Source organism: Numenius arquata, chromosome 4 (genome assembly GCF_964106895.1).
Source record: "Numenius arquata chromosome 4, bNumArq3.hap1.1, whole genome shotgun sequence".
NCBI classification, from domain to species: Eukaryota; Metazoa; Chordata; class Aves; order Charadriiformes; family Scolopacidae; genus Numenius; species Numenius arquata.
In genome coordinates this window covers 19,394,294-19,466,382 of record NC_133579.1, presented here as the reverse complement: position 1 = coordinate 19,466,382, position 72,089 = coordinate 19,394,294, and the positions used below count along the sequence as shown (strand labels likewise).

Genomic DNA, 72,089 nt, shown 5'->3' with positions numbered 1-72,089 from the left:
AAGCATTCTTCGTTTTCAAAATGATTGGTCCGACCCAGCCCCCTTCCCCCTCTCCATTGTTATTTTGTCTGCTGGATTTACGGAAGAAGGAAATGGTAAATTACCAGAAAAAAATAGCATTTATCTTGCCAGGACGTGTTGCTTTGAACTTGGATGATATTAACATATCAATCAGATTCAGTGATATGTTAAACAAGGTTGTCCCTGGTTTATGGCTCACCGAAGCTGAGAGTTGAACCGTGGCTTTGTCTGCATGGCGGGCAGGGAGCTTAACTCCACCAGTCTAAATCCTTCACGTGGACACGTAGCAGTGACACTGAGCATAGGGTGCCATTTATTTTATCTGAGCTACGTTGACCCAAAATAAAGTCCAGTTTATAATTTAGTTCGGACTGAAAATTTGCCCAGATGAAGCTATTTCAATACAGTGATGAGGGCTGAAAATCCTTAAAGGAGGAAAGCGTAGAACAGGGAATATAATGACAGATTCAAAACACTCTGTTTAGAGTAGTCTTGTAAGAGGAAATATTTTTGGATGACATTTCCAGTTCCCAATCAAAGCTTGGCCAATTAGATGGAAAATGAATTTAGAAAGGAAACATTAATTAGATTTTTGATACAGATGCTAATTCCAAAACTTCATAAGCCTTCAAAGACTTGCCTGCTCCACTCCGCTGTTTCCTGATTATGGAGTATTCATTATTTCACAGTAACTCTTCAGGCTGGGGACAGCTTAATTTAACTACATTGCTTCCTTTGGGGACAACCAGGAACTTGTTACTGAAGTGTCAAATGGCAGTACTGAACTCGAGAGTGATTTGAACTGGACTGAACTGGATTTACCATACTAAGAAGCCCACCATGCACCAACCTACTGGCTACAAGGAATTAAGAAAAGAAGAGAGAGAGAGTAAATCAAGTATTTCCTACATGTAGTAGCTTGGAAAGAAGTCTTACCCTTTTCCTTCTTGCCTCTTTTACGAAATAACACAGAAACCAAAATGAAGAAATATATAAAAATAGTATTTAATCTCACTTATTTCTGCTTTTAAAATGACACTTTTCCTCCCACATGTAAGCCAACAGTGAAAAATATCTCACTAAATAAATAATATAATAACCAAATAAAGAATTTAATAAAAAACAGCAATACACCACAAGTAAATTAATCCTCAGGGCTTTAAACAAATACAAACAATTTAACTCAAAAGTGTAATTTTTTTTTTTCTCAAGGAATTGTAAGTTGAGAGCTATAGTGAAATTTTGATGTAATCATCACCATAGCATCTACTATAAATAAGTTGCACACATTATTGTTTGGAAAATGAAATCAGTCCTTGGAAAAGTAATTTTACTTACTATTTTTAAACATAGTGAAACTCTACAGTTAATCATCAGATAGACTTCACAAATACAGTTTTAATACTCATACTTACTATCCATATTCTATGCAATTAAATGTTACATTAATGGGGTATTACAAACTAATAGAAAGGGAGATACCATTAAAAAATAAATACTCTGTAAGTTCAAAGCCCAGGACCACAGCGCAGTAATAATTCTCTGGAAGTGAAGAGAGAGGAAAACCCCAAACATTCTGATTTAAGAAAACAAGTAGCTACAGAAAATGAAGTCCAGTTTCCTGTGGCTTTTTTTTGTCTTGTGGTTGAATTATCCTGTGTCTAATAAGATGCAAAGTCTGATTGAAACTTTTCCTGTGGTTTAGGCATCTATCAGCTCCGTTTTTCTCCCATGCACATTTTCTAATGTCCAGTAATAATGTTTTGCTCATAATGAAGCCTTTCCCTCGGCAGAAAAATAAGTCAGGCCCCTCAGTTCTACTTGGCTACTAATTTTCACTAAACACACACGAAATTAATGTCAAGTTTCCTTCATCAAATAGACTGAAATCAGTCAGCAAATTCAAAAGTTAGAGAGGACTGAAAGTTAGGCACACAGGCAGCATGATGCTAATGTGCATTTCTGTATGAAAGCAGGTTAAAAGTGCAAGTATCTTGGGTGCACTTGCTTTTGTCTGAGACCAAGTTTTCCCTCATATGCTGATTTGCATACAAGAAGCATATAGACAAGGTGTGTGTTCTTTTTATAAGAAAAACATGTAGTAATAGTGGGGGAAAGGAATCAAGCACAAGCAGGTTGAGAGAGGAGAGTAAAAGATCTGTGAAACTGCTACTCGGTGCAGGTAATTCTGGTAATGAGGTTAAGCAGACATTTTTTATAAGATATGCTGATGTGCTTTACTGGCAGCAAGAAAACAATGCTCTGAGAGGAGTAGAGGCCTAGCAGGTTGATGGTTTCTGCACAATATGAAAAGCTTTTGTTTTCCCTATACAAACACTGAGGCCTATCTCTGAGCCAACCATCATTGTACCAAGTTTCTATCTTCCTATCCACTGAATATCCTGGGATAACCTACATCAGCAAAAATAAGGGCTAGAATAAACAAATCTTAATTCCATGTTCTTCAGGGGCTCTCTCACACTTTATGGGAACTCTCTTTAAGTGGAGAACAAGGTTTCTAGGGCAATGCCGAAAAGGGTAAAGGAGGACAGATCTTCTGCTTCCACCTTCCCTTATGTCTATAGTCTAGTAGACAGTCATCACTTTGGCATATTTGTCTTGGAAAAAAATTTCTCCTTGCTCAGCTTTTGCCTGTAATGTAGTTACATCCACTATTGAGAAGAGCATGCAAAAAGACAAGCGGCTATATTTGCTTCTAAAAGTACTTTAATAAAACATTTCTACAGTAGGGGTAAACGGTGTTCATCTAAACCTTGCCAGCAGCTCTGCTATTTCAGGGCAGCAGTGGCACTTCCCCTCCTGCTCTCCTCTGCCAGATCACCCCAAGGGTGAATATGAATTTACTGTTGAGTGTGGATGAGTCCTCAAAGACCTTCCATGACAAGACAAAGCAACATCAGGGTCTTATTTGCCTACTCAAACAATAATTTAGTGGATCCATTAAAAACTAAAGTCATCTGATGAATTTAAAGATGTATTTCATCTGGTGAGACAAACTTTTACAATGGGAAAGGATTAGCAAATCTGTAAGAATATCTCTTTGCCACAAGAGTTTCCACAATTAACTGAGTCTAACAGATTTTGGCTACGTTCCCCAGAAAAAAGCACTAGAGGTCATGCATATTGCAACTATGGTTTACCTCAGCCAGTAAAACCAATTACCCTTCACATTCCTCTCTTAATTTTTTCCTAGGGAGACTACTTCTTCTTCAACTGTTGGCTCATGGCATCTGGCTGAGAGCTAGGGATATATTTGAAAATCCTTAAGATGAAACCTTAAGTCAGAATTATCTTACATAAGGATGCAGAAGTAGTGCAGTAGAAACAAAAGGCTCCAGTCATCAGCTCATCTCCATTGACAAAACTTTTCCATCCAGCTTTCTTTGAGAAGGAACTGAATGAGTTAAGGAAAGTCTGCCATGACAAGTTTGAAACCCAGAGTCCTAAAGACAGACTCTTTCCTGAGTATAAGAAGCATTTGCATTTAGGAATGCAAATCCTCTCCCCAAGGAATCTCAGGTGGCACTTGGGTCTTCATTCAGGAACCTCGCATGTCTGTTACGGCATTTGATCCTTTCTGAGATAACCACATCTTCTGGTATCTCCAACAGGGAACACCAAATGGGATCTTTTAAACATCACCTACTTAAACCTACTTGGCCCCATTGGCCTAGAAAGGTCATGAATAAAAATTAAACCTTTCACATAGTTCCTGCTGAGGTTTTGAAACCAGTTGTTGGAAATGAGCACCTGAAGGGCTCTGCTCTTCATGTGCTGTCTGCAAAGAACCAGCAAGTACCAGTGCCAACCTCCATACGCTTTGATGGTTCTCATCTGACTGGAAGCCCCTACTTCTCCTCTGCTTGATCCACCTGGATATCCAAGCCATGAGAGGAATCAGTCAGATTACAGTTTTCCATGTAATTTACCCAAGATTTTAATTACCAGCCAAATCAAACAGCAGAGGATTCAGGCAACACACAATCCACTTGGGAATTCACCACCTGCCTGGCTCAAAAAGCATAAGCGAAACCACATTGTTTTATACACTTCAAAAAGAGGAGGAAGATGAAAAACAGTAAGCACTTGATTGCTTTTGCTTCTAGCATATATTCATTTCTCTTGTAGGTGGATTTCAACAGAATTACTACAGGAAACTGCAACCTTTCAGTGGCTCAGACTGTAGCTTTGGGTCCACCCTCTGCATTTTCCCAGAGATGAGACTGACAGAAACTTGATTTGTTCTGAGAATACAGCCCATCCTAAACAATTAAGGACCCTGTGGGAAAAAAATCAAGTAAGTGTCATGGACACAGAAGGAAGAGACACATTAATGTAATACACTCAACTTATTTCTGGTATTTTGTTTCTTTGTGGTCTTGACTTGCAACCTAATAATGTAGTTTTTACATGTAATTCCGTTAAAGAAAAAAAATGAGAGAGCGAGCGCTGGAAAACTTCATGAGTAGTCATCAGGTCTCAAAAACTCAGAGCCACAGCACAGCCTACGATTGTCCTAATCTGCTTAAGCATTTGGTGACACAGTAGAAGACTATTGTCCATGCCCAGCCATGGGAGGGAGATGAGACAGATCTTTACTGAGTGTATTTCAAAGCTATTTGTTAGACAGCAAATGAAAGATGAAAGTTGGGAAAGCACAGTTCAATCACAGAAGAAAAATGTATTTTCTTTTTGGAAAACTCTGCTGTTCTTGTTCTCCCTGGCTTCTCTCTCCATTCCCACATCTGTTCCCACTTACTCTGCCCCCATTTTCTCACTGGGAAGCATCAGACAATCTTTACTGCAGGCACAAGTATCCGTTCCAAGTGTCTTCGAGGGAACACATTCTTAGTCATGCTTGTACTCTACTGGGTGTCCTTGCTTTACATGCAAGTCCGGGTCCACATGTGTCCCAGGCCTCAACACAGCAAAATACTTAAGCGGAGACCTCACTGTATAGAAGTGCTTAAACTCCTAAATCTCTACCATGCATTTAATTTTGAGAACTCATTCCACCAAAGCTGGCAGAAGTGCAATATTTGTCACTGCCTTCTCCTAAACTGAGCCCTGAGACCGACATATGACACTTACCTTTGACATCAACAGTCAAAAAATCCATGTTAACTATAGAGAAAATAGAACCTTTTTTAAAAAATAGAAAGCATAATGACAAGAAAGACTGTTATTTTCCCCACCTTTTTTCAGGATGGCCTAATTAGGAATTTTTTTCCTCATTTTGTTATACGCTCAAAACTCAGAGCAAGACATTACTCAAGCTGGCTTGTGAGGCTCCTGCTGGGTCTTTGTGTGTCCCTTGAACCAGGGAGCACCAGTGAACTCCCGGGGCACTCGTGTTGGGCAGAAAAATCTCTTCCTCACTCCTTCACTGACCTCTCTCCCCAGGAAGACTCCTTGCTCTCAGCCCTCTAGGTGGCTCAGGTGTCCTTTACAGCCAAAGCATACCACCAGCACTCTGATGGAGGGGGAAAAAAATGCCCGAAAACTTGACAACGCCTGTATTTGCCTATTCCTTGTGGGTAAATGATTGTGACCCATGGGAGGAACAGAGAACTGGCATGGATGGGGGAACAACATCATACGACCAACAGGTTGCTACGTAAAATAATGACTTAATAGGCAATGCCTGTAAGCATTTGTTGTATTAATTGCAATTAGCCTGTTTCAACTACTAGGAAGATTTTAATTCTGTTAGAAATGGCAAGTGTTCAGTGTGCAATGAAGCAGCTAAATGTAGAAAATCATCGCTCAGAAAATAATAGTTCTGCAAGAGAAGAACGTTGCTGTTAGCTCTTCTTTTTCAGGAGAAAAAGAGCTGACATAATAGGACAGGACGTTTCCCACTCAGAAAACATGCATGCTCAGGCAAGCTGGAGGACTGTGTAAAGCAGGCAGCATGGAGAGATGAGTAAGTCCCATCCATTCAGAGATAAAGCAAATTTTTTTTTTTTTTACATAGGATAGTCTAATGTGGAAACTGCCAATCCTTCTCCTCTCACTACTTCTTTGATGTTCATTTGCTTTAAAATTTTTCCCCTGTGATGAACAACAGAGATTGCCAGTAAGTATTTGCAAGCTCAGCAGCAAAGGTGAAGGAACTGAGGATTTTTTGCTCAAAATGAATGCTTGAAAATGACTTGTGTACAGTCATTCTCTTCTGTTTGCTTCACCGTTAAGGGATAAAGGGACACAAACAAAGTGCGATGGCAGTAGCTATAATAATAATTCATTAATGTCTGCAAAACTTCTATTGGAGGCTTGTAAGTGTGCAAAGTATCACTCTGAAAGGGATAGTGAAGAAGACATATTTATTTTCTCACAGTCCACATCTTTCTACTTATACTTTTTACTTGCAAACAATGATTTTTTGATAGTAAATTTTAATGCTGTCAAAATTACCATGAGAACAGCCAAAAGTGCACCTAAACCAGTCCCCTGTCCATGAGGGTGGAATACTTTGGGAGGAGCGCAAGAACAGTCAGGATACTACAAGACGGTAATATTTCCTCCAGACACACTCCCCATCTCAAACCGTTGCATATGATGAACACGGGCAGCATAACCTGCTCCCTTCAGAAGTCAGTCATCCTGGGGGCCCTCCCTGAATGCGATGTTACTTGCCCAAAGCACGAAGACGAGTGGCGGCACTAGATGGCACTGGAAGCCCTGCGGTTTAGGCATTTTTGCGGTTATTTTGTGCTTTAGGCGCCATCTGGTGGTGTTACCGACTTTTTCTTGAAAAGGCTGGTTATGTGACTGTCACTAGAAACTGCACATTTCACGTTTTTCAGTAAGTATAGATAACTAGATAACAAAATACAACGACATCGAGTTTTTCTAAACTAAATAGTATTTTCCCTCCTTTCTCATTATACTTTTGGAAAGTAGTTCAATATGCAGTGTATTTACCTATTCTGACTTTTCGCCAAAAACATTTAATTGGAGAAAGTTTGTCTTAGAGAAAAGCATGTGTGTGCTGCCAAATGAAATTCTACTGCTGGATGTAAGAGCATTTCTCTGTCCTTTCCTCCATAGCTCTTTGGCTTCTCCTTCTTCGTGCCTCCTCCTGAAAACCCAATCAAACAGGTAGGACAAACCTGAGAGTCTGCCATGGGAGGCAAGAGCACAAAGAAGATCAAATGAACAAAATCACAAATCCATATAGTCTTCAAACCTCCTCCCAAAGGATTGGTCCTTCACAATATTCCCCAAGGTCAGGAAAGTTACTAATCACCCTTCAAGATGCTACACAAGAACCCTGACCACCTAGCAAGGGTTTTCTTCCGTGCAATTTTGTTGCAAACCTGCTCATTCCTGACTCCATTCTTAGCTTGTTTGTCCTGAAAGATTTTAGTAACAAATAACATCTTATTTTATATCCAGAGAATCTTCCTCCTAGATAGAGAGTGTATTATTTGTGTATGTAAAACTCTGGATTCTGCTCTGCCATTTCCTGGACAGCATCCATTGCTGGATTGAAGGCAGTGTGCAACAGGTATACATTGAACTCCCCATAAGCAGGCATCTGTTTCACATTTTGAGACTTTTGCACTACTGTAAAGGCTGGGGGCACTTCATTTCAGTCTTGCTCATGTTGAGGCTGACAGAGAATGTTCCCTTTCACTTCTTTAGGAGCACAGGGTAGAATTTGTCTTTTGCTTCTGACCCTGCACACTGATGCTGAAACAAGAAATTGCCAAAGCACTGTGACAAGGAGGAGCAACTCTGGCCCTGGGAGCTGGTGGGCAACTGGTGCTGGGGTAACAACTGACTAAACCACCCCACATCCTGGCTACAGACAGGGCAGGAGATTCCACTGGTCCACCTTGAAAGGCAGAAGGGCTGACTTGTTCTGCCTGGGATTACTGACAGTGGCATGCCAAAGCCAAAACTCAAGACTACCCTTGTGTAATTTACCAACAATCCCATCGCCTGGGGGCATGGATGGAGGGGGTGGCAGGTATACACCTGGACATCAGGTGGGCAGTTCTGCAAACTGCCAGACCAAGTAGGCTAGCCAGGGGAATTCAGAAAGGGGTGCGAAACAGTTGACCTACCTAAAAATGAATCCTCTTGCACACATAATGAAGACAGAATTTGCATTAGAAATCCATACAGCTGTTTGGAAAGGGGAACGTTGCCCTCAGGGACAAATCCACTCCCTAACACCCAGCCTTAGCGTCTCCCTCATGCCTGGCCAAGATCCTCCCCCTCATGAGGAAGAATCCTCCCCCTGAGGCGCCTAAGCAACAGTGGAGCAATCCTGAGGAGGCTGCTTTATTAAATTAAATGTCCTCGTGGGAGGATGCAATTCAGGGTTTTTTTCCTTTTTTTTTCCTTTTTTTTTTTTTTCCAAATGAAGCTCCCTTCTTGGAGAATAGGACGGACTGCTGCTTTTATGTGGCAGAATTCAAACTGAACTTTGTCTCTTTGTTCTCTTTATGAAGTCTAGCATGCATAAAAAGTAACAGATTTCCAAAATCAGGTTGTCTCTTCCTTCAGATCTGATTACTCACTTGAACTTTTTAGGATACTCGTTAGGATAGCGTAATGTGGATCCATGTTTTAAGCAGGACTCCCCAGTGAAAACTATGAGGAGTGTCCTGCCTAAATTAATACCACAACATGTCTCTTAGAAAATAAATAAAAGATAAATCAAGCCAAGTCAGTTTCATTTAGGCCAAATGTGGGAGTTTTGCCTTGAAGTAAAAACACAGGAATTTGGTCTTGTTCTGTTCTAAAGAAAAGAATTTAAGAAATATATCCTAAATAATTAAGACAGGCAAATGTTTTTATATAAGTAACCAGGACTACATCCCTGAAACACAGACGAGGATTCTTCGCAGCTTTAATATCAGGTTTTCTATACAAAATACTCAGCAGAAATTCTCAAATCCAATATTCTTCTTCACTTTTTACAGTCAGCACTTTTTTAAATTTAGTCAGTGTAAGCCCCTTAACAACACAGTCCTTTTGCCTGTACTATTTTTTATATGCTGATGATAGGGCAACAGATATAAAACATCTTTGTAGAAGCCCCTTAGAGGTTCATATTTTTGTAGGGTAAGTGCTTTATTTGGTGGATCTGCCAATTGCTTAAATATTGTTTCTTGGGGGCCTACAAGAAAGCTGAAGAGTGACTTTTTACAAGGGTATGTAGTGATAGGGTGAGGGGCAACGGCTTCAAACTGGGCAGATTTAGATTAGATATTAGGAAGAAATTTTTCACTCTGGGGGTGGTGAGGCACTGAAACAGGTTGCTCAGGGAAGCTGTTGAGGCCTCATCCCTAGAAGTGTTCAAGACCAGGCTGGATGGGGCTTTGAACAACCTGCTCTAGTGGGAGGTGTCCCTGCCCATGGCAGGGGGGTTGGAACTAGATGATCTTTAAGGTCCCTTCCAACCCAAACGATTCAATGATTCTAGGATTGTTCTGTTTACTGTCCAGCTGAAAATGGTATAGTACATTTATGGTCTGAAAAATTACTCTAAAAATAGTAACATGGGGCTTGGTGTTTATGACCACTTAGTAACTTAATAACAAACATTCTTCATTTAAGTTTCTTTAAAAGGTGTCTTTCTAACTTCATGTAGTACAAATTCAGTACAGGACGTAAAGGCCAGGCTATATTATCCTAGTATTTCACTGGTGACACCATAAATTAACAAAAGCAGAAGGTCACATCATGATGCCTCTATGCAGCTTCAGTAATGTGACTTTGCGCTATAGTCTGCATGGATATGGACACCACCATGGTTATTTCTAGACTGCATTTCAAGTCTGGGTCCCAGTACATGCTTAAGCTCATATTTGTTTCGTGTCTAAATAATTTGAATACTAGCACCCAAAATGCAGGAGCTTCAAACAAGCAGGTATTTGGAGCCACACTATTCCTTAGCCCAGATTCAAGCATGTGCTAACCCATAGGCTATGTTCTCATGTCAAATTATCTGCTTTTATCCCCAGTGCAGCAAGATTACATGGTTAATACAATGCTGACAAGTCAGGCTAGGAGCCTTCTAGCAAGGCTGGTGTCTGCAGCAAGACACTATAGGATATGTAGGCAGCTGAACTGTACTTTAGGGCCAGAACTGCAGACACATAGATGAGAAAGTACATTTAGTTTCAGGTAGCTTTCTGGTTTGTGCTCCACCAAGTAAGGGAGATGCAGCCTATCTGGCCCAGAATTTCCTGATTCTTCTTAGACCAAATACGATCTCTGCCTCTGTCTTAGGTTACACATAGCATAAATGTACTTCAGTCAGAAAACTGACATGTAAATATTCCTGACTGTGGCACAAGGAGCAGATCTTTTAAATAAGTTCCATTTTTACCCAATGGCTAATTCCACCTCTGCAAGACAGTCCTCATTCTAAGGTCATACTTTTCATAAGACAGAAAAGATAGTCAGGATGTCAGAACGGTTTTCAAGCCGTTGTTCATTATTTCTTTGCAGCTCTTAGAGATGCTGGGCAAAATGGCAACACTTGCTGTGAGAGAGAGTGCATCGACAACAGACAGTGTGAACTCCTCTTCCTACCAATCAGTACTCGCTATCCGTGTTGTACCATCTTGCAGTTAAATTGTTCAGACATTTCACATATACCAAGGGTTTGGAGCTGTTTTCATCTAATTATATTCAAGGCTTTCTATTCAGAGCAACTTCATATAGAGCAACTTCATATAGAGCAACTTCATGATCCACCCAGTTGGGAGAGGTGTACAAGTAAAATTGGCACTGCACAATACAATGGAAAATGAAGGGAAAGGTTGGAGGTCAGACCTCACCTATTCATGCTGTACAGAGCTCTTATTCATGTAGGTAAGAACACTGATGCGGACTGGGCTTTAAATGACTGGCTAAGAAGAAAATGGTTATCAGAAATGTAAACAGAATTACAAACTTCTTGGCTCTCCAGCTTTGCTGAGACCCACAACCTTTCTCATGCCTTCCTCCAAACATAAAAAGCACCTTAACTTTCTTTCGCATGCTGAAATTCTCATCTGTATGAGACTCCAGTGACTTGCCTCACTGGCCTTTTAGGGCGTAAATATCTCCTCTTAAAAGAAGAAAAATGCAAGATTGTTGAAGACTTCACAACTCTACTCCTGACTACCAGGCTGTTGCAATGTAATGACTCCAGGAGATAGGTCTGCAGTCCTAGTGTTAAGGAATGCAATTTGAGCCTTTGCCGGCACAGACATGTCACTGATGCTACTAAAACAAAACTTGAGCTAAAATTTGTTTCAAGTCTTTACTTGCTTGCAATGGAAAGTTTGCTGGCAGCTGTTGTCATCATTAGCCTTGTGGCGATGTTTTTTTCTAAAGTGTCTTGTGTCTTATTGAAGCTTAATGCTTGTTAAGTTGGGAGGGGACTTTGGGTGATCTGCCAACAGCAGACAATAAAGTGTTCTTTTCTCCTGTTGTAACAGAGTCGTAAGTTTTGGTTTATGGATAATGGCAGCTACACACAGTAAATTAAAACACACACAAAAAGGAGGAAAACATGAGGGCTTTTCTCTAAGTAGTTCATTTAGCCCATTACAGGCTCCCCTAGGGTTTTAAATGCAATTGTAAAAACACCCTAATTTTTCACTATTAACTATTTTATTTTCCTAGTAGGCTGAGTGGGCATTTTTATAGCAACATCCCTCTCCAGAGACACCAACTTTATAAGTTTTGAGCTGGATTCCTACCACCCCACTTTGCTGTGGCTCCCCAGACCAGCAGGGAAAACTGTGATCTGGAGAACACACACCCCCCTTCCCCGCCTGGCTCTCTGGGAAGGAGCTGAAATTCATCACCTGCTTGTATGCTGTCCTCTGTTTTTTCCTAATCGCTATGGATTCCTGGGATGGATGGTGGTCTAGCTATTAAATATGGGTCAGATACATCATCTTTATCCTGTAAACTGTCTCAAAGTGTGACAGGAAGGACAGGAAAGAACCACAGAAACAAACCATGCAGCCCAAAGCAGGCTCAAGTATATGGGCCCCATACAGTGAAGCCTGCACATGCGGCTTAAAGAGCTCTGTCAGGTCCATGCGAGTCACCACAGGACATCTGGTAATTCATTTCCATAAAGCACCAGTACCACTGAAGTCCAGCAGCTTCAGTACAGAGGCCTCTAATATATCCTGCAAGCAGATTGGGAGGTACTGTATCACCCTACAGAGTCACACAGCAGCCTCATACTGTTAAGTTTAAGTTTAGGTTCACTATCATACAACAGGTCCAGTGAAGGTTAATCAGATTAAGATAATTAAAAAGCAACCAGGCACCTTCAGCAGAAAGAAAAAGACTAGAAGTCCAAGCAAGGAGTAGCATGTTTTGCCCTTTGATTGTGGTTTTCCTTGTTTGCTCAAGCTGCCAGAGCCCTTGAAGTTACATGAAGCAAGCACAGCCAGGGACTGGCATTGTTTTAGCAGCACGAGGAAATTAAACTGCAAAAGAAATATGTAAGATTTGTGTGATTTACCACAGAGCTCTGTGGGTAGGTCCTGGGATGGAGATGTAGGTTAAATGGGGGATTCAGTTCCTTACAGCAACTCTAGCTCCTCAGGGCAACCTTGGGCCTGCCACTTCATCTCTGTCTTTTCTCCTCCTCCCTATAACAGCCATGATGATGATACCTTGATGCCTTACCCTTTTCTGCCTCATCTCCTGGAATGGGAACTCCTCAGGCAGTGAGTTGCTGGTAGCTGCATGTGTGTGCACAGCCCAGCACCGCAGGGCTGCCGGCACAGCTCATCATGGCTCTAACAGCAGCAAGAAAGAGCACGGCACTTCTGTGTCACCGTGCGAGCAAACGCACCGCAAGGTTTGCTGCCTCTGCCATGGTGCATGTAGAAAGACAGCAGGCAATAACCACTTTCTGCACGCTTAACAGTTTAAAGGAGATAATTGCCATACATAACTTAAACCTTATGGGTAATTCAGGAAAGTGGAATTAATTAACTATCTTGGCACTTGGCCTCAATTCTACTGCTAGCATGTATTATAAAACATATAAACATCATGGAAGTGTTGTTCTATTTGTCATGCTGTGTAACACATCAGGGAAAGTACTACAGAATAGGAAGCCAACATCTTCCCTCATGTAAGCTCTGCCTTAAGCAATTAGCTCCTCTGGTAGTGATCTGAGACAACAGCATTCCTGCTATTAGCTATCTTCCAGTTACAGGGGGACAATAAGCATAGAAATAACATTCCACTTGCTGTACATCTGCCTTTCCTAAGCAGCCAGCGCAAGTAACTCACTCGATTTAACCCTGGAATCTCAGACCCAGCCAGAAGCCAGCTCAGCCTCCCCAAGGTCACTCACCTGGTAGTCTTTTGCCAGGTTCTCGGCACTTGCATCTTTGCTTAGCTTTCTTTCGTGGTGCTTGTATGTCTTTTGATCTTGCTGCATGATAAAACCAGACAACCTAATAAAAAAAATAAGAAAAGAAACAGAAAAGACAATTCAGCGTTTGTAACAACAATCTCATTGGAATTTCTCTGGAAGGCTTGTAGTCTGCCCTCACAGAAGCACAAACTCCTCAGGCTACCAAAAGAGTCCTTCCTCCTGTTCTGACCCAAACATTTACATAAAAATGGGGAGTTTTATCTTCTTTTCTCCTAGCATCAGGATTTTTTGAAAAGTATTTCACAGATAAATTTGTACTTAGGTATTAAGATGTCTAGCCTCCTTGATGGAAGTGCAGAGGATCCAGCTGAACTGAGCTGAGTGATCCCTCAAAATAAAGGTAAGGTAATGGCCACTCAAAATTAGGCAACTGCCATGTTCTCAGGGGCAAAACTTCATAAAAAGACCAGCTTAAATGGCTGTCCCAAGATAGATATTATGTCCTTTTGCTTTTGAAGTGTCTCTAAAGCTCAGGTTGCTTTCCTCTGCTGCTAGAGGTCTGTAAGCAGCAGTAGCATATGGATTTCAAACATCACTCACTGCTGAAAGACAATGAACAAAGGGCCATACAAAAGGGAGGAAAGAACCCAGAGCCAAATTCTCTCAGGTCACATACCAGGTGAGATGACACTAGTTCAGGCTGTTCACTTGTCCAAACGAGGCCCTACTGCCATCTGCCCACATATTTCTATCTTTCCGGTGGTGTTGTCACAGCAAGTCCTTCATTCTTTTGACAAAAAGCCACCTGAACTATTGTATGTGTATTGATTTGGTTGATTTGCTGCCTGTGTAGCACAGAGCATCATTAATCTGATACAGAGAGCACTGCTTGAATGGCTTTGACTAAGTACAATATCAAGTGTCACCCTGGACTTTAGAGTACAAAAAGTACAGATAGCACAAACAAAAGGGCCATATTCACCCTGCTTTAACGCTTCCAACCTCCCTAACAATTGCCATAAGGTGATCATTCTGGAGTTGAATCAGACAAAAATCTGAACCAGAGCAGAAATGGGAAAAAGTTGCTTGGATAATGAGGTTTTACTGATTTTTTTAAGCATGCTGCTTGGTTGATACTGCTGAAAACACTGATGATTGGAAACATTCACGTTACTGTTTTTCAGATGTTGGAATTGTCTGGTTTCTCTGAGGATTGCAATATGCTTAGCAAAGGTGCTAATCATTTCCTCCACACAAGCAAGATAAACTTCTCTTCAGAAAACGAATATGCAGGTTGCCTCTGACCAGTACTGGTGAACTGCTTCAGAAGCAGTTGGGTAATAGTATAAATGCCCCTGAAAGTGGTTATATTTAGACTAAGTAGCAGCAGGCATTTACTTTCATGAGAAGAAAACTTTCAAACTCAAATACAAATTGTCTGTGTTCTTGTCCAAATTCCTTCCCGCTTCCTGCACCCTGATTCATACTTAAGTTGCTGCGTCAGCTGTCATCACTGCTGTTCCCATGCCCTCCTTCCTATTCACACCCTGAATGTCACCACTGGTGTCAGCTGCTGCTTTCTCCAACCCTGGTCTCAACACCACTTGTCAACAACTACAGCACACGGTGCTACAGTGCAAGCTGCAGCTCATCAGCCAAGTGCTTTGCAGTGTGCTCAGTGATCCCTTGTGGGATTTTCAGCGCTGCCTGTGCTCCCTCTGTTCCTACAACACATACATATGCATCCAGAAGAAGAGGTGGACTATTTCGTTAGGCCAGCTGAAAAAGAAAGAATGCCAAGTCTCCAAGCAGCAGTGCAATAGGGCTGTCATAAGCCTGAAGAAAAACAAAACATAGCACCCTGTCCAGCTTCCCTGCCCTTGATCACTCCTGATATCCCTCACCCCGAGGGGCTCAGTCTAACCTTCACGTCATGCCTATGGCAGACAGAAACTCCCACGGTTTTACTGAAGCTAAATATTACTTGAATTTTCAGTTATTCTGGTGTCCCTTAAAAGCAACTTTGCAAGGCAATCCAATGCAGTAACTTTTGTCCCACCAATAAACTTCTTTTTATGTTAAAAAGGGTATTTTGATTTGAATGACAGAGACTGGGCTGGATCCTACCTAGTTTTTAAGCCAACAATGTGGTGGGGAGCTAGAACAGACTTGAGCTTTTACTTTCTTTCACAGCCCAGGAACGGGCCAAACATGGTCTAGGAACTTCCAAAAAGGAGAGAGAGGAAAACCAAAGTGACTGTTTTCAGTTCTTAAACCAATTCCAGTACCAGTTGAAATCAACCCCATTGTGCCATGAAATTCACTGACACCAGAATGTCTTTTCTTTTTTTTTTTTTTTTTTTTTTTGGCGCAATTCCTCTGGCCTAGCATTGCAAAAAATGCAACAAAGAAAAAAAAAACATTCTGAAGAAAATCCACCTGGTGGCCCAGGTAGAGTACCTATGACAAAAAAGCAACTTCCCTCTGTCACTGAATTATTGTTTCTCACTGACGTTAAGAAAACAACCTGGAGATCAGCCATTGATAAATGGTTTATATTTCCTCAAAGGCAAATTTCCCATTTTACGCTGCAATTCAGACAATCGAGCCTATGTCAGATTGTCAGTAACGCGTGACAATAGTTTCCTGTAACAAATAGGCCATGTTCCAGTATGCACATTCCACTTGCATTAATCCATGTACTGCTGTGTGTTTAAAATATAAGAAGCAGACATGATTGGAAAAACAACAAAGATATCATCTGAGCAGTAAGTATATAAGTGTGCAGAATTCTTAGAAACCAGCATTGCTGACACTGGGCTGTCCCAGGGCTTCTCAGCATGTAGGGAAGATTGGATCTTGGCACCCTAAAAAAGAGAATAAAATAACTCACATGTGCTGACAAAACTCAAGAGCTGAGGGTTTAACCCCTGCTGCCTGCAGTGTAGAAAGTGGAAGTAGCAGATTGCTTCTGAAGGAGATAAAACCTCTCCCTCCCCTCTGCTCTCACCCCAAAATAGCCAAGATCCATCTATTTTGTTGGCTTTTTGATGAGGAACAGCCAGGTATCCGGCTGCACAGGGGAAGCAGCAATTGTCTGCATGGACAACAAGCACTTCCCATCCCTTCCAGCACAGACATTTAGGCAGTAGGACCCTTGTCAGCCCAGTTTATAAAACAGGGAACCTATTTCATCCCTTGATTCTATGTGCCTCCACAGAATAAACAGACAGTTCTTTGAAGAATCCTAAAACACAAAACCTACAGAGCAACAAATCGATGAAAGGAGAAAGCACAACAGAACAAATTCTTCCCTCACCTACACTGAGATCATCTCCATTTCAGGATAGAAAATAATTTTACACACTTCGTTAGTCAAATATTTTGTACCTTAACATATAATTAGGAAGTCTGCTTAAATGGTAGCAGAGCCTTGATCAATACCTCCGATGTGGTTTAACACCTTATGCTTTTGTTTCGGAGCCTCTTAAAGCATAACTCAAATATGAGTCCCTGATATTTGTTCTTAGAACTAATCGTATTCCTCTATTTGCTTGAATATGAGCCAGGAATGAAGTACAAACATGAGTGTCAGAAAAATATGTGACCGGAGGTACATGTACACTGCTCATTCACTATTCCATATGTACTTTAAATTGCCTGGGGCGGGGAAAGGTGTTCTCTCAGATTTTCATTTAGCTCACACATTTTCATTTACTGAATTCAAAAGGGATTTGTCAGACAGTACTCTTTGCTGTCTTTCAGGTTCTTATTTGCCACCATTTTAGAAAGCACACACTCTGGTCCTGACTGTGTATGAGTCAGCCCAGTTACAGGAAGGCAGGTGGAGAGTCTGTGTTCGGGCCAGCTAAGGAAAGTGATGGCTACCTGGTTAGCTTTGGCTAAAAAAACGTTGTTAGGGGTCTTTTTTCCTTATAAATGTGGTTTTGTTAATTCTAGAAGGTGCATCATAGTTATTTTTCTCAGTGTTGGGCCAAAGAACGGCTACACCAGTGTGTTCTGATTTTGCATTTATAGGTGCTTATATAAGAAGAAAACCACATTGCTGATTTGCAAACAGAAACACTCAAGGCTGCCACATTGTACAAGTGGATACATTTTTATAACTCTAGATCAAATTCCAATTATTTTACTTTCAAACAAACATCTGTTGAAATATGATTTATTTCCTAAAGAAGAAAATACTGTGAGAACTTCCACAAGAGATGGTAGGACAGTCCCTTTTAGATACCTGAACTACATAGCACCCAATTAATTTACACACTTTATCTGTACAAGCACCAGTTTTAGAGAAGATGCTCCAGGTCAGGCTCACTGACATTTCTGCCCCCTTTTGCTAACCACAGAAGAATACAAATTAATCTCACACATGGGATATGAGCAAGTTTCAACAGATTAATTTAGGTCTCAGCTATACAAGCTAACCACTGCCAAATGGACTAAGGAATGACATCAGAGCTCACTAGTTAGTCCACTTTGAAAGCAGGACACAATTACAAGTGTTAGTTGAGGAGGGACTAGGGCAAACTAGCTAAAGTGCTGCAAATTCATGCCTTAGCTTACTTCTTTCTAATCTTCCTACATCAGATACACCAATGAAAAGTGAGATTTTAAATTGACTGCATGGAGCAAACCCAAGAAGTTGTCTGATCACTGAAGTTCACATTCAAACTAGACTTCCTAGCTTAGTTTAGTCGATTAGGAATGGAAATCAATATAAGTGGCTGCAGATTAATTTGGTCCATCTTAAATGAATCATTTAAAAAGCCCTTCTACACTGAAATTGTAGAATCATAGAATGGTTAGAGCTGGAAGGGACCTTAAAGACCATCGAGTTCCAACCCCCCTGCCATGGGCAGGGACACCTCCACTAGAGCAGGTTGCTCAAAGCCCCATCCAGCCTGGCCTTGAACACTTCCAGGGATGGGGCATCCACAGCTTCCCTGAGCAACCTGTTCCAGTGTCTCACCACCCTCACAGTAAAGAACTTCTTGCTAATATCTAACCTAAATCTACTCTCTTTCAATTTAAAACCATTACACCTCCTCCAATCGCTCCACTCCCCGATAAAGAGTCCCTCCCCATCTTTCCTGTAGGCCCCCTTCAGGTACTGGAAGACTGCTATAAAGTCTCTCCAGAGCCTTCTGTTCTCCAGGCTAAAAAGCCCCAACTGTGTCAGCCTGTCCTCATAGGAGAGGTGCCCCAGCCCTCTTATCATCTTCCTACAAATCCTGTAGTATCTGTTTTCTCAGAACAGCGTGACTCAGAATCCTGATGAGCTCTGAGCTGGATTCTGATCTTGTCTTGGGTGGAGGCTCGGATAAAGGTCACCTGAGCCATCAGTCATGACACAACTGCCTTCTGTCAGGAGCTTATGGAAGTACCAGAAAAAATACACTTTCCTTAAGGCAAATTCCCACTTCCTTCGGAATTTTCAGAAGCTCGTAAGTACCTATGAAAACAATAATACTTACATTGTGTCTGCATTGTACTTCTTTTTTTGATCACTAGAGCATTGAAAATACTCTGGTATTATGCACAGCACAGTAACCACAGTGCAAAAAGAAACTTGACCAGCATCATGTAATGAAGAATCACTTCAAAGTTTAAAGCTTTCCCGTGCAGGTGAAGAGTTTATGTTTTAGCTATACAACTTTCCTGAGGGAGGAAAATAAATCTAACACAAAAGACATTGTTAAATCACAATTACCTTTTCTGTGTTTGTTTTTTTAGTTGATTCCATCTCTCCATTGATAAACAAGTTGGGAATGAGGAAAATGTATTGTGTCGTTTCAAGAATTAGTCCAGTAATAAGCTTATATTTTAACTGTAAGTCCAGTTTCCTTCTGAAATTAAGGCCTGAACATCATTCATATCATATTAAATAAGGTTTTGGTTACTGTGCATGTGCTAGTTTCCCAAAAGTTTGATCCTTTTCATATATTGAAAGGGTCTAAGCGTGTGCCCTGTCAGACGTGTTACCACTTTGTTTTAAAATGAAACAGGTTTTGTTTAAAATATAATCCTGTAGGCCCATGACTTGCCTTCCCTGCCAAGCTTTGCCAGTACTTGAGCTACCCTAATACATGGTTTGTGGGATATGCTATTACACTAATTTAACAATTTTGGTTTAAGAGTTCCTTTTGCTAGAGTATATAATTTTTTAACAAGATTATTTCACTAATGCCCTCCACCAAGAAAACCCACAAGCACTTTCACTGGCAGAATTGGGAGACAACGGCAAACTTGGCTTCTGGGTAAATCAAGAAGGGGAGCGACAGCCCCTTTGCCATTCACAAGTGTCAGGGCTCCAGCTGAGTGTCCCAGAGGAGGGTGGCCATAAGCTCTGCAGAGCTCTGTGCTGAGGGAAGGCACTACCACATCTTCTCCCATCTCCCACTGCTCTTCCTCTCCCTCTGCCAGAGGCTACCTCCTCCTGGGATTTCCCAGAAGGTAGCTGATCTATATTTTAAATGGGATAAAGAAGAAATACTAGATAAGGCACGAAAACAAGCCCCTCTGTTCATCCCATTTCAATAATGCTGCCATACTAGTGTGAATTTTTTTCTTTTAAAGTCCGGAGAGAGCTGGCAACAGGTTAGGCAATGAAGATATGGCTCTGTTGGAATTGCTGAATATAAACAACTGACCACAGATGACAGAAGCTGAAGAAATGAGAGAAGGAGAGGAGGAGACCAGATGAAACAAGTAGGCCCAATTCATCTCCCCGTTAGTTTCATTAATTTTAACAGAAATTAATTTAGTTCAGTGTGATTAAGCCAAGACATAACTGCTCAGACATTTTGGTGGGGACAGTGGATACCTGCTAGAGGTCACAAAATGGAATTTAATATAAGAAACAAAGACAAATAAGACCCAAAAAAGGCTCTTAAAAGTCAGAGGTCCTTTTCTCTTCATACAAAGAGCAAATGAATATGAGAAAAGAACCAATTTCTTTTTAATTGAGGATATCCATAAGACACACAGAACATTGTTAAAGATTCACATGTAAGAGCTATATAAACATCAGTTTCCCCAGGTTTTCTATAGGTTACTTGATTGTTCTGAGAGTGACTGCTTTTGAAACAACAGCAGTTAACTTCAGATTCAGCATCCCTTTTCATAGCACCTTGGAATTTCAATATGTTGTACCTTGCAAAGTGGATTAAAAAAACTATTTTGGAGATAGACTGATGAAGCAAGACTGGTCTTATTCTATATGTTGCAGATATACACTGGTAGCCCTTAACAAATTACTGTCATTTAGCCTTAGAAGCGCTGTCACTAAGGAAGGATAAGAACTAAATAAGATGAAGCGCATTTCATTAAAAATGTTCTTACGATTCCTCTCTTCTGACATGCAACACGGTACCTCAAGCTGTTTCAAGACACAAGGACACATCTGAAACATAGTGTTACTTGGCAGGCAAGAAGCGTGATGGAAAAACCCTACAATGTTGCTGGGGAGTCTGCCAGTTAATGGGTCTATCTGAGCACAAGTCATTGCTAAACAGTGTGCTTTTCTGTTTATTGCAATGGGATGCAGCTAGACCTCTCCCACAGAATCAATTTCACCAGAGGCAGATGGTCACTGGATTACAACCAGCTAGCAATCTGCTGGATGATGTGCTGAGCTGCTACAGGCATACCTATAGTTCAAGTCACAGGCTGAAGGTCAAAGCTGGAGGCTTGATGGGTCTTGTGTCTTCTTCTGATTTGCTGCTTTTATCATGCAAGGCCTGGAAGGGATTCTCTGGTTACCATAAAGCATGGTCCTGTATTCTGTATACTGACTAGCACTGCAGGGGAAACTCCAGTTTATCTTTCCCCCTTGCTTCAAAAAGCAAGTACCTCCCTTAACAGCACAAGCCAGATACATACACTGGAATGGTAATTTTTTCAAAATATTTTGTGATTATTTTATTACACAAGAAAGGTAGCATAAGAGGATTAAAAATCTGACTTCAGTAAAGTCATTAGCAAAGCTCCTTCTAACTTCACAACTTCAGAATTTTACCTGAAAGATATTAATTCCAAAAGTCTGCTTTTCTTTTGAAGAGCTGGAACCTACATTTACTTCCATCTAGTGTTTTCCCTATACTCTCCTGCTCTTGCTATTTCTAAATACAAGAAACATGAAAGACCAACAAAGCTTTAAGTATTCAAACAGAAAATGCAGCAACAAAAAACTGCTGAATGAAGTAACAGAATGTAAGAGTGGTTGGATTTCTCTTGATGTTCTGAATTCTGAAGATGCTCAATAACAAAGTGGCATTTTAAGTTTCTAACAGAAGATATTTTCTCACTAATATCACATTTCAAACCAAAAATATGTTTTCTCGCTAATACTCAAGACACTGGAAAGCAACAAATACATACTCTTTTTTTGAAAAAATAGACCTAGTGAATAATCTTGGGAAATTTTAGTGAGTCCTTCTTCAGTAACAGCTTGATTTAAACTATTATTTAGCAATGTGCTAAACTACATTTAGCAATGTAGTTGCTACTACACACACACACAGAGAAATCTAACACGCTAAGGACATTTCAGTAAGCCTCCTGCAATAGAAAACTGTAGCTCCTTATCAAAACTATCTGGTGTATTAGTAAAAGAGCAGATAAATGAACAGTAGATAATTTACTTGGATTTTCCAAGGTCTTTGACAAAGGACTGCAGAAGAGGCTGTAAGTACAAGCTATATCACCATGAGATGGGAATGTAGTTCTCATGTTTAAACAACCTGAAGACAGAGAAGACAAAACAGAGAAATAAAATCTCTAATGTCAGCATGGGAAGACATAACTGTGAGGTCCCTGATATCACATGCTTCCATGTCTCCACATAGGAAGCCTGTTGCTTAATACAGTATTATCTGAAAAAGAAGACAAATAACAGAAAAATATTTATTATTCAGATCCCCCGAACAGTTACAGCAATGTCACTTCTGGTTCCTGCTTTATAACTCTCTGTATAGCAAATACTCACTCTTCAGTAAAGACAAGTCCACAAAAAAAGGCAAAGTATTCCTAAATGTCTGTAAGAGGATAAGCTGAAATGTTTCATAATAATAATTAAAACCTGGTCAAATACAGACAATAGACAAGAAGAAAATCCAATGACAAGGGACGTTGATACTTTAGTCTGTGGTAGTCTTTTCTGAAATAAGTAATAACCAATCATTCTCTATATGAGAGAGTGCTGGAAAGGACTATTTGTAGGGAGGACTTCTTTGAATTAGACAAAAATTGAGGTTCCAGCCATTTGTGCAACCTCATTTCAGAGTAACTCTTCCAGTATAACAGTCTGAGGTGCTTCTGCCACTTTTTATTTCCTTTCTTTCTCTCCTTCTCTCCAAGAGTGGAAGGGAATGTTGGAATTTCCTAGGAATCAATTCTTCTCTTACATTTCCTCACAACATTCCGGTAGCATTACAGCCTACAGGGAGACCTCTCTACACCCAAAAGTTCACAAAACTGAGCTCCCTTTTTGAATTACTGAACTGGATCAACTGTTAAAGACAGTCTTGAGAATTGTGGAGAAAGAGGTAGACTGACACCAAGAAGAATAACGTCTCAAGGTTTTTCCCTCTCAGAGAAAAATAGCCAAGCTTTTACATCAGGCTTACTCTTGTAGTGAGAATAGTGATAGTTCTCTTGTAATTTTTTTTTATATCCTGCCAGCGCCCAGCCCTGCTGTCTCAGCTGAGGTAAATGAAAAATTGTTGTCATCAGCAAATTAGTTGCAACAAATTCTAAACCTGTTCTTGATCAGAAAAGCATCAAAAAATGCTTCAAGTTGCATTCTTTGGATCACTTTGAGGCATTTTTCTCTAGCTAGCCTCTAGGTCAGAAACAAACTGCTGCTAGCTCTCTTCCCTATCCAAGGCAGGACTTGTTCTATTTTTCAATATGCTCTTTCTGAACCAACGGTCTCTGTCCTTCCACTGCTACACAGGTTGCAGTGTATCTCTCGGTCGAGATATTACCTAACTCTGATAGGGGTGTGGGGGCATGTGTGTTATCTGAATTTGTTTGTGAAAATACTGAGCAGCTTTTGATAGCTACGGGGAGGTATGTTGTAAACTCTCTGTAATGAATACTTGTAGACATCAATGTTTGTGCATACCTTCACTAGATGAACAAGTTGAAGCCTGCACCATTTAGATTGTCTTACTTTTCAGAATTGCACCTCCCTGAGCCTCTTCTCCTGAAGAAGATTTTATATGATCATTGTATAAATTGGAAGAGTTCACAGACAAGCATTATGTGACTTTTCTTGACTGAAGCTGGAGACAACAAACAACTTAAAATTCATTCTCAATTGGAAAAACATTTAATAATAGGTTTGATTTCAAAGAGCATTCATCCGTAAGACCCCTTTATTGCAAATTATATTTAAAATAAGAGAAGATTCAGTACTTCGGGTAATTATACTGCCTTCTTTAGAAGGAAAAACAATGTCTCTCACAGAGAACTCTGAGCAAGTCTGATACTACAATATTTAGTTTTGTGGTATATGTATTTTTAGAACTGTCATGAGTTACAAGGCTGAGAACAACAGTCAAATGATGTTTATCCAAGGATGTGTTGGTACATACAATGACTTTTTTGTCCTATACCTTTGCTTTTTAACTGATGAAAAATTTAATTTCTGTAATTTGTGGAAGTGAATATAAAAGCCTAATTTAAGGTCTCAACCCAGACAGCAACCCTATATGACAGGCCCCTACTGAATCTGTAAGGTGTGTACACAGCGGTTTTGGTTTGGAGGAGAAAGAGGCTGGACAGGAGAAAAGGTGTTCAAACTCTTCTTTAAGCTACCAAGTCAAAGGAAGAGATAATAAAGATCCGGTTTATCCCTATACTCTTCAGACTCCAGTAAACAGTAAAATGGCAAGCCCAATGTCTTTTAAAGGCGCACCATGAGATTCACTACAAGGCTCCAGGTTTAACCTAGAGAAAAGGTATCAAGAAAGTCAGCATTTATTCTATCTACGTAAAAATGGTCAAAATGTTCTTTCCTCAGCCCTGGTATTACCATGATGAGCTCAGGATGCAGGACATAGAATTTCAGACAGTACCTTTTATGAGACCAGCTGACATAGCTGAAAGGAATAGACCAGCTTTGAAGCACAACAGCCCTCCTTAAGTCTATTATGCAAGCAGAACCTTTTCCACATTGTATAGTCTAACAGCTATTTTGGGTGATAATTTACATGTGTTAATCAGTTACACAGTTTATCCAATTATGTGACACTCATAAAAACAAATTGTAGGCATTGTTTCCAGACACAGTACATTCACATTGGACAGGGATTTACAGTTCAATATGTAGTGCCTGTGGAAAGGGCTTTGGAGTCTTTAAAAACTTCAATTTTATATGGCACCACACTGTGGCTTATCAAGGACCCAATGTCTCCATCACATTTGGCACTAATGCTCAGTTATTCAGCATAGCCTACTGAATCACCAAAACCACTTCCTGCAGCGGACTTTTTGTAAATCTCTTATCCAAGTACTGACCAAGCCCAGTCCTGCTTAACTGTATGAAATCGTAGCCTAAGGTGGTGTGACTGCAAGCACAAACAGCGTACATCTCTCATTTCAGCTCAGTTAGTAATCCAGTTGCCTTCTTCAGAATTAAGTCTTTCTTTCAAGGCTGTCATAAGATGAAGTCTTATAAGAAGGGTAACTTTCCTGTAGTAAAATAATTTGAGTATATTCCAATATGAGCATTTTTTCTTTTACGTAAACTGGCCAATGATGAAAAGAATGCCCATGTTGCACAACACTGGTTGAATTTGATGGTAACTTCCTGTTCTGACCACTATTTGTCTAGTAACTATTATTAAAATGCATAATAAGAAAAGAAGATGTAAGAAAGGATAAATGATACCGTTGTGGGATCATTTTATGAACAAACACTGTTTTCTACACTTACTCAGAGCCTTTGACAACATTCAATAGCCAATTTTTCAAACCTGAGTGTTTAAATTTAGGTGCCTAAATAAAAAATAAAGGAACCTGCCTAAGCATAGGTTTAGTAGACTGATTGTACGTACCCATGATCACACTTCCAGTAGTGTTTAAACTTCTACAACTCCTACTGATTTTATTTAATATCTCTGACAATCACAGGAGGAGATCTGAAAATTATGGTCTGTATTTGAGAAAAAAAAAAAGTAGTAAGTTTACACAGATGCAGGCTTTTGTTGGGGCATATCCTGATCTCTGCCTACAGCTTGAATAACTATGCTATATGCAGGACTGCTGTGTAAGTATTCTTGCCCCCCAGCCATGAACAAGTAGCAGCGCGGCTGCTCCACAGCCTATTTGCTATTGTAACAGGGCAGCTGCTGTATCCTTTGGAGAAGAAGACTGCTGCCTCACAGGTAGCTCCTCATGGTTATGGAATCAGGTCCCATACACTCCATGGTCTCTGACCTGTTTCGCCTTAATTCAGGGCGAGTAATTCAGGGAGAGCTTGCACTGACCTAGGGCTCCACTGAAATAACAAGGTGGATATCCCATGTGCAAGGTCCCCAGTGTCCTGTCTCCCACATGTAACAAAATTATGCTGAATCTTACACATACAGAAGGTATATTTAAACACTTAGAGCAAGATGGGAAATAAATCTGAATTAGAGCATAATTTGATGGGTTTTTTTTAGCCGGTCAGACTAAAGATTTGGTGTTATTTGATTATAGTAAGTCTATACAGTTAGTGATATATATAAAAAAAAGGTTTTCTCTTTGTACTTATGCTGGGCAAGACCTCTAGCCCAGTGCATCTGCATATAAAATGAAAGAAAACTTATAACAATAAGATCTTGCTACACTTAACAAGGATGTATCACTCCCCCATCCCTCAGTAAATTATTTTGCTGGAGGCTACATCATTCTCTCTGAGTAGTATGTTGGGAGTTGACAGAGGCATGAATAATTCACTGTGTATGAAGCCTCCCCGAGCTGAGCTGAGCTGCAGCATGTTGGGTCGGCCTTTGATGCAGACTGGTTGGGCAGGTTCCTGGGCGCCCTGGGAACCGGTCTGACAGGCCTGTTATGCCAACAAATTCTGGTATGATTCCATGCTCTCCAGAATGCAGAAACCTGCCCAGCCAGTTAAATGAAAGGCATATTAGGTTATCCATTGCACATTGTATATATCTTAGGTGCAGCAGATCTCCTCTCGGCATTCTCTAGTGTGGTCCACAGTGGCTTCCTCATCTTACTTACACTTGAGGTTTATAGCTGGAGGGGAAGTCAATAGTAAATATTTATCACCCCGATCAAGAACAGAACTTTTCACAATTCAAACAGAAGGGTGAGTTTTGAAAGTCTTTCTTTAAAATTAATTTAAGATAACCTTAAGCAAAAATTTCTCTTATGCTTGAAGTGATATAATGGCTATCTCCTTAATGTGTCTGAGTACTGCCAGTCTCTATGGTGCTTGTTGACAGGATTTCTGTGAGTGCAGCTTTTTGACCCTTCTACGTGCAGCTCAACATCATCTGCTCTGTCTGCAAGAGTATTTACTGGAGAGACAGTTCAATGAACTAAGCACGGGAGTGAGAGACAGAAACTCCACTGCTAATGACTTAGTATTTTGAGCAGATCACTTACATATTGCCTATTGGTTTTCTCTTTTATACAGTGTTTTTATAATCCCTGTCTCATAACAGCACTGTTGTGACAAGGCACAGTGCCATTACAGTAAGATGTGTGGTTACTAATTCTTGCCAGACTAACTTTTTTAATTGTTCAATTTTATGGATTGAGTTAATTAAACCTAGATTTACATATTCAGAATTGGCTTCATGGTAAGATAGCAAATGTCCTTGTCATTCTTACTGCTTCTTTTCTATATATTATTAGAAATGTACCTGTTTAGAATGAGTAATGGTGATGGCAATGTTAATAAAAAGCAGTCCTAATCATAAAGAATAGGCAGACCTGAAAGTTGTACCTGTATCTGCAACTGAATCCATTCAAAGATTCTGTGTCAAATAAGAAAAATTAAACAGTGTGAAAACAAAAGCTGTGGAATCTGGTAACTGATTAACTACTGGAGCACAGAAGTACTTGCTGAGCTGAATAGAAAGGAATGAAGACAGGTTTTGTCATGCCTGTTAGTACAAAATAACTCTTTAACTTAAGTAAATGTGAATCTTCTCGCCATCTATGTCACTACATTTTTGAAAACCCTCACATAGCTACTTCCATCTCCCTGGAAATCTTAATTTTGTCTGTCTTTCAGTGAACAGTTACCATTCTCTTTCATGATGTAGAAAAAAATAAATCAGAGTCCCCATTGGACATAAACCACTAGATACAAAAATATCTATACAGGATTATGTAAGACTAAATGGTAGTCACACAACAGGAAGCTTCAATTACGGAGCTGTTTACTGCCAGCTATTTCCAAGTTGATGCAAAAATTAACATTATTCTTTTGTAGAGTGCCAATAAAAAGGTCTCCTGAGCAGCTTAAAAACTCAGGGAATAGCAGACTGAAATTACATTCTCATTAGCAGCATTGTATCTGTGTCTAAAAATTTTTCTTCAAAGTGTGGGAAAACAGAAAAGAACATAGGGTAAGTTTTGTACTCTCACAGAAGCTAAAAATATTCATCAGGAAAAAACGTTTAATTTTATCATCTCTGTTGATTTTGCTATTAAATACAGAAGGAAAACTTGTTAAGGAATAAAACACTTGCAAAAGAAAAAATTATAGCTGTTGAACTGTATGGTTTGCACAGGGACTCTCTGTAGAGCCTATAAAATGCTACAAGAGAGCTTCGATTTCTAAAGCTACAGGATTTTAACACAGCATATTTTTAAAATTCAAACCAAATAAATCACTTTTTCAAAATCCTCCTTGCCATCCTCTCTCTTTCCAGTTTATGTGTTCTGTTTTATTTGGGTTTTCATCAGCTGCTTTTTTTTAGGGGGCAGGAAGGGCAGGGGCCATTGTTTGGGTTTTTTTTTTTCTCAAAAGGTAAGTAAAAAATTATTTCCCATATATTGTTTCTCTTTTGCTTGTTTTCCTGTCCTGAATTCTTGTTGTTCACTACAGTAAAAGGTAGGTGGCATGATTTTGTACACAGACCTGTAAACTTTTACTTCAACCTCCCAAGCCTGAAACAGGGTTCCAAGACTGAGATAAATATGCATAACTACTCAGACTATTCATGTTAACCTAGAAACATCAGTAGCAGCAAAACATTTCCGCAAGCAGCTAACACAAATGGGTGCTGCTGCTTAGAGTGTGAGGACCAGGAACACTGCACTAGGGTCCTACAACAGCATCCCTAAGGTTGCTTTTTTTTTTTTTCTCCATCAAGGCTCTCTAAAAGACCAGAGAGTTTCAGTTGAATAAATCCTGGCTGTTTCTGACTACAGATGAGAAGCAGTGAAAGCACTTCAAAGAAGAGCGTTTCTTAAAGTGAACAATGTTACTGGCATGAGGGAATTTGATCTTGGCTCGATTTCAAAAGTGGCTACGCAAGCAGCTTGAGAAGAATCAAATTCAACTAGTGGGGGTGATGGAGTGGCTCCTCCCTATTTTTCCAGAGAATGCAACTACCTGTGCCAGACAGCACTGGTGTGCTCTGTGCGCTCTCCCAGCTGTAAGAAATCATACCATTCAGAGGACTGCCAGTTCCTACACTCCCAGTTCAAACCCTGTTTAGGTAGCAGCTGAACTGTGCCACATGCTCTTATTCTCTACATCTGAAGTTGGGCTCCTTTGATATCCTTACTGGCAACTGCAACATAAAGTTCATTAAATGAGCATGACTAGAGTTAAGCAATATATTTATTATGCAGATCTGCAAGTCAAGGAGGTTGTGAGCACACTGGCCATGTCTGTATATGTGCAATCTATTAAATCTCATGTGAATAAATAAGGACTTCACTATGTTTTATATATATTTATATGTATATATATATTTATATATACAGAAAAAGAGTGATATATTTACCACTGTGTTTAAAGCAATTAAAATATTTAAATTGGAGTGTAATTCAAAGATGAGTTTAATCTTTACATCTAAATTTAAGATAATAGAAGCAAAAAATGCAAGCTTTCTGCTAATCTCTTTTAACCCTATTCTGTATGCATATGCAGTGAGCTAGGTAACCTTCTGCTACCTGAGTGGTTAGAAACTGATGCAGCCGCTGTACTGCCCCTCAAAAAGGGCTGGGGGGGAATTAAAGGCTATTTTTTATTTTATCTGTGCTGCAACACTGCGTACTTTTAGAAGAGAAATCCAGTCATTAGTTGATTTGCTGATAAATAGTCCAGTCATCAAGAAGGAAGGCATAACCCCTAAAGGGTAATTGAAAATCAACAGCTTCACATACTATTACTAAGATTAAACATTTCACACCAGCCAGTCTAAATGGGCTAGGATTAAATTAGATTCCCTTTTTGCAGAGTTGCTCATGGATAAGTATTCCATCACCTAGTTTAATGTGCCATATTAAGGGTTATTTTGAAACCTGAACACGAGCCATGACACCATAGAAAGTTTCATATCTGTTCAAGTGCAACAACGGTGAAGTATTTTCCCACAGTTTTATTGTCTAGGTGTGTGTGTTTACTCTTATGAGATGAATGAGATGCAGTTCCAGTTAGACTAGTCAGCTTAAGGCATCCAATATAAGTAAATGTGGAACATCAGACTCTTCAGTAGCTTTCTAGTACATTTAATGAGCCAGGGATCTATTCAGTAATTAGTAGCCAAGTATGTGATTATGGAATACATGAAATCAAATAAATCTGGAGTGGAGATAAAGTTCAACTGCTGGTCTTAATCCGTTATCACTTATTCTTGAGTAGATAAGAATAACACTGTAGAAGTCAATGGATTTATGTTGCTGTAAAGTTCAACATGAGAGAACAGGAGAATAAACTGCTCATGCAGTTTATTGGAAAATAAAATGGATGACAACATAATTATTTTCCAAAGTGCTTCCTCAAAATAGAAAGATTGGTCCAGTTTACTGTAAAATACCTGAACAACCAGCAAGAAGGCTATTTTATTGCTACTTATCAGATCTTTGTAAGACATCTGTTTCTCTTAATTCTGCAAAAATGATTACTTTCCTATATCACAAAATTTTATATTATATAAGTTTCAAAAGCAGAATAAAAAGCTGCCAACAAGAATTACTTAAGAAGACTGGAATGTCTATCACAACCTACCATGACAGTTTCTTCCATAAGACGTAGCTAATTTTAGTCCTACCATATGTGTACTGATATGAAAACGGATCAAATTTATGATGTAAGTAATCTGCTGCTGAGCTACTGAACATTTTATTTTAGTTGAAAAATAAGTGGTTAAACAATGGTGAGGAATGAGTAGAAAAGTTAACTACAAGATTTTTCAAAGTACTTCAAAATTCAAGGTACATATTTGATGGGAAACCAAGAGTATTTTCAACAGAGGTGAACAACAGATTTAAAGCCTGCTTAATCACAGGTCATCTTGGACTCCTGTCTGACAGTATTTCAAAAGACTTCAGAAATATTGAAATAGTATTTCAAAATCAGTTTTATTTACACTGTAGCTCCATATTTATTATACTTTCTGGAAATCTGAGTAATATAACAAGGGGGAACAGTTACTAATAGTTATTAAATAACCGAACATCTTTTTTCATACTGCTATTAATAATCTAGAAAGCACGTGGCTTGCAGCACTGGCCCTTGCAAACTGATCACCATTGTCTCCTAGTCATGCCACCAAGCTGTCTCTGCAAGTGTTCCTATACATACCAAAATGGTCCAGTGTAACCATGTGAAGGTAGAACACTAAAGAGCTGTGTTTTGTTTCTATTTAATTACTGAGAACTACAAACTAAAAATAAAGGGGTTTATCTCATGGCAGACAGCATGCTTGGTCCCAATGAATGAAAGAACATTGAACTGCAATTTGGGCAAAAAAATTTATGTTGGCAAAAATCTCAAGTGACACAAAAGTTCAGCTACCTTATGCTATACTAATTATATGAGCCTATAGGCTTTCATACTCACATAAAACATTAAAAGATGCTGCAGGCTGTTATACTGTATGCTAAAATACAAAACCATTGCATTAGTTAAGATCAAGAAGGGGGGTGGAGAAGGAAGCATTGTAAATACATCTTAACTTCTGTGTGTAAACCTCAGCCGTCAGCAGACTCACAAACCCTGCAGAAAAGGCAGACTTGGAAGCATAGCCTGAATACTAGCAAGGCCACTTCCGCCACAGGAGTACTGAAGACCCTCTTTACATCTAAACCAGCAAGACTTTCATTCAGGTAGGCTCCCCCTATATGGGCAGCATTTACCTTAATGCCGCCTCTCGCACACACCTTTGCTTTTCCATAATGCTTTGTGGCTGCCATGCTTAACCATGTCACCCGCCAAGGCCTGGCTTGTCCCCTTGGTTTTCCTCTGGCTGCTCTCTTTGGAAATCCCAAACACCAGGCCAGACACAGGCTAAGGAGGAGAGGGCTCGGACAACGCCTGACAGAGTCGATAAGTGTTTGAAACGACGAGCCCCCTCTCACCTAAACGTCGGGTGGGAACGACCACCTCAACGGCCAGGGCCGGAGGGCAGCCCCTCACAGCCCTGCTCTCGCGAGAGCAGAGTGCAGGCCTCGCGAGAACTGCGCGGGCCCCGCCCCGCCTCGGCAGGGAAGGCGCGCGCGCCGGGGGCTTTCCCTTTTCCCGCCGTTTCGCGCGGAGCGGCCGGCAGCCAACCAGGTAACGGCGCGCGCTCGCCTCACCACCACCGCCGCCGCCTGGGTACCGGCCGCGCCCGCGCGGGGACGAGCCCCGCCGCAGCTCCGCGCCGCCAGCGGGGCCGCCCCCGGGGACCCGGGTCCTGCCGGCTTCTCGTGGGGCACGTCGCAAACGCTGTCCTTCCTTCCGCCGGGAGTCCCCGAGGAGGGGGAGAACGGGCCGCGCTCGCCCGTTCTCTCCGTTTCGGAGGCTCCGGCCGGTCTTGCTGGGGAGGAGGGACGGGTGGGACATGGCCGACCCCTCCGTTGCCGCCCGGGCTGCTGGGCGTGACAGAAGGCCGGCGGGAAGCTGGGGCGGCTGAGGCGCGGATGCTCGCTCCCCGCCTGGCCAGCTCTCAGGCGCCGGTGATGGCAGGATTTCTCAGAGCAGCCCGGCGTGTCTTACGAGTGAGTCTTCTGTATAGTGTTTGTGCAAAGGGAAAGGGGGGAAAAAATAAATAAATAAAAAATCACCGCTGGGAGGTACAGGAGAGCTGAGTTTGTAGGAGCAGCTGGTGCTCAGGCTTTTTGGTGGGATAAGGGGCTCAGGAAGCATTGTGCTCTCCAGAATCACAGAGAGGCGACTGTTCCTGTCAGCGAAGTATAAATACAGATAAATACGGCTTCGGTGCTTTATCGGTGCCAGCTGCCGCTGCTGGTGCAGGCCTGTGTAGTCAGGCAGTCGGCTGGGAAGCTGCGTGAAGTCTTACCACGGTGGAGGGAGTTGGTGGTTGGAAGAAGAGGGAAATAGAAATGTTTAGGTTGTTCTGTGAAAGGGCCAGTCGGGGGGATGGGAGATAAGCCCTGTCTGAGGGAGCCGCCCTGCTCCCTGCCCGTACAGCAGCAGGACATTCAGGAGAGGGGCTGGCATCGTGCTTCCTTGCCTCCTCGGGCAGCTTCCAGTTGTCTGCCTGCCTGTCACTGTACATCCAGCTCTGGCGATTTTTTTCTCTAAGGACTGGAAAATTCTTTCTTAGGACTGGAGACTAAGCTAAGAAACTCACATCACTGAACGCCTTTTACACCTGTGCAACTGCCCAGACATGTCAAAGGCTCTACTTGAAGACTTGTTGGGGGCCCCCTGTTTGAAGGCAGGTTGAACACCTGTAGAAGGCAATGTATCGCTTTGGGATCGTGAAGCTTGGGAGTACCCATTGTTCTTTTTTCTCCCCTGTTTGTATTCAGTTGATGTACTAATCATTTGCAGAAACTCTGAGCAAGTTTTGTGCGTTTTTTTTCTTACAGTCCTCTTGGGGTGGGGAGGGAGAATAACCAAACCAAAAACACAGGGACAGCCTTTACTAATTCTAGAGTCAGATGCCCTTTTCTTGAAAGTGATTCATCTGACATACTCAACTCTAAGACAGTAAGTGAGAGCAAGTTTGTTGATTTCACTGCCCTAGCACTTGACAGAGAAAGAGATGGTTTCTGAGATATCTGTTGCTGAAGGTAGAGAAACAAGAGTTTAAAAGACATTCCTAATGTCACTAGGCAGTTGGTTCCACAAAGAAGCATTGTAAGGTGGTTTAATGTGACTGCACACAAAGTGGAGCGTTTCAGCTGCAAAGATGCAAGCAGATTACTGTTCAACTTCGGCTGAAGAGTTGTAGGCATTGCTAATTTGAAAAGGTAATTTTATTTTCTATTAAGGACTTTTCTTAATATCAGAACGCTTGCTAACTTGAAGTCAGGTACTGAAATTGGCACTGAATTTTCTGTGGGCAGAGCATGTTAAAGCAAATGTGGAGCTACCTAATAGTTCCTGAGGGTTCTGTCAGCTCCATTACTGTGTTTAAATATCCTTATACTATAGAAAACAGAGTTCAAGTGCTCCCGTGTTGTGGAGGATAATGCTTTGTTCCATTTATTCCATTATTTCAATTACATTTTGAAGAAAGCCAGACTTCAACAAAGGCAAGCGTAGGGTGCTGCACCTGGGGAGAAATAACCCCATGCACCAGTACAGGTTGGGGGCTGACCTGCTGGAAAGCAGCTCTAAGGAGAAAGACCTGGGAGTCCTGGTGGACAATAGGATGACCATGAGGCAGCAATGTGCCCTTGTGGCCAAGAAGGCCAATGGCATCCTGGGGCGCATCAGGAAGAGTGTGACTAGCAGGTCAAGGGAGGTCATCCTGCCCCTCTACTCTGCCCTGGTGAGGCCCCATCTGGAGTACTGTGTCCAGTTCTGGGCTCCCCAGTTCAAGAAGGACAGGCAACTGCTGGAGATGGTACAGCAGAGGGCTACAAAGATGATTAGAGGCCTGGAGCACCTCTCTTAGGAGGAGAGGCTGAGGGACTTGGGTCTTTTTAGTCTAGGGAAGAGAAGACTGAGGGGGGATCTGATCGATGCTTATAGATACTTAAAGGGAGGGTGTCAAGAGGATGGGGCCAGTCTTTTTTCAGTGGTGCCCAGGGATAGGACAAGAGGAAATGGGCACAAACTTGAATATGAGAAGTTCCACCTAAACATGAGGAGGAACTTCTTTACTTTGAGGGTGGCAGAGTGCTGGAATGGGCTGCCCAGGGAGGTGGTGGAGTCACCTCTGGAGACATTCAAAACCTGCCTGGACACGTTCCTGTGCACCGTGCTCTAGGTGGACCTGCTTTGGCAGGGGGCTTGGACTAGATGATCTCCAGAGGTCCCTTCCAACCCCGTACCATTTTGTGATTCTGTGAAAGAAAAGTGACTTGCTTAAGACCATGCGCAGAGATATTAGACAGGAGACCGGAACTAAGGCCTCCAGGCCCTACGCTACGTCGGTGACCACTGGACTGAACATCTTATCATGGTGAATCTAGGGGACCAGCTAAACTAATAGCTGTATTCAGATATTCTGAGTTGCTTGAAGGCTCTTAAGATAGGAGATGCAGCTTCTTGACTGACTGTAGACCTTGTATTGTCAGAGCGACAACTATAATTTGTGCCTCAAAAATTGGAGAGCAAATTGCTCCATTGTCTATATAGACATTGTGGTTTGCTTGCTTAGGCTGCTACTTTAGGAACAGTACAAAATAAGTTAGGGGTTTTTTTTCCATACTGTAATTTGTACTTCAGAGTAATAGAGATAGCTATGTCTACCTGGTAATGACACAGTCCCTGTTCAAAAGCGTTTTTTTAAAATTGAGCACATAAAAATGGGGAGAACTTAGAATGTCCAGTTTCACACACAGGGAACTGGAGGACAGAGAGAGATTATGTGAGTATTTCAATATTGGACACCTGGTGCCAATAGAATTGAATATTATCTTGGCTCAAACCCAGATCTGAGTACCGTGCTTCTCCTGTAGTTTACCCGAGGGCATCATCTGTGCTAAGAAACCCTTCAAAACAAATTAGAATTATGGGTAAGATTGTTCTGAGTTGTGTAGGCAGTCTGGCTTTTAAGACAGAGCTGTCTGATAGTTTCCTCAAATACTAATGTTTTGGAGATTTAGAAATTTCAGGATTACTCTCTTATTTCCTTTTCATCAGGGAGTGGGAATAATTTCAGTGTAGAATCACCAAGACTTCAAGGGGATATGAGCTTTTCTTTACAGAAGGATGTCACTTGAATCCATGTTTATGAAAGAGTAGCATTCTCTAAGCAGTCTCTCTTAGAGAGTAGCTACTCTCTTAGAGAGTAGCATTCTCTAAGCAATCCTGCTTCAGCAGGGGAGTTGGACTAGATGATCTATATGGTCCCTTCCAACTCTAAAAAAAATTCAGTGAAATTCAGTGAATTCAGTGAAAGTATGTATATACACGAATACATCTCTGATAAAACCTTTGACAAATGCTTTTGCTGACTGCCAGATCTTGGAAGCATGGGTTACTTCTGGAAAATGGGAATTCTGTTTAACTGCAGATTTATATAGGAAAGTAATAAAGACTGCTAAGCATCTTAGTCTAAATTTAAATTGATAGCTGTTTAAGGGGTGGGGAATCTGTCCATTTATAATTATTTGTAGCAAAATACTTAGCATCTTCCACACTTTCAGGGTGACTGTCATTATCGAAGTACAACTCGACAAGGACAGGCAGTAACCTTTGTATTTCATCCACGGCTGCAAGTTATACTCTGATAAATGTGAACATAAGTGTTGTTGATCTGTCATTGCAGGCATACACCTGTCTTCAGAAACAGCTTCATAACTATGTAATTTAAAACCTAAAGTGTGAGAGTGAGCCGGTTCTGCAAATAAGTGAAGTTGGGAGCAGAAAAAAGCAAGATGAATGCATCTGGAGGAAGCTGTGGGAGCCCTAGTTCTGCAGAACCTGCAGGAGATTTCTTCAAGGAATTGTGGTCCAAACTGAAAGAATGTCATGATAAAGAAGTACAAGGTAAATTGTTAAAGTTCACAGAAGGGTTCACAGAAGGCTGGCTGTTACCGCAGGAAAACTTTGAACCAGAGTACCACTCTGTCTCCATGGAACTAAATAGATTTTTAATGTCTTAGTTATGCGGAAAGTTGGACGGGGTAATTACAAATGATCCTTACAGATTGACCCCCTAAGCCAGGTTTAACAGGATTAAATTTAAACTATCAACAAGTATAAATTATTTGCTAGGTCAGTGAAGAAAAAGTAACACAATGTTACGTGGGATCTGTGTGCTTAGGGAATATTTTAATGTTACTTTACCTTTAATGGATTATGATTCAAAGTTTCCAAATCAAGATGTTCAATGGAATTTTTGTCTTTTTTTCTTTTTCTTTTGACTTTGAGTTTAGTTACTTCAGATACTTTTGACTTCAGTAATATTAATCTGCAGGGATATTTCGCACAAGTTAGGGGAAATTTTAATGTATCTCTTCACTTTTTAGTGTTCTAAATTATCTCAAGAAAGTCTATAAAAGTTGCTTATTCTTACATTATGTTTTGTGACCTGTGATAACAATTTTACTGTGGACTGACTGTTAGCGTCTGTTCATTTTTCAGTAGTGCAGGAAATTAACAACACCTAAAGTAAAGATGAATTATTGCACCACATATTTATATTCTTCTTATAATATTTTTACAAGTAGAATATATAAAATATTTTGCTAAAAATACTTCATAAGAAGTTAAGACGTTTTTCTGCTAATCTTAAGTCACACGATTTGTTCTTTTGAATTGGATTAGAACACTGTTTGACTGACTCTTCCAACAAGCATATCCTTATGCATGAAATAGTATTAACATCAGGCTGTAACAAAAGCAAGTGAGTTTTTATGAGTTAAGAGCTTTAGTCATGTAAGTGGATCTTTGTAGCCATACCATTCCAGTGGCGTTGGTCATTTCCACCAGCCTCAAAATAGTTCTAGGTCTTCTGTCCATTTAGGTCCAGTTATATCATTACTTCTTAATTTCAAAACCTGTGGGGGGGATTGTTTTATAATGTACAGATGTTTCAAACTTCCCACTGAAAGTCTTGACTCAGCAATTTGCAACACAGGGCTTTGACACTTTGTGATAGTAATTTTTTTTAAAAAAACAACCAAACAAAAAAAGGTCTATCAATTTGACAACTGACAGTAAAGATGTACCAGATAGTAACATTTTGTTACCTTAAAAAAAGTATGTATAACCATATGAGATGCAATTTTATATTGTGTCCAAAAACACACCCAAAAAAATCTTACTTGTTTTTTATGATTTTTTCTTTTATTTTTTTCTTAAATGGTTCTTTGCAGAGTGGGTGTGATGTCAACTGCAGATAAATGCGGAAGTACTGACAGAATGGGATCTGGCAATCTATGGCATGTCTGAACAACAAAAACTGAACAAACAAAAAACTCTAACGTAGAGGGTAATGTTAAGTGACCCTTTCTCTAGTTTCTTGGGATGTGCAGCACGTGATTCTAAAGTTTTGGTTTTCTTTATGCAAGTGAAGATACTCTTTAGAATGCATGCTGGGTGTGGCCAGATAATTTTGCCACTAGGCAGTCTTTTTCATGCCTAGCCCTTTGTCAGTATGTCCCACACTGTGTTAGGTAAAATTAGGTCTTGTGTGATAACATCAAAGGCATGCCTGAAGGATAGTTAATTTTTTCAAAAGGTGGGGATCCTCTTATACAAAATGGTACTGGAAGATATTTTAGAAACATCAAACACAGGCTTGCCTGGACTTTGCTTGTTTCTGAAGTCTATAAATAAGAATTAAAATTGACTCATGAGTTTCCAATCTAAATGTCAGCAAAAAATTATTTTAAAGATGGTGGAAGGCTGATTAAGGGAAAGTTAGTTGGAGAAAAAGCTTTTTGCATGTGTAATGCAAATGCAATGGTGGAATTCTTATTTATTAAAAATCTATGAAAAATAGAATTTATGACAGAAGAGCTTGAAATGGTCAGGCATATTATACAAGTTATAATATTTATACATCTATAGAATATAGACTAGAAAATACTTCAAATTCATACAGTTTGAAATGGATTTTATTGAACTTCTATATTACTATATTGTAAGAGTTGTGTTTTTCTGCCATGTTAGCTAAACAAACCCAGCTTCTTATTCTTTTAAACTGATCACTTGCAAAAAATTCCAAATTTTGGCCCTCTTCAGACAAAATAGCTATCATTTTCTCTCAAATTCATTATGTGACAATGGGTAGGACTCCTACAACCCCGTTTCCAAAGATGTTGGGCATGGTCAATGTCAGTTGGCTTCTCATGGAATTCAGAAGTGCTCAGCAACTCAGAATAATGGTCATTAAAACTATATTTACTTTTATTTCCTACCTGTAGAATACGTGGGATACTTGCACAGCGCTCACAAATTAGAGAGGGATTTAGTAATGCTGTTTATAAAGTGACTAATTTCTGTAGGTGTTAATACTTGCAGCTAGCTCAAAATAATTATACGGATCCTTGCTACATCTAGGTCTTATCAGTGTGGTTGCAGAGAATGAATTCAAGTCTAAAGCTCTATACTAAAAAGAAACATCTTTCAGCATAGAAATGTGAAGGCAGTTTTGCGTAGAAGAAATAGCCTAGTTTTTTTTCAATCATTCCTCACTTCTGAAAAGCAAAAGATATCAATAGGGAAAAAGCTGTTGTCATGGATGGAGAGAAAATTAAGAGGAAAGCAATCTCCTTGATAGATGGCTGGAAGCTCCTTGAAAGTAAATAATTATAGAAAGCAGGGCTGGAAGGTATCTTAGGAGGTCATCTAGTCCATCTCTATACCCTTAAGGTAGGATTATGTCTGTGTCATTGCTGACAGAAGGTTGTCCAACCCGTTCCGGGAGAGCTTCAGCGATAAAGACTCTGCAGTCTTCCCAGGCACTATCAATTTTAAGTGCATTTAATACATTTGAAAAATCCTCAGAACAGAAATTTTCATAGCCATTAATTGAAATACTACAGGTACATAGTCTAATCAAGTTGCAAGTTTCATAAGAGAGTATTGTGCATTTAGTTAGTCTGCCCAATAATAGTTTAAAGAAAGTCTCTATCACTTTAATGGGGACAACATGTCATTTACTAAAGCACTTAGGAGATTTAGGTAATGTAGATTTATATAGTCTGCAGCTTGTCTATTCCATAGAAATGTGTGAAGGTTAAAATTGAATCAGGAGTGTTAAATAAGGAAATCTGAAAAAGCAAAGCTCTCTAAATGAGTACGCTTAAAACCTCCCAATGCTCTGGAAAAGCAAAAGGCAGAGATTGCACTCCATGTAGTAATTCAATGCTCTTGGATAAATGTAACAAACTGGTTTCCTGCCTTCTCATTGCAGTCATTTGAATTAAGAAAAAAATGCACCCTTTAAGTAGCTCGTTTGGTTCCTTCTGAATTCAGGTGAGAGGGGAGATAATGTTACCTGTAGCACAGTACTGGGCCTTTTGAGTGCTGCCTCCTCAATTTGTGGCTCAGGTTGCCAATGTTACAATCCTAAATACTTGCTGAACAGACTACCTGTTCATACAGGAGATGCATTGTTGTGCAGCTTCATTCCTTCCGATGGGTGTGGAGCGGCATTAAAGCACACTTTATAGGGGTTCTAATTGCAGATGCCTAATTGACTTGATGAATAGCAGCTACTTAAAAAAATAAACCCTCTTTATGGGCTGATCTGCATGATAGAACATAACATCTCACAGGTGTTGAAGACTTAGAGATAAAAGAAATCTTGCTATATTTCCTAAGAACTTGGGTTTTTAAGTTGTCTCTATGCATTTTTATCTGGTTGTCTCACAGGCGTCTATCTTGTCTGTGTCATGGTTTCACTGGGGCTCTGCCTGTCCTGGCTGTTACATTGTCAGTGGCCTCAGGAGTGAACCTTCTCAAGCCAGTAGTTCTCCCCTTTGGGCTGTTCCCAGTTGAGTATGGTAGGGGAAAGAAAAAGGAAGTCCATTAGCTGCCTTGACCTACGTTTTCTGTAGTAAGATGTGGTATCGGATATGTGTTTTGGTTTAAATCCAGAATTGTCAGAAGTTTTTGTAAAAGTGTTCTGGTTTCATAAGGTTATCTTATTATCCTAAATGATTAACGCTTTTGCAAGAAAGCTCACAAGACACCTCGTAATCAAACTGAAGTTGCTCACAACTTTACGTAGTTTGAAGAAAACATGGTGTTAAGAAAAAATTGTTACATTACTTCTGATGTCATACAAAAATTCCAGTTGGATTTCTATTTAAGAATACGTTATACCGTTGGAGTCTGATTATTTCTGACCACTTACTTAACATAGGAATGGCCAGCTTGTGTGTGGGTAGTCTCGCATAAATTTCCACAGCACTGCATCCCACTTGTTATGCCGTACTTAAAGCACCTTGATCTTCCTGCCCCTGTGCACAGACACACACACCCAAAACCTCGCAGGCAGATTGACTGGACTGCTGGCTAGCCCCTGGGCTGTCAGCTGGCCACTCCTGCCGAGAGCATCACTTGTACTTGCAAATCTTTTAGCTTCTGCACAGAAGAGACGATTAGGAGTGTGTGGGTCTCAGTGGAAGAACGGCCACAGATGAAATATCATTCCATATATATAATATCTGAGAGGGTCTGGTAGCATACCTCCAATAAAGTATGTTGTCCTTTTATGCTTTAAAGCCTTGAATTATGTATTTTTAATGTTTCCTTTATGTGTATACACTGTAATACATTTTTCAGTTCAGTGGTTGGATGCTAGGTTTCAAGTGTAGTATTACCCATTCATGTGTACATAGTATTTTATGCTACGTATGTAGGCATAGTCAATGAAAATATGTTGACAGTGCTTGGTATTCATGTGTGGTTTTTTTACAAAAAACAGTTTATACCTGTTTAAGTGGGAACTTGCATGTTTGTTTAAGAAGTCCCTATTTCCTAGAGATCATAATAGCTACATTTGTTTCCAAGATCCTATAGAACTTACTTAAGAAGTCCAGAAAGAACCATTTTCTCTCCAAATTAGTGATGCTTTTTCTCTCATTTGCAGATGTCATTGGGAAAAGGAGAATTAGTTTATTGTTTCACTCATATTTTTTTAAATTCCATAACATGTATTTTCTTCTTTCCACTTTTCAGGCTTACAGCTGAAAATATCTAAGTTGAAAAAGGAAAGATGCTTGTAAGTACTCACCCTAATGGTCTGATTTATTAAAGGAGAGTCTGAGTACAATTAACGAGCTGTAAGATCAATTGAGGTTTCATGGATTCTTCCTTCAGATGTGTACAAAACTGATCACTAATAATTTAGCTGAGGTCATCTAAAGATACAACTCTTTATAGGGTGTGTAACCTGAACACTAGGTTTGCCTTCCTTGAACAAATGACTTGTGAGGTTTTCTTATCTACAGTATTTCTAGGATGCCTATCAGTATGTTGACATTTGTAATACAAAAGATAATTAGGGAGATGTTATAAAATTGAGGTTGAAGAGAAGTAAGTGACAGGACAACAAGCCAAAGTGACAGGCACAAACAAAGCCAATTCAGCTTTCAGTCATTTGGCAAAGATGCTGGTAATAACCTTGCTAATTTTCACTCAATTCTTAAGTTTTAAGACACATGTAAATTCTTTTGCAGTCATTATTTGCTATTAATTTTTATTTCTGTTCATAGAAGCAATTTGGGGGGGAAATCTGAATTCCAAGGTTTACATATACACTAGGATCACAATATGTATTTACAGCATAAATCAGCTTTTATTTTCCTTTTGACTAAAAGCCATATTTAATTAAATAAGAGATATGCTAATGTGATTCTTCATTTAAATTTTTACATCAGGTTTAACTACATTAATATTATGTTACTATTACATATGACCTGTGTTACGAGTTGCACTTTATAAAGTGCTGTGTAGGAGGAATAAAAATAAATTACTTGATCTTTTTCACCTTGGAAAACAATATAATTATTTTAGATATGTTAAAGACATTAAACTCTTCTTAAAATTAGCAAAAATACTCCATATTTGCATTCCCAGCATTGCCATCTAAAGTCAAAGATACGCATTTTTAGTTTTAAAGTGTGCCACGGTGCTCTCAAGCATAGTCTGCGCTTTGTCAGACTTAACCTTTCTATCATCATCAGTTTTCTTCCTCATTCATTCCTGTTAGGTTTTTTAGTTATCTCTTTTTTAGTTACATCTTTTGAATTGTATTAGCAGGAAATAACCCTCCCTGAGTCTAGAGAAATTAGGTCATCGTGTGCTTTTTTGTACAATAGTAACTCAAGCAACTCTCAAGCATTTTTGACAGTTACTGTCTAAACTCCCTGTTGTGCTTATATTTCTGGTTGGGAGGGAAGCAAATATGTTCTTTCCATAGGAGTAAATTTTCTCTAGTGCAATCCATCTTTCCTTTTCCTGTAACGTGAAGTATATAAACACATCTTATACTGATACTGGCTTTTCCAGTATAAAATGATTGTACAACAGTACATACTTAACTTACTGTCTTCTTTTATTATAATTGTTCTTCTGTAATTGTGACTGTATCACTTCCAGGAAAATTGTGCTTATTTGTCTCCACTAGCCTTTTGGAAGAAATTGCCTTCAGTTGTATAATGCCTGTGTTGCTCTCTTCCCTGAATGTCTTTTTGGATTGTATTTCTCCTTTGTAGTGCTCAAACCTCCTCTGAGCTTTTGTTTTGCTTATTTCAGTGAAATATTGATCATCCTTTTGGCTTTTGATAATCCACAGTAGCACTTTGAGCCTGCCCAGTGTCGTGTTTTCTAACATTTCAGCTGCATTCGTAACAGATCTATGAAGGCTGTAGATAACTTGCCTATGGTTTTGACGTTTGTCTGCAGGGTGTCTCTCTGGTGCTTGCTGAGCAGGTGCAATTCACCAAACCTAGAGCAGGGTTTGCAATCCCAGGAGTACTGATGTGGCAAGCTCCCTGTTCCCCCACATATCTACCTGCTCCTCAGGATCAATATTTCTCAGCTTTTATACCAGTTCTTGTTCAATCTCCAACACTAGTGGAACACAGTGTATGCTATTTGCAGCCGCTGTTTAATTGTGCGTAAGAGTTCACAAACTATTAAAGAAAAAAAAAAAGTGGCAATAGAGTCCAGTTGCTTATTTGGTCTTTTGGTGAATTTTTACTCAATTGGAAATATACATTCATATTGAACTTTACTAAGATTTTGAGTTCAGGGTGTTTCATGAAATATTGTCAGATCTTTCATTAAAATCCAAACAGCATTATGTATTGCTTACATTTTAAAGATATGCTTTCTGAACATTAAGATTGATATTGCAGTACCACAAGGAATATATTTATGTTAGATGAAATTATATTAGGTTATAAGATGACTTTCAACTAGCAAACATTTGGTGTTATGTTTTATACCTAAAGGCTACACTTAGCTTCCTGGAAAAAAATCAATTTAACATCATGTTGTTTCTTATGTATAATTCATAAATTAAGTAGTTAATTTCACTGTTTTAGATTAAAAATGAATTATCTCTTGCTGTTATTGTTAATTTAACCTGGCACGTTACAAGTTGCTTCCACGTTCTGAAAACTGAAATTGATCAGTTAATTTTCTAGATTATTAATATTATTAGTGATGTGACTGAACACATACCAAACGGTTTAATTATTGTTTGCTGGAGTCTTTCTACAATTACCACATTGTAGATACAATACTCTTAAATAGGAGGTCTTGTTCTCCTTAGTGCATCTGAATACCTGAGGTTTAGTATTTCAGACTTGGTAATCAGCTGACAATGAGTGCCTTATTTTGTATCCCACTTCACTATTGGAGCTAATGACTTGTAAATGCTAGGTCAGAGACTGTTCATTGTGCAGAGTGCATTCACAGCGAAAAATGTCTGTCATGTTTATCAAGTGTGCTGGAATTATTAAAAAATTAATAAAAAAGCCTAGTTCCTTCTGTCATTTCGCTATCTTAATGTGATGTTTTACAGGGTTTCGGTGGAAGGCATGGAGTATTAGTGCATATAGTATATATTAATGTCTTTTTTTTTTCTTTCTCTTTTTTTTTTGTACAAATAATTTAATGCCATAGAATGACTTAAAAGTAGCTTGAGAAAAGATTTTAAAATTTCATATTTTAAAGTTACATAAACTGAAAAAAAAAGATTTATTTTTTTTTTTTTTAATGCCATAAACATCAGAAAAATGCAGACTGCTTTTGTCAAACTTCAAACTTTGCCATGGCCTGGGTGTTCTTGCTTAATGAACTGAGATAACAGATCTTTAACACTTTTATCATCCCCAAGTAAAAGTACAAGTCTTAAATCTATCTTATATCAGCAAGTTAGTAAATATGTTTTCATTTCCTGTTGTGTGTGTGCTTAGCAGCCGATTTCATGGCTTCCTCAAATAATCCTTCTCAGGCACACTGAAAACAAACACCCACTTTCATGGAATACACAAATGATTCCATGGTAAAAAGAAGAGCTGGGACTGAATTCTCAGAAGTTAGTCATTGTCACATTACGTAGATTCAGCCGCTTAGCTTTTACTGAAAGTTAATTTCCTTGTAGAAAAAAATCGTGTGCTTGTTGCTCATACCTTGTATACATCTTGAAAAGGTGTTGTGATCTGATAATAAAAGTGAAGAGGAGCTGAAATTGGAAAGTTAATGTTACCACTTTTCCTTAGCTCTTTTGAGTAAGAAATGTTCTTTGTTAATTAAATAGTCCTGGCTTTTAGAGAAGGTATTTGCCCCAAGATCTTCTATTTCTGAACTCTTTTCTCCTTATTCATATTATGGGTATCCATATTCTATACTCTGAGAATTGCTTCTTCAGGAACTAAACCTCTAATGGATCTAAAGACTTGTCAGAGCTTTACAAACCCAATGTGGTTTGCCACACTGCAAAGAAGCACTCACTACTAAGACAAGACCAATTATGAAAGCTCCCAATTAGCTTCCCAATGGCTCAGCAACACCATAAAATAAGAGAAGTGCTTGAGCTTATGTTCCCTGAGATTGTTGCTTGAGTACTATTAGCTTTTATGCTCTGTCATCAACTCTAATTTTTGTCCTGAGCAAAAATCAGATTTATCAACAAAAACTCAACTATAATATGAATTAGAAACTAGCTGTTCCTTTCATAACTCAGACATTCCTAAATTACCAAGAAACACTTGCTTCATTTATCTTCAACGTAATATTTGTGCTGATGATAATCACATTTCCTAAGAATATGAAAGAAATGTGCCAGAGAATTCTCTGTTGAAAAACTAATAGCTGTAATTTAAAGCTAGAACTAACTTTTTCTCTGTTTGACTTCAGGGATGCAGAGAGGCTTGAAGAGTTTTATACCAAGAACCAGCAGCTCAGAGAACAGCAAAAAGCACTTCATGACACTATCAAGGTTTTAGAAGACAGGTGAAGTAGTGTCTTTTAGCTTTTGGGTTTGCTGTGTTTTGCTCTTACAGAGTAGCCCTGGATAATTTGCAAGTTGGTTGGGTTTTTTTTGTAAACCCAAAGTCCTTTGCTAATACAATCCAAATAGTGTGTTTTAAAGCAAAGTGTAGAATTTAGATTCTTGTGACTGAATTAAATTTTTGTTATTTTGTTATTTTTGAAGTGCTTAACTTGCTTAGTTCAGTTAAAGTAAGTAGAAGTTAAATAGATCAGCTTGGGAGGCAGACAGCCATTTTAAAGCACACTCTTTTCCATCCATTTTTCATAGAGGCAAGTTTGATATCAATTGAGATGTAATACAAGTGCAAAATTCAAGGGCAAACTGTATCATATACTTTGAAACTCATGGAATAACTCAATAGGAAATCTTTCAGATTTGAAGGGGGTGTCTTTTTTAGCAGTTGTCTGTTTTACCTAAATTTAATCACAGGTTCTGTCAGTTGCCTTCTTTTGGACTTAGATATTCTGATCACCTCTTGACCCATTCTGCCTTTCCCTTATTTGTTTCTGTTTAATCTGGTATAGCAAAACAAAATTAATAGACATGAAATTACAGTGCATTTTTTCATCTTTTAAAAATTATACCTGTTTTGGAAAGCGTATGTTACAATTTGCTGCTAATAGGCTCTCAGAAGTTTTCTTGGAGTAGAAGATCATGACATAGTAAATTATTTTCCCACATTCCTCTGCTACCTCAAATTTTAGAGCTATGATACTCAAATTTTGCATTCAGCTGTGTTGCTCTGTGAAAGGCATTAGGGATAAACTTGTAACTATGCAGGTAATAAACTTTCACACCACATAGATCGAGAGACATCTGCAGAGTGGATGGACTTCTCTAATCCCTTAGCAGATGAAGTACTCGCATTGCAGAAAACAAAAAGGGTATTTAAAGTGATTTAATACAAGGATATGATAATACTGTGTTTATTACACCATTAGTCAGATAAGCTAGTCTGAAAAAGCATTTCAGTATTTTACTCTTTCCCTAATTCCACAATTTTAAAATACCCAAGGTGGCTTTTGCTTCCAGTATTCAACTGTGTAATTGGAAACTTAGGTGTTTTGGTTTGGGTGGTTGGTTTGTTGGTTTTTTCTTAATACTTCATATGCTAGCAGCAGCAATGCAGAACTCTTAACCAGTTCATCCCTTATTTAGCAGGCGAAATAGAGTGTGATTTTCACTTTGATAATACTGTTAGCTTTTTGTTGTATACCAGAAATAAACACACTTCATTCATCACCTGTAAAATGAACACACATTTCATTGCATGAATGAATGTGTCAAGTAAGATGGAGTGATCATCAAGTCCTTTTCTGAGAGCACATATGCTCTAAATCAGCTGGTCTAAACCATTAGAGACAGTGGAGGCAATGCTTTACACGGACTTTTAGATCCACTTCTGAGTACTGGTATCTGAGTATCTAGATAAAGGATTTCACATTTGATTGGTATTTGTTACTGGGCAAACTTACCATTTGTCCTTTTTATTTTATTACTTTGTTCATGACAGTGATATAGGAAGGACTTCATTCTTATTAGATGAAGTAGTAATTGTATTTACTGAAACGATTTGCTTATTTGTATTTGCTCGAATGAACTTTACTTATAATGAATGGTAATTTATATCTGACAGTACTCTTAGTAGGACACCTCACAAAGGCTTTCAGTGGCAAGGCGTAGCATGCTCCACTTTAATAAAGTATCGCATGTTGCTTTAGAAGTATCCAGTACCTGCAGTCATATTTGCAAACGTTAGTACATGTAGTATTGGATTGTTCAGAAATCTCAAAATACTGTTGTGTCAATATATAAAACCGCAGTACTTAGTGGTGTTTTGCATAGTTGCCAGAAATTTTCTGGTTTTCATTGTTCAAAAAGCCAGTTAAGTGTGGATATCTACTGCATGTATGGCAATATTTTCTTAATGGAGGAATTTTTTTGTCTTCATTTTATTATAGATTAAGAGCAGGATTATGTGATCGCTGTGCTGTAACCGAAGAACATATGAGAAAGAAGCAGCAAGAGTTTGAAAATATTCGGCAGCAGAATCTTAAACTTATCACTGAGCTTAGTGAGTTTTATCCATTGAGTTGCAAGACAAAACATACTATTTTGTAAACTAATTCCTCCCGATTCCTGTAACTTGATATAATTTTTATATGGTGTGTTTAGTAAACCCAAGTTCAGTTGGGGGATACTTAATTCTAAAGTGTGAAAATGTGAAACATACCAATTACTAGTCATTTCATGCACCTTCTTAGATTGAAGTGCTGATACTGAAAGTCAACTGACTTGGAAAATCTTACAGTGTAAAGTGGCTACTGTAGATAAAATGTGGCTGCTTCTGTTTATTCCTACAGCTAAAGCTCTAAAATGACTGATGGCCGAAGGAAACCATGGCTTCAAAAGTAACTGATGATCACAAAGTAGCAAGCTGGAATGGAAGTTCCCTGGGTCCAGCTCCTGTCCTGTAGTTGGTCTCAGAGTTTCACTGCAGTAACCCATAACCTCCACATAACCTACTGAAGCCACAAAAGAATTGCTTTGTGCCAGGCAGCTTGTAGCCAGCTCATTTTGAAATCAGGAAGTCATACATATGGGACAGGAAAAAATAAGCTGTTCTAGGTGACAGGAAGGCAGGACACAACAAATGTCTTCATAAAGACTGGGAAGATTGGTTGTATAAAGTGTGAAAAAATGCAAAACAGGATTTTAAATTGTAATGATATCTTTACCATTATTTAATTATTCTGTGTCATTTAGTTGTTTTGCTTGATTAAGAAAAAGCAGATATTCAGTGAGATTTTAAATATGGGAAATGTCGGTTACAGAAAGTAGCTTTTGAGAGCTTAATTTGTAGAAATATTAAATTCTGTACTACTATAAAATACATCAAATTTTCAAGGACTTTAATATTGGATATTAAAATATTCTGAATTCTTGAGTTTAATGATTAACAACAAACAGGGTACAACCAATCTTTAAATAAATCTCTGAACCTTAAAAATCAAGGTGACATCTATTAGGTACAAATTTTCTTGAACACTATCTGACAGAACAATAGTCTTCCCTGGGTTTGGGTTGAGACTTATATGGCAATTTATGTATTTCCAGCAACTAGCCAAAAAGTTCAGTCAAGAATCATCCAGAGGTAAAATATACAATAAAAAAAAAAAAAAGAACAAGAAAATAAAAATTAAAGTGAACAGAAAAGTTGGGGGCTATCACTACATTAGTTTGAGGCAGCGTGGAAAAAAGGCTCAAGGTGATGCAATATGTTTGTGTGAAGAAGGGGCAGAATGAATTGGAAATTAAGAAAAGTAAATAAAAAATTTCTGACAAAATATTTAACTGATTTTTAAGAAATCAGATTTTTTTTTTGTTCCCTCCAGTTAGCTGGTTGCTTCGGTGACTAAAACCAAATTCTAATTACTTTATACTTCATAGGCTGTCTTCAACCTAAGGAAGCAATTTTGTCCTTGCAGCTGAGCGAGCAAATCATTCATCTTTACAACAGAATCTCGCTTGTATGTACATGGACGAAAGTAGTTAATGATTGTGGGGACCTAACATTATGATTCAGTAATTGTGACACCTTTGCCTTTTCTAACACATCATTTTACAACCTTTTTAATGACTAGCTTGAAAATTCATTTTGGTAAGCCGTAGAAGATGTACGATATTATATTTTAGAATTGATTCTGTTTCCTTAAAGAATCTGACAGAATTAGGTATGATATGATGTTAACATGTGTGCATTGATTTTCTCTTTTTTTTTTTCTATAAATTGCAGTGAATGAAAAAAACAACTTGCAGGATGAAAATAAAAAGATAACTGAACAGTTCCAGCAATTACAGAAGGAGCTGGAGTAAGTTTTGAGGTTTTTTGGATATTCTACCTCCCTCTATTCCTCAGTAGTAATGTCTGGGAATTTAAAGATTTAAAAGCTGATATTTATAACTTGAGTTTCCTTTTTTAATAGATTGTGAAAACACATAATACTAGCATCTTTGTATTGTTCAGAATTCATGGGTTTCTTTAAACCATATGCATCTTCTTTTAAACTGAAAGATAAATTCATCATAGAAATTCTGTTTGACTTCATGATTGTTCAAGATTATTCTGGTCACAGCACATAGCAAAGCCTTACGTCTCATTCTTTTATTCCTTTGTTGACTCTTTACCAATTCTTTCCTCCTAGGTTAAGACTTTAGAAAAGTAGTTTCTCAGATAGTCAAGAAGTCCCAGGATCTTGCAATAAATTTTTTAAATAAACTTATGATAATTTTACAATTTTAGAAAGAAAAAAAACATAGTAAATTTCAAAAGAAAACCGTAAAAATAATGAGCTACAAATTGTCAAATTGTAATCTGATGTGATAACGACAACATCATATAGTATGTTCTTGCTAATATGCAGATTTGGTGCACTGTGCAAGGCAGAGGTAGTATTCCTTTCTTGTATAGCTATGGTCTGACATCATATGAAACTTATTTCAGTTTTGCCTGTCTGTGGACAAGTTGCATACATGCATGATGGGAATGGTACAGGATGTGTGGACTTGATATGTAAGGCTTTTTCTGCATGTAGTTTTTTCTTGTCTTTGTCAGAAAGTAACTTTGGTAGAGGAGTAAAACAACTTAGAGTTCAGTTCAAAATGACTATGGTTCCATTCCTTTATATTTCTTGGTTTGTCTTCCATCGTTTGCACCTTAATCATCCTTTATTTTTCTTTATGCATTTCATCTTCTCCGATTAACATATTTCATGTCCTCCTTTTTAATTTAAAGGACCATTAATTTAATTTAATACCAAGTAGGAAGAAATTTCTATATGTTTCCTACTGTTCAATGGCTTGTCTGTAATGGTTCTCCCGTGCAGCTTGACAGCGGTTAGGAGGCAATGTTAAAAAAATTAACACCAGACAGATCCATCCAAACATTTTAGTTTGATCCCCAGTAAAAATCTTTGACCACTGTAGGAAAGTTGAGACCAAACAATGTAACACTAAGTTATTTGCTCTGCATGTTAAGTGGTTATTTAAATGAGCACAGAGTTGAGTGGATAACCAAGGATGGTCCTGCTATTTGTGATATAGCCACTGCATTTGGTCATTTTGGTTAAACTATTATCATGTTACTTTAATTAGAATGAACAATTTAGACCAGTGTCATGTCATCGTGTAGGTGCAAGGTAACAGATTGTTTATGGTGTGAGACATTAGTATTAGATTTTTGCAATCTTCTGTATTTTGTCACCAAGGTTTAATATTTTATGAAAAAAAAATCTAAGAATCCTTTATAAAACTGAAATCAGTGGCATTTTAGAAGAATTGTCCTTTATCAGATTAGCATTTCATTGTCCATGGATGGAAGCAGCAAGGAAATTTCTGCAAAACTCTTTTCTGGGGTCTCAGATAAATGTTTCCATGATTCTGAAATTATTTGTTGCATAATTATGATGTATAGTATGTATTGCAGCTTCAGAAAAATGTATTTGTAGCAGGCTAATTTGTCATACAAGGCCACGTGTGCCAGTAAATTTAAAGAGAAATCTTAAGAGCTAACTTAAATTTGCAAAGTAACTGGATTAATATGTTGGTTTACTCTTTGTTTTGATTTATTTCTTAAGATATTGTTAGTAGATGACACAGTTTTCCAGTTATGATGCTTTCTTTGTAAGCGTGCTAGAAAAGAGCAATTACAAAATGCACAATAGGATTTGTCAAGACTTCAGAGCATCACTGCATCAATGTTTGTCATTAAGTGCTCAAAGTTGGTCATAGGAAAAAGCCTAACTGCAAAAATGCTTGTTGTCTCAAGCCAGGCAGCTTTCTCCAGTTCTCTATCTTGTTAATAACTTATTTTGTATTAGATCTTGTGGTTCACTTCAATGCAAGCAGAAATACATCCACATTTCCTCTTCTTCCCTTAGATCAAAACCTTTTATCCTTCTCTTTATAGTTAGGAAATGATCTTTTGGCCCGTGATTTCTCTTGAGAGTCATAAGGAGAAGTGCTACTTGTAGAAAGATGACCAAGCAGGCCAAGTTAGATTTCTTCATGTTTTTCTTTTACTGTCTCTTCCATTTCTCACTACCACCACCATATGACAGGTAGCAATGCCCTTATTTAGTACTAAACAAACTGTATTTACTTTAAAAGAACCAAAATTAACACTTTTTTGTTGTTGTTTCCTTGCTGTGTCCAGATACAGTTTTTGGAGAGAAAAGACATTGTTATTTGTTACGCTAGTTTTTATATACTGACTCTGCAACATGCTGTTAGAATTGACAGTGTGAGAAAATAAACTTCATGGCTCGTGTTTTACCTTACTTGTTTTACGTGGTTTACATTGCTTTTTACACTCCTCTCTGAAGACCTTTGTGAGATGAGTAAGAGGTCAGTGGTCTGGAGAGGGATTGTTTTTAATATAGTGCAGTTCATTACCATTTAAAATTGTCCAAAAGCTATTGTTTTGTTTTTAAGACAGTTAGTATTCTTGGGGTGTGCAGGGACTTGCTTACAGGGAGAGAGACACTAGTCCATCCATTTCAGCATTCTTTTATTCAAGTGCCACATGCTTCAGAGGACAAGCTAGAAACTCTACAGTCCCTGGGTTTTTCCAGGGAGAAAGTCTTCCATAGTACAGTAGTTAAATGTTGAGTTCAAATGTGAAGGGCCAGGGTTGTGTGCCATTCTTAGGTTTGAAGGACCAAGTGTGAATTTGTTGTTGGATGTGTTTGAAAACTGAGTTCTAATATAGCTTTTTTACACTGTGATGTTATTGAGATGGCTGTATTTTCTAAACTGTTGCTTTCTTGAACCATATGATTGTCCTGCTTGCTGAAATGAAAGCGCATCGTTTTGCTGACTTGGGGTTTTATTTGACCACCTAATTTGATCTTCAGGGAGCGAAAGCAACAAGCAGTGGAATTAGAAGAAGGAGTCATTCCAGATTCTCCAGTTCTGGCTTCTTCGTTTTCTGTGGTTAATCGTATGAGAAGAAAAAAAGAAAATAGACATATCCGATACACAGAACATACACACTCAGATTTGGAACTTGCAGAAAGCAACAGTGGTAAGAGTATTGCACTTCTTTTTTTTTTTAATTAATTTTAAAATGTATTTTTAAGGTGTAAAGAAAAAGGTAATGTATAAATTTGATTGCAAGTGGTGAAAACAAAAAAAAAAACTTGACATTTTTCTGGTTTGGCTTTTTTCCACTTACACTATAATGCATGAGTCGGGGAAAATGTCTTTAGCAGTTAACTGTTATATCAGCGACACGCTCAAAGCTTATCTCAGCCTCCTACTTTTCTTATCCACGTACTCATGCAAATGTAACAGTTTTCCAACCCGTATCTCTTCTGTAACTCCAAACTAACTAAAAAATCTGCTGGGGTTTGACTTGTGCGTACAGCCATGTCACCACCTAGTGGAGAGTGAAATAAATGTTTTGCCACGTTCAGCAATTATTCTGCAATTAAAGTACTGAAACTGGTAGATATATAATTCTAGCAGCTACGTGATCTTTCTTTTTCTGTTATTGATACTGTTTTCATTTGTTTTGTGTCTAAGTCCAGAAATACTGTGCACATTTAATTTCCAAACTTCATTCTGTAATGTCATAGAAATAGCTCTAGTGTATTTTAACTGTAAGAAGTGTTTTGGCTTGTATTTTAATTATACACAGATAGGGACTTTGGGGTTGTATTTTAATGATACACAGGAAATATGATAAACAATCTAGGTGCTCTTAATGTGTTAATTTATCTTGTGGAATAAAAAAAATATTTAATATATGATTATATCTAAATATAGCTTTTAACTAAAAGCTTCTTTCCAAGAATGAAAATAGCACAACTGTGGGGTGAAGAAGGTGGGTTGGTTATTCACACCCTTTATTTTGTGTGTGCAATTTTAGTGCTCTGAGTAGTTTCTCCTTTCTAAACATATCTACTTATCTCTTTTCTGAAGAAAAAATTGAGCTACTAAATTAAACCAAAGTTAAATATGGAGGAAATGGTGTAAATACCTATCACGGTTAATGGCTATGAAAAGCTGTCGGTATCCAGATAGAAAGGACTACATGGCACAAAGTTAGTAATGATTAAAATCTCAGGGTTTTCACCTTTTCATTACCTTAGCTGATGCAGAAAATTATACCTTTGGATGGCTTAATCTTTAATAGTTTTGTTGCCATATTAACAGGTCCAATATAGATTGAATACATACTTTTTATGTGGTTAGTATAGACAGTGATGTAATTATGTGTCAATATTGCTTTATGACTGACCAGCTAGGCTCACATTTCTGAGAGAAGGGATTAATATGAAATATTTATGACTAATTGTCATAGTGATGCCTCAGAATAAAAATAATCAGATGGGCTTAGGTTACTGGATCTACTGACATACCAAAATTTACATTCAAGCGCTTTTAAGATCGAGATCATTGTCTGTATCTACACAAAATTATCACAACAGGATACCTGATTTCACTGTGTAAAATTTTTTCTACATTTTCTCCTAGATTTTGGAAAAATTCCAATGTATTCTACACAAGTGAACAGTCACCACGAAGCAGAGATACTAGTGGCGGACACCTGTGATTCACAACTGTCACCTATACCAAGTAAGTGTATTAATAGATTTAGTTCTTATTCCATTCAGAATAAGGCAAAAATGTTGTAAAACTGAGGGTTCCTCAACAACTGGGGCTTCATCTCTTTAAACACAGTAGCCAGGAAAATGTTATATGCAAAAATGTTGTAAAACTGAGGGTTCCTCAACAACTGGGGCTTCATCTCTTTAAACACAGTAGCCAGAAAAATGTTATATTTACTCACAAATTGCTGCTGAAATGCCTATCTTGTAATGCCTGTCTGTATGCCAGTAAATATGTGATCTAGTGGCATAGCATCAGGGATTAGAGTCAAGAAATAAAAAGAAGCTCAGTGCAGCTCTTAGTGCAGATATCTTATATTTTAGGCAACTTAACCAATTGTCTTAGGTCTGATTTTCCGACTGTACTGCAGATAACATATTCTGAGAATTGCATTGGTTTGACATGAATATGTAACATTTAAAAGTGCTTCTGTTAATTATTCCCTTTTTTGCAATTGTGAATTGGTACAATTCTTTGTCTAATGTCCTTCTCCATAAACAGTTCTTTCACAAGAACTTTCTGCGTCCCTGCCTTTTTTCTGTGAAGCACAAATGACTCTGAGAATCAGCATTTTGGAATAATTCGTGCAGGTCAGGGTTGTAGTTCTTGTATTTTCTCATCATATTACCTTGCCCCAGTTTAATAAACTGGGTAATTCCCCTGAAAGAGGGGAAACTCATCTACTTGTTTTCCTAATGAAAACACAGGATGAATAATTAGAAGTATCATCTAGGAAATACGCAACACAGGCATTTTACTAAAAATATATATTATCACTGTTCTACGTGCTTTTCTCAGACTATTCATGTGGACTGGGAGTTTGGAAACAACTTTTACGTTGACTTGTCTTTGTATTTTAATTTTGGGGAGCTGTATTCAAATTGGAAGTCTATTTCTCTGTGATGATACAGCAGTTTCCTCTTTTGGGAAATTCTTCTTTTTCCCTCCTTCTCCACTTACAGATACCATTTCTATCTGACACAGGTCAAAGTATTTCCATAATTACCAGTTTTAATTTGTGATATTTTTAGTTCTGTGTTTGTACCATCTGTGTGAATGTGGTAAAATATTATAATGTGTATGTAATTTATTGTGAGCTTTTTTCTACTCGTAAAGATAAACCAAGGATGGGAGGCTATCCTGTTCCAAAGCCATCTTTTAACTTGGCTGCAGTTGTGGCAGAAACAATTGGACTTGCTGTTCAAGATGAATCTGTAAGTAGTATTCTCAGATTTTTTACATAATCAGCTTTTTGTGGCGGTTGTTTTCAAAACCACTGTATTTCTCATTTGCATTAAAATTCTGCAAAAGTATTCTGAGTTCCAATAAGTTCACTTTGATTTGCTTTTGCTTACTCATTACAGAATTGCTCTAGCAAGAAGAGATGTAACTGTGCTGACCTGTCCAGGGGTTGGGGAGGAGGGTTGGCTTCCTGTTGTGTATACAACTTTCAAATTTAACTAAGACAGTGAACTAAATCCTTGGGTTTGTCAAGCTCTGTTTGTGCAGTAATTAAGTCTAAGACACTAAAAAAGATTATTTGGTGATGAGACTGTTAGGTGACTCAGCTGAGATTATTTGATGTTTTTGTGTGGTAACTACAGTGAGAAAGATAGTATGCAGACTTTATTTTAATGTGCATTGGAATGATGAATTTTTAAAATTTCCATAAGATTTCTTTAAAGTTGTTCATCAAAATCTTCAGTTTTTATTATTTTTCAGAGTTTTGAATGTTTCAATTTGAATGGCTCTTCAAAGTATTTATGTGCAAACCTAGCATATTTCTGATTTTTAATAATAATAGCGTCTTACACTTCCTTTCTTTGTTTTCCTTCACCACTTGCAAGGAGTCCCAGGGTGTACTGAGTCCTCCCTGCACTAATACTGTTATGAGCCAGGCCCCAGAGAGCATGCAATCTGAAAACTCAAGAAAACATCCAGCTTCTGAATCAAGAAATGATGACAACAATATAGGGTGTGTTTCCACTTGGTTATAATAATATTGTTTTAAATGAGTGTATATGAAGTTCTGGTTTCAGTAGAATTTAAAACTTTACAGCAGTTTGGTTTAAAGGCACAGTCATGGAAGAAATTATTTTCATATTATACAGGCTTCTTTCAAGTAAATAACATTAAAGCAAAGGAACTGATAGAATAAAAACTGGACTTTCACTTCATTCTCAAACTTCTAATTTGAGCTTTCTGTATATGCAGTCCCTCTGTGACTTGACCTCTTGTTATCGTGACGTATCTTCTGAGGCCCGTGAACCTGGGTGTTAGTAGCCTGGAGCTAGGGTAGGAAAATGTCATGGTTTTGGCCGGATTTACCAAAACCAGCCTGACAGATGGCCCTTCCTCCACCCCCTCACCCCCAAAGAGAGGAGAGGAAGAGATAAGGAGAGTTAGAAGTTTAGAATGAACTAAACCACTTTAATGAGGAATTAATATTAAAATAAAAAAGAAGAAAAATAATGAAATAGATGCAATATATACAAAACCGTATCAAGCTCCCAGGGTGACAGTCATGTCACCGGCAGGCACTGGGGAAGTCCCAGACTAGACTCGGCAACAGATGGGAACTGCTTTCCAGCTCTGGAGTCAGGAACACACGGATCAGGATCAAAGGCAGATGAACAGACAGAGTCCTCTTCGGACTTTGGCCATTGCAGAAAGAGAGTTGACCCTTTGATCCCTCAGCTTTTATACTGAGCATGGGGCAGATGGGATGGAATACCCCAGTTGGTCAGGTTTGGGTCACCTGTCCTGTCCACTCCTCCCCACTGATGTGACCCCTCTATGTTTTTTTCATTTCCGACCCTCTAAGGGGACAAATAACGAAATGGGCTGACCTTGGTTGTTAGAGCAATAAGTATAAGCAAGGGCCTCTCTGCATACCATTCCTTGGCATGGAGCACAAACATTGGTCTGATCATTCTCAGAACGAGCAGTTTTCTCCACAATATGCTGTTAATTTCAGAGAGTTAGAAGAGGCCTAGCTAAGATGTAAAATTACTAAACAGAAAATCGGTTCTGTTTTACTTCAAGCTGGGACAGAAAATGATCATAAAATTTTTCTGCTGACTAGATGTCATACCAGTTGTCTGTTGCCCTTTACACTTTCCTCAGGATGTTGTGGTCTAAACTGAATTTTTTTTTTTTTTTAGACCCTATTTGTCATCTTAAATGTATGTTTTATTGGTGACAAGTGAAAAACAGAGTACCTGAAAGGAGCTTGCACATTTTTCCTTTCCTTGCAGAAGCTTTGAGAACCTGTTATTGTATCTTATAAAAGGTCTATACAAGAACCTAGATAAACTGCTGTCACAACCATTCTCACTTTTTTCCATTTCTCTGCATTGAAAGATGGGGAGTCCTTTGGTAGAAGAGATTCCTAGGTAGGCTTAATTCCATCCCTGGTTCCCAGTTGAATGTGGAGCAGAATTTCACACCATACTAAAGTGAAGGACAAGGTCTGTGTTTTGTTTGTCTTTTGCAGCTCTAAGCGTGACAGTTCTTACTCCTAGACCAAAAATTTCCCTCTACTTTTTCCTGCTGTTTTCAGTTAATACTAGCAGCTCTGACAGCTTTAAAGTAGATCATGGAAAACTTATTTTTGTATATCCCTTTCTGTCCTCCCAGCCCCTCGTGTACTCCAGGAAAAACATCTGATCTCTCATTGTATTCAGTCTTTCAGGTCCATCTCAGAATACTCCACCACATGTTGACTGGGATTCCCAGGTAGCTTCTCCTGTTTTTGGAGCTTCTAGCAATGTGAAGAACAACTCAAGTACAAGTCACGCCTCTTGTGTCTTAGATTCAGGACTGAAGCCTCATCTCAAAACCAACCTCTTCAACAATCCTTCCAGTTCCAGATCTCATAAAAATAGATCAAAATCTGAAGATGTTGCTTTTGTTGCACCACTGAATGTTGGAACTGAAATCAACTCAGTTATCAGCCAGGCCTCTATCAATAGGCAAATGGTTGTGAAAAAGAGTACTAATGAGGCTGTAACCGGTGTTGGAAACACTTGTGCAGCTAAAAATGAGCTGATCAAGAGCGATTTCCTTCTCATACACCAGAGACAGCTAGAAGGCAGGTCTGCTAAGAGAAAGAAAGCTGAAGATGACCATGCAATAAGCTGTGAAAAAGCATCCTTCAACAAAGAGAACTCTGTGCCCTTTCAGTCAGACATTCAGCATATTAATGGGGAACATACAGTTGATAAGCCCTTGGATCTGTCTGACCGCTTCTCTGGAGTTCGTTGTCAAGAGAAAAAACAAGGAAATGAGGAGACCTGTAAAAATAGACTGAAACAGGTGACCCTGCATGATGTTTTTTCACAGTTTGGGAAGCCCATTCCTGAAGGTTCATCATCCAATCAGAAAGTCAACAATGAGAGCTGTTTGTTTGGCAGAGATTTACAAGAAGAATCCTATGTACAAGAGGCAATGCTGGGAAAAACATTCCCAGATAAGAAAAACCAGATCCAAATGAAAGAAGAAGTTCCTCTCTTCAGTGTTGTACCACTGCGAAGTTCTGTAGAAACAGAGCAACTTTTTGATGATGTGAAGGTATGCTTTCTGCCTTCTCTTTTTTTCCTTCTCCTTTGAAATATTATATTTAAGTTTTGGGAAATAGTAAAATTGCCATATGTTGTTAGGTTGCCAGTGGCCATGTACCAAATAGAAAGAGAACAAGGACAGGACATGGAGAGTCTGAACCAGCATCTGTACTTCAACCAAACCCTTGTAGACTATCAAAAAATAAAGCACTGCAAAATGAGCAAGGTAACTTGATGAAAATGTGCATTTTATTGTCCCCCACCCCTTCAGCCTGTGCTATGGTTGAATAGAATTTTCTCCCACTTTAATCACTGTCTCTGTTCTGCTTCTAACTTAGTCTCACCCCATTCAGGACTTCTCAAGATCACCCCCCACACTTTCAGTCTGTATCTTCCTGGCATTCTTTTGTCACTAGATAAGAAATATATCATTGGTATTCAGCTGTAAACTCATCAGGCTGGGAATGTTGTCTTTCTCATTGATTTAGCACTGTTGTTTAATGCAACGTATGAATAATAGATACTGAAATAAAATCTCAGGAAGTTTGAGTTTAAACTGTATCAAATGCTTGAAAACTGTACTTAAGTGTAAGGATAAGTCACTTTGTTAATATCGTTCATGATTCCTGATGATCTGTTAAAGAAATTTGTTCCTTTAATGACAATGAACAGATGCTGCTAAATACTCATCTTGTATCTTCTTTCCTGTTAAGTGGTCCCAGTCTGAAAACTTTTTTTTTTTGAACTGGGATTGTAGAATCACTGCTTCTGTACTCCTTAGCTGAGCTGCTACACTGCATACTTTATTTATATTTATATATACTTATATTTATAGAAATACTTGCATTGTGAATTTAAAAGAAATCTGTCAGCAGTTGATTTTACCACGTGGCTTGCAATCTAAACCTTTGCTTCAGAGACAAATCAAGAGCTAGCTCTAGAACCACAACCAGATGCTTTTGTACTCCTTGTATTCTAAGACCTGACTTAGCTATTCTTATCAGTCTAATGTCTTCTGTCCAGTATTAATGCTACTGGATTTACACAGTACAGAGATTCTACCTGCAAGAGTATTTTATGTATTGCATACCTCATACAAACACCAAGGAGTGGTGTGCTCCCTGAATATGACAAAAAAATTACAGATCTATTTCTAACTCTTCAAACAAAATATGGTTTACAAGAAATGAGCATGTTTATCGTTTGAGAAAAATCAATGCCTAAACCCAAAGGTGAATTGATAAAAGGAAAGCTGACTTATAATTTAGACGCTATAGAATGCTGTTGGCAGAATTTTATTCTGATTATTAGCCTTTTTTTCTCATATTCTCTGTATCCAGACCTGAAAGATAAATCTTCTTCAGAAAACCTCCAGTGGAGCATAGACCCAGGAGCTGACCTTTCACAGTACAAAATGGACATGACTGTGATTGATACAAAGGTAAACTTATGTAACAAGTCTGCATGTTCTATGGTACTGAAGAAACCCTACAAAAGTAGAATCATGAATTTTATTCTGGGCAGACCAAACCTACTTTTTAACAAAAATCTGAATTCAGCTCACTTGATATTTGTTCCCGCTCCTGAAATGTTTGTTTATGCATGGTTCACTGCAGTTATCTTAAAACATTTCCACTGTCTAGTTTTATTTGATAAACTCAGCAAGGTGGCTCAGTATGAAACTGATGGATTTGGGGTGGTATGGGGTTTCTTTTTAAGACAAAAAAAAATAAATTTCCAAATCTCATAGTTTTTTCCTGTGAAAATATTCACTGTGATATCTCTTTACGTTAACTAATAGAAAATGTGAAGATAATGACCATTACCTTTCTTTGAGTTGGGTGCAGGTTGGTTATTAGAATCTCTGAGAATTTTCCCAAAGTCTGTTTGTTTTGTCTCACTTAAAGGCTATCTTAAAATGTATTACTAATTTGACCAATTTTCAATTTCAGTATGTGTCATTGTTACTTTTTATCTTTGTAGAATTTAACATGAAAACTTTTAAGATGCTTCTGGCCCATCAAGTAATGTAATCCACCAGATAAATGCTTCATGCTTGAATTTCAAAACATGTTGTTCTCTTACCTAGATTTTACATCTTTATCGTGCAGATGTTACTGCAGAAAATACATCACAGAAAGCATCCAGAAAGATGCCAGTAGCTATTGTGGAAGCATTTCAGATATACAGCGATGACACTGACTGTACAAGTTGCCTCTGAGTGCTATTGTCATGTTTGGTTTTTTTACTCAGGGCGGTTCTCAGTCAAGAGTCGGAGGGGAAGCTGTTGATATGGATTATACATATGTTAGTCAAAGTGTGCTATCAAGAATGAAAAATCAAGAGCAAAACCAAGAAAGCAGTCCAAGTAAGACTTTCCTTTTTCTTCCCTTTGGTTTACTTTGTTGTGTTTTTTTGGGGGGGAAGAAAGAGTGAAGGGCATTTTTTCCTCTATGTGAATAGATAGTAAAAAATTGTTTGCAGTAAAACAGCACTGATGCATTTTTGCATCAAAGATCAGTATGTTTCCTAGTAAAATCAGTCGCTGTTGTTGAGGTTTTTTAAACTTAGATGAAGAAAATGACAGGATTTGTGCTGAGCTAGAGCCAGTACCTATGCTTTTACAGTGCTTAAAGAGCTAAATAACCATATAATAGTTTTGATCTCACCTGCCACAATCATTCTTACGACAAACAGCTTTGAAAGTTTGCTATGTAATCATATCAGACTTTCCATGGGAAGACTAATTTAATTTTTAATGGCATATAAATAGAACTAGTATACTTAAATCCAAATGTGTTTATATCACATTTAATTTATGGTACATGGTGAATCGTGGCTGTAGGGCAGTGACTTTTAACTGTGTTTTGTTTTTTTAAGCTGTTGCAACTTGACCACTTTTCTGTAGTTTATCTCCTACCCACAGAAAGTATTTCCTTCTGCTTGGATAACTTCATAATTTCCAAGAACAGAAATTTCATGCATCCAGTATTAAGGTTAAAGTTATATCTAAATGATTTTGTAATTAATCAAATTTTAGAAATTGAATCAAGTTATCTTTATGAAAAATAGATGAGCAGTGTCTGCATTTAAAAGATTGACAGGGCGGTTGCAGAAAGAATAATTGTATTGCTGGTGTTGAGTCAAGCACTACTGGAACAGGAAGTAAATGTTAGTTCTTTTGGTACGCATTCAATTAGAATACTCTTTCTTGACTTAAATTGTTGAGAAACTGATTTGGATGTTGATTATGCTTTTTATAACAGGAGGAGAAAACAGAAAGAATGATACCTTAACAGAAATGTTTGATCGGACAACCCATGAAGAATATGAATCCTGCCTATCAGAAGATAGTCCTTCTGCATGTGATGAGAAAGAAATTCTTCATGATGAAGAGCAGGACAAGGGAGTAACAGCAGCAAGCAAGAAACTAAAGAGTGGGATATAATTTGTTTTGTCTTTATTAGCTTGGTTAAAATACAAAAGTTGATTTGAAACCAGGCTCTGTTCTCTAGGAACAAATATGCCAAATAAACCATGAGTTCACTTTGCATAAATTCATGGGGAAAATTATTCATTGTAAGGACATAACATAAACCAATATGAAAATCATTTTGGTAGTTCATACATATAACCAACACACAACTATGGGATGTGTAATGGAAGCTGGCACAGGAGCTGTACAGCAAAGCGACTCTTACAGAAAACACCAGGTTTTGGCTGCAGATTAGTTGATTCCTTTCTTCTCCCTCTCCTAGGTTCTATCAAAGGTTTTGCACTATTTTGTATTTTAAGCAGCCTTTCCTTTGCTATTCTGTTTATCTTTTTCAATTTTCTTGCTTCTGTTTTCCTTCTGCTCCAGTAATGCTCTTTGATCACTGGTTCAATCAATTCTATATTATTTTTAGTATTTTGAATTTGTTGTCTCGACTGAATGTACGTGGCATTTTTGTATTTCTTAATACCTGGCTAATAATTTACAGACGTTTCTCCAGGCAGCCTGTTAACCTTATATGACATGTAATTTTTTGTTTTGCATGTATATTTACAGAATATGAGGATAAACAAGATAAAGCCAAGCAGAAAGCTTTTGTGGAGCCATATTTCAAAAGTGATGAAAGGTAATTTAGTTTGTTCTGCATAGGCATTTTAAGGCTCTTTATACCCTCCCTATAGGGAACTTGTTCTCCCATAAAACAAACGTGTTTGTGCGTAATATACTAGCAGCTGGATGTGCAGGTAAAAGATCTAGTGAATTAGATAAAAGCCTTAGATAAAAGCTGGGGTATGGGGAAAAAAAATAAACACGTTGAGATGCCTATCTGTCACATTTACTGAAGAGAAGGGATTGCCTCTTCTGCTCTTTATAATTTTTTTTGAATGCAGTATTTTGTAATCCATGTTGTTTCTTACAGGCGCGTGGTCATGCATGAGTTCATGAGCAAAGAGCCTATGAGTTGCTTGTACCAATAAAAACCTTTCCTTCTCTGGCATTTTGGCCCCTTCCTCTAGCCAATAAATGAGTAATGTTTAACAACTGTGCCTCTTAGTGCTTCCTCTGTTGCCTTTCTGTATAATCATCATTGGTGGTCTGAATCTTAATTTCCTAATGATATCAACCCCTTCAGTTAAATAGTTGTTAGCTTATTTTTTACCTGAGCATATGTTTTCTTTGTAGAGGAAAACTTGCTTAGTGTTTTGTGACCAGATGAGTTGAAAGGAATCTGTTAGTTCTTTTACTGAACTGCGTGTTCATCTTGCAGAAATCAATGCAAGCACAACTGTGTCACAGGCAAAATAAATATTCCACAGATCTATATTTGAGTCATTTTGATCTAGTAGTTACTTTTACGCTATGAAAAGCCATAATGAGGAGATGCATATCTCTGGTTATGTGAAAGATCACATTACATTTTTAAAATCCTGAAACTGTTTTTGTTACAAAAAAGTCCTATTCATCTATGAAATGCAGTATAATTGGGTTTTGTAGGCATTTTCTGATATTTTTTCTTCTCTTGACTCTCCTTCATTGTATTCTAAAAACTGAAAATTTCCAGATATGTAAGAGAAACAATCGTACTATCATGTGAAAATTTTTTGTTTTTCAGAAAGAATACTGTGTTAGATTTTCCTCATATTGAGGTTATTCGGAAAAAAGAAGAAAGAAGAAAATTGCCTGGCCATACGTGTAAGGAATGTGAAATAGTAAGTAGTGCTTTAAAATTGGGTCAGTCTTCCATTCTTCTAGTTCTGCTAGTGTCCAAGTGCTAAAGTGCTGGTGAAATTAGGAATCTGGTTGCGTCACCATCAGTACCTACAGCAGCAGGTAAGTAAATGTTTACCATCGCTGTTTTACCAACTTCTGGGATGGTTGGTTTGCTTTTAACTGTAGTAACTGCCTATAACTTAGCCTTAACTTTTTGCGTGTATCTGTTTGAAAATAGAAACTTCTCACATCATGGTTCCAGTAAGATTTTTGTTATTAAAAAATACTTTACCTAGTCAAAGAATGATTACAAGTTTCTAAACTTAGCTCAAAAGCTCTACTGAAATACATAAATTCTATGTCCTGTTGTACCTATATATATATATATATCTTAATTTGGGGTTTTTTTCCCTTTTTTCTGAGGTGTCTGTGTTTTCAGGTAATTGTACCAGCATAGGTGCCAATGTGTATATATGTGCAAATGCATGCAAGAATGTTTACATTAGCAGGTTAAAAAGCATGACATTTTAGGTTTCACATGACACTTTTTCCTCCTTTTACTAAAGTACTTTCAGATATTTGGTATAGTAATAAAATATTGAATTAATTGCATGTGTAATAAGAACATACTCCATTTGGTCATTAATAGACTTTCAAGCTGGAGTTAATTAGGCGGTGATCTTATACATTATGACTTGCCAGAAGTGTGGATTAATGACTGAATAATGAGGGATTCTCTCTAATCTTTGTAGTTAAATCACATTTACTTAGATGAAGAAATTTAGTAGAAAATATTTTTAATAAAAACACAGTCCTGAAAAATAGCTTTGGTAAAACTCATTAAATACAAATGATTAAGTTTTACAGTCAGATATAAATACCATGTTCAAAAATATGTTTGATTTAAAGAGTTTGAAAGAAAACAAGGCGGGGGAGGGGAAGGGCAAGGGCAAAAAAACCCACCCAAGCTTTCAGTCTTTTTCTCGGCCAAGAGACACGTGTTAAGTGCTTTAATTTCCTGTCTCTATAAGCTACAGATCTTCTCCTCTCAGCAAATCCAATTTTTGTTACTTTCTGGCAAGTTAGAGTGGTAACTGGTGTTTGGAAACACTTACAGCTCCAATTTTACAATATTAGGTTTTTACATTAAACTTGAGAAAAATTTGAGGTTGTTGGGTTTTTTTTAAGTCTACACTATTCAAGATGAATGTCTTGGAATGTGTGGAATGCCTGGCTGTGTCATTGCACCATAGTAAAACTAGCTTTGAATGAAATGCCTATGGAAAAAGGGAGTATTGGACAAAGCATAAATGATACTTTAAAAAAGTTTTGGCTTGCTTATTAGTCATACAGGTTTGAAAAGACTCCAAAGTCTAAGGAAATACTTAAGGAAGGAGTAGAAATCAGTAAATTGTTTCTGGCCGTGTGCTGCATGCAGTAGGGAAGTGGGGGGAGTTATCTGTCATTTTGAGAAGACGTGAGAGATTCAACTTCTGCACATGCTGTAGCAGACTGATGTCAAACTCGTAAGTCCTTATCTTAAAACTTTGTGGAAGCATCTCATTCACTTTACAGTGTAGAACATTTGATAAGAGGTTTTGGTTTGGTTTGTTATGACTTTATTATGTGATCAGAGAAAGATTGTATGCAGGAGTTAGTGGTAGCTTGTAAAAGTAATGTTTGTTTGTGTGGTTACTAAATCTAGCCACACTTTAGATTAGGGAATCGGTTAGATGTTTTTATATATATTTAGATTATGGGTATTACTCTGTAAGTAACTTTGTGCTAAACAAATGAGAGGAATTGCCGGGACTGTTTAGTATGAGGAAGAGGAGGCTGAGGGGAGACCTCATCACTCTCTACAACTACTTGAAAGGACACTGTAGAGAGGTTGGTGCTGGTCTCTTCGCACAGGTAATTAATGACAGAACGAGAGGGAATGGCTTCAAGCTCCAACAGGGTGGGTTTAGACTGAACATTAGGAAAGAATTTTTCACAGAAAGAGTGGTCAGGCATTGGAATAGGCTGCCCAGGGAGGTGGTTGAGTCACCATCCCTGGATGTGTTTAAGAGACGTTTAGATGTGGTGTTGGGGGATATGATATATGGGAGAACTTTGTAGAGTAGGGTTGATGGTTGGACTCGATGATCCCAAGGGTCTCTTCCAACCTAGACGATTCTATGAATATTTTAAGGGTTTGTTCTCTTTTTGAGACTGCAAATTGTAGAGTTCTGGAAATGATTCTTTTATAGTGAAGATACTGCAGGATGAGATTTTTGCATATCTTTTCACACATGGAAAAGCCCGGCTCGAATGTTTTGAGGGGGTTGAAAATGCTGTGGATAGTGAGATCAATCTAGAAAACAGCTAAGAGTTCTTTTTGCTGTTTAGCAGACGTATATGTAACTTATTCTTTGTCAATCCTAATAGATTTCTAAACAAGCCAAAATAAAAAAAAAGTTACTAGTCTCTTACCTTGATTATTGATTGGTCCTTGCAAGAACAACTGATTTCAGTGACTTCTGTTCCTACAGACCTGTACTGTATTTTTCATTGTTTGATCCATTAATATTCCTCACCAATCATAAACAAAAAATTGCAGCACGCTGCAAAATTTTAGTAGGTAGACTTCTAAAATTCCAGTCTATTTAAAGGTCAAACATAAGTGAACTGGTAATTATCCTTAAATAATACTCAACTATTAATCTATTTGGTTTACACAGGTACTGTAGAATTCTTGTAATTAATTTTGTTAACACCATGTCACTTCTTAAATTTTATCAGTGAAAACTGATGTGTACTAGATGATAGTTCCTCCTCTTTCATTAGTATCTAGATCTTTAACTGAGTGACAAAGGCATTTTTCCAGCAGGGTCTTTGAAGTCCAGCCACATAAGTGACCCTACTCTGTCTGACTCGATCCTCAGCTACTGATACCCACTTAAGTTCTGGTCTTGGCATAGGCTTTTTCCTGTTTAAGGGAATGTTGTATAAGACAGTGGCAAACATTTTCAAACTAAGTGTCTCCAAATTCGGTGACTGAAAGGGGTTCTGCTGTCAAGAGTGTGGGAGTATCCTGGGCTTATATACAATGTATTTTGAAGAACTTTTCACTAGGGGCTCATAACTGTTCTTGAAAGTTATCTTTGGAATTGACAATTTATTATATCCTGTGCACCAGGACTCTCTAGTAGACAGACCAGTGATCTGAAATGTTGGTTACAGCCTGCTGACAACCTGAGTCTCTGTTCTTAACCAGGAGATCCACGTTACTAGATCAGATTCCTGTACAAATAAAGATTAGGTAGCCAATTTACTGTATACTGTAGAAAATGTTCAGCTGGAGTCCCAGTATCAGTCAGCTAGTTAAATTAGCTCTTTATTTACTCCTAATTTGAGGGTAATAAAGTAGGAAGTATTTTGACTGAAGTTTGTATTACTACTGTAAATTTAGACACTGGAAATAATTCTACATCATATTTTTTTGGTGCGTTTTCACTTTTCTATTTTATTTGTAAACGTGAGCTGAATTTATTAGAAAATTCCCATCTATTTCAACACCTGGGCTACTTAGCTTTGTAAAGCCAGTGAGTAAAACTGTTGACATAAGTAATTGTACACGTCTAAACCTTGTACCTGTGGTATGTTAAAAGATACAAAGCTAACAAACTTGCCACCATAAGGTTATACTTAATCTGTAAATTCAGCAAGCTTTTAGGATAATGACCAGGTGTTTGTCATTTGGATAACAAATCTCTACTCTTGTCTATTCCCACCATTATTTTTAGATAACTGTGTTAATAAACAGTGATTGACAATATCATTGTGTAAAGCAGTTGCTCTATATGTATGAATTTGTTAATTTGGAATTTTTTTTCCCCCTAACATTCAGTATTATGCAGACATTCCAGAAGAAGAGAGAGAAAAGAAGCTAGCTTCTTGTTCAAGACACAGATTTCGCTACATTCCTCCAAATACTCCTGAAAATTTCTGGGAGGTTGGATTTCCTTCCACCCAAACTTGTGTGGAAAGAGGTTCGTGCAAAAAAAGGCTTACAAAGCTGCTTTTTTTTTTTTATGGTTCTTTGAAATTATCTCTAGTTCATAAAGCAGACTTTTTTACCCAGTCTTCTTGAGGTCTGATTACTTATCAGCAGGCATTATTTGGAATATAAGAGAATATAAGGAAACTTTCTTAGAGCCTAGATAGAGAAGGCAAACCAACTTAATTAAAACCCTACATGTCTTTGAACCAAAGCAAGAGTTGGGTCAACATTTTCAACGGCAAAGGCTGAGAGATTGTACTTACTGAGGAGAGTCAGGCAGCACTGTTGATGTCCTTGTTGATGTCCACATGATACTGGAAACATTGAAGGTAGGGTGTGATTAAATAGTTTTTAATACTTATACCCTACTTGTTAGTGACACTCAGAAGTTGTTCTGGTTGGTTTTTTTCACTCCTCTTCACACAGATTGTTCTTTCCTAAGTAATTCTTCTAAATGCTAGAGCTTGATGTAAAAACTCATTTTTATTGATAATGTTAAAACATTATGAGTTTGTAGTGTACTGTATGTACATTTCTTCAGAAGTGGTGAAGCTCTGAGGTAAGGAGCCCTATATGAATTCTCTCTGTGTTACTTATATCTTTATTTGTGCATATGTTATTAGCTGTGAAGTATTAATCTTCACTTATTCTTATCTGTTCTTGTAACAGTTTCAGGTCAGGCATAGGAAAATGTAGCCAGAGATGTCTTTCTGTTCTTGTGTGATAGTGTTGTGGTATCATCCTTAATCTTTCAGAACAGGAAGCCTTGATTTCTAGGGCCTAACATAACTTTCATAGTGCAAATCATACTGCCTAGTCAAGGTATAGTGAGTTGAGTTCATTTAAATTCAAAGCTGTATTTCCAAGAAATACGTGTATTTCAGACATGGTGTTCAGAACTTTAGGGCTCCCCCTCTGCCCTGTTGTGGGGGGGACAAATGTCAAATTTGCTCTTGAAGCCCAAGCCAAGTTCCCCCTTCTTAAATATCCACTGCTAAAGGTTAAGCTAGTCACAGAATTTGCAGGCTTTTAAGGGCTGAGCTTGGTTAGGCTTCAGGAAAATGGTTCTTTTGTTTTGTTTTGTTTTCATCAATTTGTCTCTGATATAACATAAGGGAAAGTGAATCCCTCAGTCCAGCTAGCCAGCACCTCAGGAACACTGCTGAATCGCTGCTTCCTTTGTGAGTAGTCTCTTTCCTCTCTTGTGTACCCACTTAGGGCTTGGCTGAGGCTAATCCATTCCTCCTTTACCTTATGGAATGAGAGAGAGTTCTCACCACTCTTGAACCACCTTTGGTTCTTGATCATTATCTTTCAAGATGAAGAAATCATGGTCCTTTCTCTTCCAACCTAGTTGCTTCTTACCCATTGCAGCTGATGGGAAAGCTGATATAAACTAGGCATGTCCATTTATAACTTCAGGTGATTGAGAGATTCTGTTAGGGAGATTGTCTGCTAGGGAGATGTCTGCATTTGGAATCTGCAACCTCATTTAAAATTAGCTTCTTGGTTATCTCCTTGTTCTGCTACAGTAACAGCTGTTTGTTTGTTAATGGTTCTCAACAGCGTATCAGAGGCAGACTTTAGATCAGCCCTTTCTTGGTAAAAAGCCGTATCATACAAGAGCGCAGCAAGAAAACCAAAACGCCAGAGAGTTCCCATGATGAGCAATTGCAGCTGTCACTCGGCAGCAGTGGGGTACAAAGGATGTATTTTCTACTTCTTATTAGTGTCTTGAACCAGTGTGGCTTGTGTTGGTTTTTTTTAAGTAACTGGGTTGTGTAGACAGCATTTTCCAACTACGAAATAGGAATCTGCTACTCTCACTTCAGTGGATGTTAGTGCTGATAAACAGTAGGGGTTTGACAAAAGCCAGGTGCTGTAACCGATTTGCATAAAATGTCTGCTTATTGTCAGCGTTAGCCAAGTTGAACGTTACAGAAATCTATGCACTTCACTTATCAGAGAGCTTTCAAGGTGTGTTTTGATCCATAGGTTCATGTTTGGCTTTTTCCAAATGGACAAGTCTTTAATTAATAAGAATGCCCTCAAAACAGAGGGATGTACTATTTAGACCCACAAAGCACATGTACCTGCGTGGCACAAGTTTCCTGTGTATTACTAAGAAATAAATTTTTTCAAAGTGATTTTTATTAGTCAATTGAATTCGCAGTACTTGCATACTTTATTACTCTTATGTAAAATCTTCTGTAGAAGAGACAGTGAAAAATGCAATTTTGTTTTGAATAGATGAACAATTAATAGTTTCCATTCCCTTCTTCAGTATAATCTGTATTGCATTACTATAGTCATCTACCAGAGAGCAACTGAGTGTTTTCGTTTCATCTCTAACTTTTTGTCATAAAAGAAAAAAAAAAAAAGACAAAATATTTTTTGAGGGTAAACAAAAAATGAAACTAAAGTTATGCGTGTTTTTATATTCTGTTTCTTACCTCAGTTTGTTCTTATTTTTTTAAGGATATATTAAAGAGGATCTTGCTCCCTGTCAGCGTCCAAAAAGACGGCAGCCTTATGCTGTAATGTTTTCTCCAAAAGGCAAAGAGCAGAAGACATAAAGGATGGGGAAATAAGGCACACCAGCTTGAAGAGTATCTTTTCTGTACTTAGATATTTATAGTTAATATAAACTTGAAATACAGAACTGTGTTTTCCAGAATGATAGATAAATCATTTCATTAAATATGTAAATTTTATAAAATTCATCTGAAAATCTGATGTACCAGGAAACAAAACTATTTAATGTATGTTTATTTCATATTGTGTTAATACATTTTGTATTAATTTTTGCACCTGTCAGACAATGAGTCTCCCATTTTTTTTTTCTTTGAAGTCAACAGTTAAAATTTCAGCAAATCCTGTCTAAACGTGTCAGTGAGTAACTGCTTTGAAGTCACTGAAATCAGTTGTTCTTGCAAGGTCTAAATGCCTGTCAATGGGAACAGAAGTGCAGATTTTATAGGGTACTTTTATTTTGCACTGGATTTTTTTATATAGCCTTTCTCTTTTGGTAATAATGGTTATATCTACTTGTAATAAAGCTGTATTAAATATGAAAGGTATCTACTGTTAATAGTTTGGAGGTATAAAAACCATGTAGTCTAAGTGTTTGTCTTAAATTTTTCTGCTAAATGTATAGCATCATGTTTTCCTCAGTGTTTAAATTAGAATATCCGATATTCTTTTCTCTTAATTCGATCTGTTTGTATATCTGTCTCATTTATTGATAGAAGATAAGCATTGTTATTTCTAAATTGGGATGACAGCTATGCACAGAGTTCTACTAGGTGATGACCATTGCTATCCACTAGATTATGAAGGATTCTCCAGGCATATTTTAAATTAATTTTTTATAGCAGAGGATATAGTCTCATACTTGCCTTTGGAGAGTAAAAGTATACAGTATCACAGAGGCAGGGTAATGCTTTTACATAGGTAGGCAGGCCAAAGATCACTGTAAGATACTTAAGAATAAAATAGCATTCTAGAATAGAATAAAATTTTCAAGCAGCTTACAATCAGAGTTAGGCTCAACCAGTGAGAATTCTCTTTAAAAAGAGATTGTAAAGCAAGCAACTATTTAAAT

The 72,089-nt window shown here is 38.2% G+C and overlaps 1 protein-coding gene across 1 annotated transcript; it reads left to right on the top strand.

The window, feature by feature from the left end:
• Positions 1 to 32,110: 32,110 nt before the first annotated feature.
• On the top strand, positions 32,111 to 71,694 carry RBBP8 (RB binding protein 8, endonuclease). The gene is made up of 19 exons (XM_074146144.1): positions 32,111 to 32,611; positions 36,304 to 36,524; positions 41,673 to 41,715; positions 45,864 to 45,959; positions 47,961 to 48,073; positions 49,796 to 49,871; positions 52,914 to 53,083; positions 54,538 to 54,639; positions 55,789 to 55,886; positions 56,520 to 56,647; positions 58,359 to 59,244; positions 59,334 to 59,460; positions 60,575 to 60,675; positions 61,488 to 61,602; positions 62,501 to 62,671; positions 63,286 to 63,355; positions 64,343 to 64,439; positions 68,333 to 68,474; positions 70,964 to 71,694. Exons 2-19 carry the CDS (start codon positions 36,413 to 36,415, stop codon positions 71,059 to 71,061), a joined length of 2,745 nt encoding a protein of 914 aa, XP_074002245.1. The 5' UTR covers positions 32,111 to 32,611; positions 36,304 to 36,412; the 3' UTR covers positions 71,062 to 71,694.
• The last annotated feature ends 395 nt before the right edge of the window (positions 71,695 to 72,089 follow it).

Excerpts from the sequence above, each read along its gene's own strand:
- RBBP8 (XM_074146144.1), top strand. The coding sequence starts at position 36,413 with ATGAATGCATCTGGAGGAAGCTGTGGGAGCCCTAGTTCTGCAGAACCT. Across the intron at positions 45,960-47,960 it reads ATCAAGGTTTTAGAAGACAG|ATTAAGAGCAGGATTATGTG; the intron begins GTGAAGTAGTGT and ends ATTTTATTATAG. Across the intron at positions 53,084-54,537 it reads ACTTGCAGAAAGCAACAGTG|ATTTTGGAAAAATTCCAATG; the intron begins GTAAGAGTATTG and ends ATTTTCTCCTAG.